This window comes from Diaphorina citri, unplaced genomic scaffold (genome assembly GCF_000475195.1).
Source record: "Diaphorina citri unplaced genomic scaffold, Diaci psyllid genome assembly version 1.1 scaffold202, whole genome shotgun sequence".
In the NCBI taxonomy this organism is placed as follows: Eukaryota; Metazoa; Arthropoda; class Insecta; order Hemiptera; family Psyllidae; genus Diaphorina; species Diaphorina citri.
The window spans coordinates 33,049-104,660 of record NW_007377639.1 but is presented as its reverse complement, the minus strand read 5'-3'; the positions used below and the strand labels follow the sequence as shown (position 1 = coordinate 104,660).

Here is a 71,612-nt window from a genome sequence, read left to right as displayed (position 1 = left end):
AGACGGTATATTTTTCACTTCCCATAGGAAGGTACACGAGGTATACAATGTTCCCAACAGTGGAGACAGTAGGAGGCATAAACACAACGTCTCTTGCACTGACATTCCAATACTCATCTGTATCCAAAGATCTCATCTGACATAGGTACATAAACATCGATTAAATATGTCTACAGGTACTAATTGGAGCATTTTTTTTTTCTTTTTTTAGGCCATGTGTACTCAAGTTGACTCATACTATACAGCACTGTATCTCCAAAGATTCGGAAGTTACACTCTGTGAATGCGTCATTCATTAATTCAGGGATTTTCGGGTTTTCTAAATCCACATTAAAAATACATCATATATTCACATTATATTGCGAATGCACCTTCCAAACTGCAACATCGCCACTGTCTGTTTTGTTTTGATCTATTTAAGTTGCATGTGATGTTACAGACAATAAAACCATAAGCTGAAAAACGTATATTTTACAACGCACCATTAAATAAGTACAACCATTTGACAACTAATCTTATCTTTAATTATTAAGATTAAACAAGGCATAATAATAACATTTCTAGAGGGGGGTAACTTCATGAGATTTACCAGTGAGATTACGTCAGATTCGATCATATCGATTCAAGCGGGACGACTTACTAACTCATTTTTATGGTCGTTCCAGATAAATGTATGAACTATGAAATAATTACTGATGAAAATTTGTTCGAATCAATGAGACCACAGTTCCTCAAAGAAAGATAAACTTGTTTTTCATTTGAAAAGGAAGAGCTTTCTTAATTTATGTGAAACAGTATCCAAAATTAACATAATTGATCCTACTTAAAGGGAGACGAGAGCTCATGTTGAGATTGAGAATAGTATGTCAGTGGAGTATTTCTGAAACAAAAATTAGAAACCTTTCATTAGTGAATTTTCAGCATCGTTTAAATATCATTAACTACGTGAATCTAAACATTCTATTCATACATATAACCATAATTACAGATTGAGGTCATTTACAGCTTCATCTACATATTTTCTACTTTGTTATAATAGCATAAATTTCATTCTAGTAGGTATTTGCTCAATTTAAATTACCCAAAGATGCATTTAAAGTTTTAAACTCCACACACACCACTGAGAAAACAAAACTAATATATAAGTAAGATTTTTCATTAAGATAAACAAATCCTACGACTTTTTCGGATCCGACGATATACGTACCTACAACCTACATGTATCTTAATTTGTCCAAATTATTAAAATTTATTCCTGTCTTTTTGATCTTAATTTACTTGTTAACATTTAAATTTGGTAGCCGTTCAATCGGCAACAGGAGTATTGACCATTTCGAGAACCTCTCTTTGAGTTTTGATAAGTTCTAATTGGGTGGTACTTGTCTGAAACCATGGCAATTTGGGTAGATATGCAAAATATTTTGAGCCCTTTATGACTTGTTTGGAATTTTTGATAATTCAAAATGCGACTTAAGTTAATCTACAAGGATCAACATTTAAAAATTCTCATTAACAAACTCACAGTGTAGGTACATTTTCTAGTGAAGCCGGTTCGGTACAGACCTACTAAAAGCGCGGTTTTCACAAGGAAATACATGTGATTAATTGATTCTGAATGGATCGCATAGGAGTATGATTCTATTTAAACTATCAACTAAATCATAGATCACAGATATACATCCGATTTATTCTGATTGGCGCCAAGAAATTGACATTCTCAGATCCTTGTTGTGTGACAATATATTACTATCAATATATCACAGAATACTATGGCTGTAAAAGACAAATCAATTGAATCTAGCACTAACATCTCGTTTCGTATGTGTTTGACATATCTCTGGATCTTGGTCCGAAAGCGTGCATCTCTACGAAAAACAAGAAAGGTATAACGACCACTAGGAATATTATTAACAGTGTAGGAAATAGTCACTTTATTTATTTCACTTACTTTGATGAGTACAATGAGTATGGGATAGAGTTCAATGAATGAACTTATTCAATGGGGCAAGAATGCGTACATCTAAAATCTATACATGTGTACGTACGTAATTTGGCAATACATACTCAGATTTGGCTACATTAAATTGCTATAGCTACACTGGAGCAATATGTACGAATAATGCCGGAATGGGTATAACACCAAGCAACAAAGTTGCAAAGAGTAAAACAGATTTTCGAATTAAAAATAACATGGAAAAAAGCAAACAAATTTGAGTACATCAATTATATTGAACAAAGAGAGGAATAAATAAATCAGCACAAAGAAGAGCGAACAAGAGTTATCGGAGAGGATTGGAAATATTTATTATGATGATTGATTTATAGATGAGATGATATTCAAAGCTAACTGATGATGAGTGTCTAACAAAAGGAGTCAACCTGTATAAACCGCACTCTTCTTTGTCCAATATCCTTCAATGGCGAAAACATCAGCATGGCCTCTGCAAGTGGTCAATATCCTGTGAAACCGAAAGAACCAAAAGTATAATAAATTGTGTAGACCTATGTATATTCTAGTCGAATCCGTCAAACTATCCTTTCTATAAAACTGAGCTCTTCACAATCTGATTTTATAAATATTGTATTGCAATATTCAAGTATTGTATTGCAAGAATTTGAATTTTGTGAACGAGATACCAAGGTAGGCACTTTTTTATTTTAGGTAGGTTGCGAGAATATCTAGTAGCAAACTTTTCCCTCATCAGAAATAATGAAATAAGGTGAAATTCTACACTGATTGAAACACGTGTTTTACAAATCTATTTCTGTGTGGAAACCACAGTGCAACCACAATACGAAACACTGTCTTGAATGTAATATACACCTTTGTGGTCATATGTGAAGCTCTGATATCAAATTTACGTGTAATGAACTAATCCTAATCCGTATTCCAAATTCAGCCAATATGAAAACCACCGTGAAAGTATGCAGAATGGAATGGCCACTTCTCAATAGTAAGGCCACTGTTCTTTATATCATACACCCTCGTACCTTATCATGAAGAAACAATCCTTAGAAAATATTGTGTGTTCTTCCGTTATGCATATGCATACTATTTTGGTTGAACTTTTTTCCTTTTTCGATTTGTGATACAACCCGTACACGTTGATCACGTTCAAATAAAATTCACGTAAACGGAACAGCAGCTCACTAGCATTTTCTACCACTAGACCTAAACCTTTCCTGATCTTTACCTACCTTTACTGATCCTAAAACCCGAGCCGCATGAAGGATAAAAAATTTGATAAATGAGACGTACATTAAGCAGAGGATATGCCACGCTATTATTATGTTGCCCTAGGTTAGGTAAAATAAACCTTTCCTGATCTTTACCTACCTTTACTGATCCTAAAACCCGAGCCGCATGAAGGATAAAAAATTTGATAAATGAGACGTACATACATTAAGCAGAGGATATGCCACGCTATTATTATGTTGCCCTAGGTTAGGTAAAAAAAAATGTTGAGGAAGGTTATTGCTTTTTATTTTTTTGGCACAGATGTTGACTATACCGTGTTTTATTTCGTTACTCTTTCCCCCTCAATATGGCGTGGACCTAATGGGCATTCGTTTTCACATAGGTAATAATTTAATCATGCTTTTTCTTTAATGCCCTACTTCCTTGTTCTTCTTCATCACTGCTGATTTTTTTCTTTTTTTTTTATGATTATTGCATCACCTACTTGCGAAAATTCCAGGGGGAAAAGTTCCCAAACCCTATGAATCTTACTCCTCAAAGGGACTATGATTGGCCCAAAGCTAAGCCGTTTTTTGGCACAGATGTTGACTATACCGTGTTTTATTTCGTTACTCTTTCCCCCTCAATATGGCGTGGACCTAATGGGCATTCGTTTTGACATAGGTAATAATTTAATCATGCTTTTTCTTTAATTCCCTACTTCCTTGTCCTTCTTCATCACTGCTGATTTTTTTCTTTTTTTATGATTATTGCATCACCTACTTGCGAAAATTCCAGGGGGAAAAGTTTCCAAACCCTATGAATCTTACTCCTCAAAGGGACTATGACTGGCCCAAAGCTAAGCCAAAAATTTTCATAAACCTTTTCCGGAAATTACTATAATGAACGTTTGGATACCCAACATCAATATAAAATTGTACATATACCTATACATAGCCTGTACTTTAACTTGTAGTTTTACGACCATAATGAACGTTTGGATACCCAACATCAATATAAAATTGTACATATACCTATACATAGCCTGTACTTTAACTTGTAGTTTTACGACCTATTATGAACATATCTGACCGAGGACTTTTTAAAGCGAGGGAGTAAGATCAGGTCCTACTGGGCATGAAGAGGATGTCACGGCAACAGGATGGGATTAGGGATTTGTAGGTTTCCAGATGGAGGGTTAGAAAATCCGGAACAGATGTGCAAAGGATTTAGGATCATTCATCATCTAGTATTTTCGAATGCCTAGTAGGTACTATTGGATTCTGCACAGGTATAACATATGACACCACATGTATTGTGTTTTCTTCTTCTTCTTCTTCTTCTTCTTCTTCTTCTTCTTCTTCTTCTTCTTCTTTCTCCTTTCTTTTCGTATTTTATTGCTATTATTATAGAGCCGTGATTCCAAAATATTTACACATATATTTTGGTCCTATAATATCTCTTTATTTTTCCGCAAAGTTGTGGGTTCAAAGCAGAAAATAAGTGATGACTTCTGCTTAACGATGTGAAATTCGTATGTAATTAACTTTCTTTAAAAATGTAAATTGGACCAGAGGTCTCTTTTTTTTCCTTTTTAACTCATGGCCTTCCTGGAGAAATAACCACTTGACTACCTGAAAAACACTCATGATGCTAGAAAACTACTGACTGTGTGTGGGTCCCTTTGCAATGTTGTAGAAGATGCAAGGGCTGTGAAAATAAAATTCAACTTTTCCGCTTTAAAAAGATTTATTTCAACCAATCAGAGGAAAACTTTTTCCAAAGAAAATGTAAACAACATTGCTGGAGCAAAGAATTCAACCTGTGGCTGGCTTCACACTAATAATTAACACTTACCGAAAACTTTTTCCAAAGAAAATGTAAACAACATTGCTGGAGCAAAGAATTCAACCTGTGGCTGGCTTCACACTAATAATTAACACTTAATTAAGTTATTTGTAGCATTCCAGATCCCCCCACATACGGTTATTAGTTTTCTATTATCAAGTGTGTTTTACAGGTAGTCATGTTATTTCTCCAAGAAGGACGTGAGTTAAACTAAAAAGGTCTCATTCTGATGATTGAATAAAGCCCAAGTTTTCCTGAAAGATGTAGACCTCTGCTCCAGAATTTCCTTGGACAAAAACCGTGACTGACAGAAGTCTGCATTTTTTTTTTTTTTTTAAGTGGTTTTAGGACATTTCTTGGAAACAAAGCCAAAGTTAGGAAAATGACCCACAGAATCTTGTTAGAAATGATGAGATCCACCTACCCTGAGCCGTTGTGAGAGTTTTTCTGGTGCACCCTGTATAGTTACCTTTTAATCCAAGCAAAATCCATGTTTCTATGTGTTGCCGTCTTTTCAAACTATCATTTTCATTTCTCAATAATGTGTTTGTATGCTAACTCTTTGATAATTGTAATAGGACACCTACCGTATGGGGTGAATAGGATCAGTTTTCAACTTTGAAGTTTGATAAATCCATTTTGTTATTAAAAAAAAAAAATCTGTTTGGTACCAAAAGTTGAGTCTTGATGGTAATAGGACACCTACCGTATGGGGTGAATAGGATCAGTTTTCAACTTTGAAGTTTGATAAATCCATTTTGTTATTAAAAAAAAAAAAATCTGTTTGGTACCAAAAGTTGAGTCTTGATAAGCTCTTTCCAATGATAGGTACCAAAATCATAATTTTCAGATTGCCCAATTTTCTGGAAAATGCTTTTTTATGGTATGATCCAATTTACCATGAACATGGGGTGAATAGGATCACCTGTTGTTTTCTGATAAACAATTCTATTCAGCACCCCCTGAGGTAAATCAGATCAGTAAGCGGAATTTTTAAAAAATTAAGAAATACAATTCTGAACATAAAAAAAAATAATTTTCCGGATGAACTTTTTTTTTATCCAAAAATCATTTTTACGGGTCATAGGCCCATAGAAATCTTTTAGATGAATTACAATAATAAACTACTTTTGGTACCCTTTAAGAGTACCTCCCCTCAAACAAACCTCAGGGGCAAAATATACAAAATAACATTAGGACACTTGTGATCTGATTCACCTCACAGATTTCTAATTTCAGAGACCTTTGAAGGAAATGAGCCTTTTCAAGGTCAAAACGTCGAAACTTATTATAGATGGCATAAATGAATTCAGCACAAAATTGTGTATGGGGTTGACCATATTTAACAAATTACAAAAATACTGGCCACTGATTTGCAAACAAGATTGGCACTACCTATCAAAGTGTTTTTAAGATCATTAGGAAGCTTATGAAGTTGTTCATGAGTGTAGCTAAAAAAAAAAAAAAAAAAATGGATGTGTTGATTTTTTGGCAAAAATGATCCTATTCACCATCATGATCCTATTCACCCCATTTTACGGTATTGAACTATATTAGACAGATTTCGCAACGCATTTTTTTTGGGGATCGTTACGATGCTCGACGAGTTTTGGTTTCTGCGCATGACACACGTTTTGGGGTTTTGAACACGGGGATCGGAGTTACGATGTTTTGGCTTGAACATGGGGTTTTTTTTCGTATTACGAAAATGAAATTTCCATGTTAGAAACGCGCGTAAATTTAAATTCTTTTTGGATAGATCACGGTTATTTTACATTTTTGAAGGGGAAATTAATTTTGACTGAAATTTTTTGATGTTGGTAGGTATCTTAATTAATTCAGAAATTAATTAAAAACAAAAACATATCAAAAAACTCATTTTTTATGTAATAATTAATTATTAATTTTTTCTTTTCTTCGTTATCTGTTCTGTCCTTTTTTTACCTATCGTTTTATTTGTACAAAAAAGAACGTAACAGATAACGAACACGGTGGAATAATTAAATTGAGAAAACAAATAAATAATTTTAAAAAATCATTGTTTCCTGTTTTTAATTAATTAATTCAAAAACTGATTTGAATAATTTGTTATTTAGGACAAGACAAAACATTGAACAAATTAAAGGTATGATTACTTGAGCGTCCGCTAGGTTCGCTTCGGTTTTCGGTTTCGGTTTTCGATCCCGTGCTAAATCTAAAAACATGATGTAAACAAGATGGCGCCAACATGGGTTGCGTTATGGGGATCAGGATTCGATGCGAAATCTCCCTAATAAATTAATGTTCGTTTTGCTTTCAGGTTTCATGACAGTATTGCACCGTGCTCTGTTCACTTGGTTTCTCTTCCTTGTTTTCCTCATTCTTCTTGTTCTACGCCTGGATGTACGTACTCAGTGGAACTGGTTTCTTGTGTTTGCTCCACTATGGGCCTACCTTATTCTGTTGTTTTTCTACTTAACTATCAAACTCATTCAGACATGTAAATATAGCAGCATTCCCCTCAACTCTCCACTGATCTATAGTAAGATCTTGAACTTGAGCTGTGTATTTGTGCTCATTATTTCTCTTATCGTGTTTTGTGCTAAACTGGAGAATGTTATTGACATTCCATATGTGTTTGTCTTTCTTCCATTGTGGGTTTGTTTTCCACCAACACTGATTTATGTGTTTGTAGGACTTATTAAGGGAAGAAACAACCGATACTTGTACTAATAAGGATGTATTAAAGAGGGACCATGTTAAATATTGAAATTGGACTGCGTGTAATCCGAGGACCTGATTGGAAATGGTTGGATGAAGATGGAGGAGAAGGAGGCTTGGGTACTGTTGTAGCTGTAAAATCTAATGTTGTTTCTGTCATCTGGGACCTTGGAAACAAATCTTCCTGCTATCGAGTAGGATCTGAGAATGCATATGATCTGCAGGTTTATGACTCTGGACCCGTCGGCATTAAACATGAAACAATCTCATGTGATGCTTGCCAAGATGAGAGATCTTGTATTGTAGGAACCCGCTACTCTTGTATTGAGTGCAGTAATTATGATCTTTGTGCGTCGTGCTATCATGGAGATGAACATGACATCACTCATGCTTTCTACAGGGTGGACACACCAACTTCTTCTACTGCTAGTCTCCCTCCTAGACGTTTGAGCAAGAAGATTTATGTACGAGGTTTCTCTATTGGCGCCAAAGTATCTCGTGGCCTAAATTGGGAGTGGGAAAATCAAGATGGTGGCCCTGGTAAGACGGGAAGAATTATTAGCATTGAGGACGGTAAAGTAGGGAAATCATACCGTTCAGTTGCTAAAGTTCTGTGGAGTATTGGTAAAGAAAACATTTATCGAATAGGCAGCTATGGGAAGGTGGATTTGAAGTGTGTAGGAAGTGGTGCAAGCAGCATGGTGTACAAATCTCATTTACCTGTACTGGGCCAGACAATCAGCACAGGTTATATATTCAGACGTGGTGATAGAGTCAAGGTTATTACTGATGCCAAAACACTGCAGCACGTACAAGAAAGTAGCAAGGGCGGCTGGACTCCTCAGCTGCTCAACTTCCTTGGCCATACGGGCATTGTGCACAGAGTTACAGAACAAACACTCGTACGAGTGCGCTTTGAAAATTGTGATAACAAGTGGACATTTGACCCTCGTGCTCTCACCAAAGTAGACCCATTCGTAGCAGGAGACTTTGTATATTTCATCCCAGATGAGCTCAGTGCTAAAGAACACCTCAAAGGCCATGGCGAGTGGATTGCTGCAATGGCTGGTGACTTGGGAGATATTGGAATTGTCATCAAAGTATATGAAGATAAAGATGTGCGGGTGGCATTCCGTAAGAACACGTGGACTTTGAGTAGCAAGTGTTTGAAGCTCATCAAATCAAACTCTCTGTCTGACAGTACCTCCTTAGAGATAACTTACAGAGATTACCTCCTTCCCTTCCTTAATAGTCAAGTGAATGCCTCGACACAATCAGCACCACTGCTCAACTCAGAGTCACCTCCTGATGTTGTGGAAGAAGTAGAAGCAGTCATGAGAGAAGTGGTGAGGGGAAATCCCTCAGCAGTAAAGGCCTTCCTGGAAAATAATGCCAACTTGATCGACTGCCCTGTGTTGGGAGGTAAGTAGCAGTAGTATAAGGTTCTTTACACTCTCTGTATTTTGTAGGTATCGATATCGCATGGAAGCATTATTTACTTACCCATGTTTGAAATGTATTCCTGGGCGTTGGATCCACTGAGTTGAGTTTTTAGTGTTCACCTTTTCAGTCGAAAATAATCATAATCAGGGTTCGTAATTAACAGTTATCGCTACTACAGGAATGGGTAAAATTTGAATTGTTTCATTTTCTACCTAAATATCCTGAACAATCCTTGGAATCGCGCTGGCCGTTAATTACTGAATTTACATAGTAAAGATAGAGAGAGGGAAATAACTTGTGCTGGGTTCTACACACGAATCCGGGATTTGCGAATCCCGTGTTCACTCGGCAACTCGGGATTCGCTTCGTGAGCGTTCTACACAATGTTCTGAAAGTTTTTTGAACGTTCCTTTGTTTTTAACTTGGCAACAAAGGAAAATTCAATTGGCAACATTGAATTTTTGTTTTGATGGCATTTCTTCTGTGTTTACTGTGCATTCGTTCTTCTGTGTTTACTCACCACTTGACACGCAATGTCTCTTATCCGAGAATCGTGTTCGTCAAATTCTATACTTGAGAACTGTTTGGCGAGTTCCATGTGCCAAAACGTTTGTTCACAATACACACTATCTCTAAGACCGTACTTTTTGATTTCTTTTATGAGGATCTTTCTTTTAATGTCGAACACGTAATTGGGTAGGTTACATTTTACAGAGATGAACTTCGGGAAGACCCCGTAGTCTAAACATCGGTTAAAGAACACTATATCTTGAGATAGAACTTGGGTTTTAATTACACACTTTTTGTAATTAGATAATACGTTTTGGTGTGAATGATTATTATTAAATATGTTTATGTTAGACATCCTAGGTTATAAAGTTATGAAATAGGTAACTACAAAACTTATTACCTTTATATGATACAATGGATACACGTTCCGGTTTTGATCTTTCTAGTTTTCAAACTCCTCCTGGTCATACCAATATATTCCTTCCCACACCAAAGTGGTGTATTAAGGAGCGCGGCAGCGCTCCGCTCCGCCAAGTCAAGAAAGTTTGGTCGCGCTACTAGAGATATTACACGCGACAGGGAAAGTAGCCGTTTTCAGGTAGTTGTAGGGGGACAACTACAAATGATGGAAGAAAACGGATTAGGTGTGTGTGTTGGGGCATGAAAGTAGACCAAGTTGAAAAAAAATTTCACCAAAATCGGTTAAGTTTAGCCGGAGATATTTGACTTTGAAAAACGTCAATTTTTTCATCATTTTACCAAGTTGAAAAAAAATGTCATCAAAATCGGTTAAGTTTAGCCGGAGATATTTTACTTTGAAAAACGTCAAATTTTTCATCATTTTCTGCTGCTTTGCTTCCGCTTCTTCTTTGACGTTGACCGCTCTACAGCCTAAACCACTGGACCGATTTTGATGGTTGATGGCTCATTTTTTTTTTCTCATGAGTGGTAGGTGTGCCTTTTCATATTTTCAAGGTCCCTAAAGGGCCCCTTCGGCCTTAAATTTGATAAAAGAGTGACTTTTAGGGGAAAAATTCTAAATTATTGAATAAGGAAGTTTTGTGCTGCGTAAAGAAAGTCGGAGTGTCCGAGTAATAAGGAGTGTGATCTCTGACAAACTGCTGAGCGGGAGAGGTGGGGTTTCGAATCCTACTGTGGTAATTTTTTTTGTACATAATTTTACGAAACTTGGTTATAGGGTTTTAGGTTATTAGCCGTTTTGTTCCAGTACAAATATTTTACAGAAAAACAGTCAATTTCCAAAATTCAAGGATGCCATTAATAGGTGTCTGCGAACTCAGACATTGAAACTTGACCGTTCGAAACTTGGTTATAGGGTTTTAGGTTATTAGCCGTTTTGTTCCAGTACAAATATTTTACAGAAAAACAGTCAATTTCCAAAATTCAACGATGCCATTAATAGGTGTCTGCGAGCTCAGACATTGAAACTTGAAGACCGTACAAAGTGTTGAGCATGATAAGGTCACTTGGTGATGAATTTTATAGCTGCGTGAAAGACCAAGAGCTTGGCCAATCATTATACAATGTAGAGAGCTTTAATTTGAGACAGATTACAATATTGTGTGAGGGTCACTAAAGCCGACATGACACACCTAACTAAAAGATAAAACGATTGTTCACGTTTGACTTGTAAGTTGTAAGAAGTTCGGTATAGAATTATATTGGGATTTAAGCATAAGAGGTTATTGGAAGGATTCATACTAATTTTGTACCGAAACGACCTCTCAGCATACCTACTACTAATGGTGAACACTTCTGAAAACATACTAAACATGGTAAGATAGGGGCAGTGTAGAAATTGAAAACTAAAACTACCTCTTTATTTCCGAAAGTTTGCTACTGCTGAAAAATGTCTTAGAATAGGGTCCTGGGGTCCTGATGCGAAAGTCCTTACATAGGCCCTAAATTGCAAATCCTGAGATAGGAGAGGAGATACAAACAGAATCACTCAAGTCATGGGCCTTGACACACAGGAGTCTTCAACAAAAATAGAATTTTTTATCTGAGAGGGGCATCACATCTCACTTCCCTACCTCAGTGCTCCGTCTGACATGATAATCCTCAATTTCATACTAACCTGACTAAGTAGAATATTCCACATTTACCTATTCTTTTGTTGATATTTATACAAATTGAATGCAAGATGTACCGTAAACATACGAACACTTTATTCATTAAGTACCTTTCTCCTATTTTGACTGAACACTTCTTATATCTAGCAATATCTTTCTGAACTTGATAGACAGTGAGTCAAATTCATTTGAGACTGGATTTTATGAATTTGATCACACTTCACGTATTATTGCTCACTCTGCAAGTCCACTGACCACATAGCTTCCTTACCCTACATTCAAAATGAAACCGTTCATCAGAAAACTTCCATTTTAGTCATGTGAAATTCTGCTCTTTGATAACGATACAATGTAACAGATCCACATGTCATCCATCTGTCAATTTGCACATCGCAAGAAGGAAACTAATACGATTTGAGTGATAATTTCATTATATGTACGTAGAGAGGATATTAAAAATGGTTTACTGGATTCATATAAATCCGACTACGGCTATGGAGGAATCAAAAGATGCCAATCAACAGAAAGGAATATGGGTCTTCGTACGCCCATCTGCCTGAAAAACAAACAGTAAAGTACAATGATTAGCATTACTCTTACAATACACATTCAATAAAGCTCCCAAAACCTTTTTTAAAAGACCTATACTAATTTTCAGAAAGGGGTTTTTAGCCCGTCCTTCCTTTTTTATTACGATAGTAATAAAAAAAAGGTATAGTGGACGGGCTATTGTATTCGCTTCGGTGTCGTCTGTCACTCTGTCAGTCAGTCTACACGTAATTGGGTAGGTTACATTTTACAGAGATGAACTTCGGGAAGACCCCGTAGTCTAAACATCGGTTAAAGAACACTATATCTTGAGATAGAACTTGGGTTTTAATTACACACTTTTTGTAATTAGATAATACGTTTTGGTGTGAATGATTATTATTAAATATGTTTATGTTAGACTGCAATGTCTCATAATTATGTTGACTCAAGTCACAAATGACGTCGCAGTCTCCCTTCTTTTCCCAAAGTCAAATTAAAAAGAAAAAAATCGCTTAGGCCGAATGATTTATGGCCTACCTTAACTACCTACCTACACGTATATGTGCAATACGGGGAGCTTAATATACATAACGTATTAGACCCTCGACCTCGGTTCAGTCTAGATGTTACACGTGTACGACGGAGAATTTCATTATTCACGAGAAATATTCGGACCTGGTGTGGAAGTGCATGACTTCTACCAAGTAGTGAATCTTGCACTGCATCCTGCATACATAGGGACTTCTACCCAGTATAGTGAATCTTGCACTGCAACTTGCATACATAGGGTCACCAGACGTCTTTCGCTGGAGCCACTGGCCTGCAGCAGCAGCTGTCCACAGCAATCAGTTAGGGGTGATAAGATGTTTTTGGACCAAACTAATCTGTGATATTTGTAATGAGGTGTTCTGAAGAGTGAAATTGGTTCAGAATTTTGTTATACATCCGATGCACAAGATGTTGTTACTTCCAAGCTTATATTTCAATATGTACTTATAAGGACTCGGTTTTAAATTTCAATGCACTTGTCTCTGATTTGATTTCAGCTTTTATGTGTTACTTCATTCTCCCGTAAGCCTCCTGTCAATTACCCTTATACCGTGTTCTTCGTCAGTCGACTGGGCAATCTACTACAAATTTGATCCGGGCCAATGTAAGTCATATTGACACATTTCACCCTTTCAGAAAAACTCCTTTCAAATAATATGATCATTGATCACTAAATTTAAGTGAACATTACTTTGGACAAGGCGGTAAAATCGGAATATTTTTGTTTGACACCTTGACACCTGATGAGCACACACACTATCAGGTAGACCTGACAGGTCAGACAGGTAATACTGAAAATGTCCGAATGACAGGTCTACGGTCTACCTGATACCTGATGAGCACACACACTTCAGGTAGACCTGAGAGGTACGGCTGAAAATGCCCGAATGTCAGGTCTACCTGATACCTGATAGTGAATGGCTGGTCTTATGTACCTATTACGTCAACATCAATTAAATCAACCCTGGGATTGGTCGCTTCTCTATCTGACGTCTTCCTCTTCGTCTCTATGTATGATCTGACGTACCTATGACGTATTTCGACTATTTTCTCCACTTCCAGTCGGTCCGGATTCACTCGGTGACTGCATCATGAAGACTGACCACAGCACTCAGGACGCGAGCACGCACAACATCGAGAATGCTGCGGGAGGCCTGTACACGTTTCAAGTGAAGGCGTACAACACCACCAAGATCGAGTGGTTCATCAATCGCTACAGGGACGGGATGCATCCGCTGGCAGAAGACCTCTGGACGAAGCTCAGGACTTATCCAAACCTGGTCGACCTATATATCAAATTAAAGGTCTTTTTACCAGGAACACGAAAATGGTGGTGCAAATTTTCTCCAGAAAACCAAAAAACTGGTTTTTGGGGGATTTTTTTTTTTTTTTTTACATTTTCTCACACAAATGAGCTCTGATCTCGAAATTTGTCGCGACGACCTATAAACTCAAAGCGAGAAAGTTTTAGATAGCACTTTAGTCGTTATTTTAAGACCGGTTTTAGCGTCACCTGTGTTAAACTACGCCGAGCAAGGCCAATAAATGGATGGGTGACTTAAACATTATATTGGGAATAAAAGGAGAACGGGCTCTAGTCTTGATTTTAAATCATTACATGGAAGTAAAATCGAAAAATCAAATCAAGAATAATAATAAACTGAATATTAAACAAATTAGGTAGGTACATAGGTACTGATTTTCTCTAATCACGATCAAATAAACTACGGGCTAAAAAATTCCCGGAGGGACGGGCCCAGCTTATTCAGAAAGGTAAGCGATCTTGATAGAAACTAACTATTCAATAATAACTAAAACCATAATTATTGACTTTATTTTCCAACTACACACACATCATCTTTTTTTTTTTTTTTTTTTGGCGCTGTAGATTTATTAAATGTGTAAATGATTTTCTTTAAGAGATTACTGTAAATGTTTTGTTCTTGCCGCGAGGACCTGCTCAAGCTCTGGTGACGCAGGAATAACTTTCTACAAAAGGACATCATCAGATTCTCGAAGAACATGTCTTTTCAGTCAGTGTGTTAGAGACAAGAAACCGTTTCTTATCAATCTTATATCGTCTCTAAGAAAGGTTTTTATATTGATCTCAATATTGGAATATCACTGATTGGACATAAACTGACCTAACGCCAAAGCAGCAGGGCCATATTTAGGAGGCCGCCCCCGAAAGCGGTGCCGAAAGAATCTGATCTAAAAATCACAAGGTGGAGAAGTCTCATAATACGACCTTAGCAGTTGAGGGTCCTTACCTCCTTACCATAACCACACATTATCATTATGACTAGATATCGTAATTATTTTTACTACTACGAGGTCTTATTAATATATGAAATTAAAGCCTCACACGGAGATATACAGCTATCGTATTATAAGCTCTAATATCCTGGGAGGTAATCTACATATATAGTGAAGATAAGTGGCGTGAAAATGTTGCTGACACAGAACACATGAGAACATTGGAAAGAATTGTCTCTTTCTGATGAGAGTCATATGTAAGTCGTCCAGATAATTATATAACAATGAAATGACACAAGGTAACACCTGAGTGATCTGACAGATAGGAAGTATCTTCGATACAATATTATGTTTACTGTGTCATCCGCTAATGAATACGTAACTATTTTTCGACATTGAACAACCTATAGTGACCAATCTTTTGGACATCATCTAGCCTCAGGGGCTCGGAAAAGCCACCAGCACGCAATTGCCTAGGAGGTCACCCTTCCGAATACCAACTACGCTCAACATTGCTTAACTTCAGTGAATCGATTGCGAACTGGCGCATCGCTGCTTCGCTGGACATGTGTATTAACATTAACAGATGAACTGCCTCTATATTTCTACAACTTCGACAGACGATGCACAAACAAAAAAAAATGAGTAATGAACTCTCAAGTATTTAATGCAGGTCCCAGGTGTCATTTCATTCTAGATGCGACAGTACGACATGCAAATATACATGTGACGTCGGCACACACACACACATACATACATATGAGCCTAAGCCGGTATGAATTTGCCACTAGGTAGGATTTTAGGAAACTGATTCAAATTTCTTTCAGACACAAACGCAATTCAAAATTCAACGCCATTCTACGTCGGCATAAAATTCTTTGTACCTATATGTACTTAAATAAAATAATGGAAATGGATGTATGTACGGGTCGATTTTTATGAGCGCCTATTATTAGCAATTGAATATGCAACAAGCCACGCTTTTTTGAAAAGCTACAAAATAATTTTGTTTTCTATCTATTCTCTCTTTTCACAGTTTCTTTTTTCCATTCCTATAACATTGGAGAACTGGTGAATTAGGAACTAGCTAGACAATTGACCATTCTTGGATATTGGATGAGGCAAATTCAATTCATTATATGAAATAATTCAGTGTATTTCTGTTGGGAAGAGTCGTTGTGCCGAAAACGACTCTTCCCAACAGAAAAAGTAGCAAAATATATGGATAACACAATTTCTAAATCCTTGATTACACAGAGAGCGTAGTATGTACATGAACGGAGGGAGGTTGAATTCACCTATGTGAGAAGTCTAGTGGAGTACGTTGATCATTAAATGTTAGACCCACAGCAATGTAGAAAATGTCTCGTCAAGAAGTATCCATATGATATTTCAGAGGCGTAGACGGTATATTTTTCACTTCCCATAGGAAGGTACACGAGGTATACAATGTTCCCAACAGTGGAGACAGTAGGAGGCATAAACACAACGTCTCTTGCACTGACATTCCAATACTCATCTGTATCCAAAGATCTCATCTGACATAGGTACATAAACATCGATTAAATATGTCTAAGTCGTTATTTTAAGACCGGTTTTAGCGTCACCTGTGTTAAACTACGCCGAGCAAGGCCAATAAATGGATGGGTGACTTAAACATTATATTGGGAATAAAAGGAGAACGGGCTCTAGTCTTGATTTTAAATCATTACATGGAAGTAAAATCGAAAAATCAAATCAAGAATAATAATAAACTGAATATTAAACAAATTAGGTAGGTACATAGGTACTGATTTTCTCTAATCACGATCAAATAAACTACGGGCTAAAAAATTCCCGGAGGGACGGGCCCAGCTTATTCAGAAAGGTAAGCGATCTTGATAGAAACTAACTATTCAATAATAACTAAAACCATAATTATTGACTTTATTTTCCAACTACACACACATCATCTTTTTTTTTTTTTTTTTTTTTTGGCGCTGTAGATTTATTAAATGTGTAAATGATTTTCTTTAAGAGATTACTGTAAATGTTTTGTTCTTGCCGCGAGGACCTGCTCAAGCTCTGGTGACGCAGGAATAACTTTCTACAAAAGGACATCATCAGATTCTCGAAGAACATGTCTTTTCAGTCAGTGTGTTAGAGACAAGAAACCGTTTCTTATCAATCTTATATCGTCTCTAAGAAAGGTTTTTATATTGATCTCAATATTGGAATATCACTGATTGGACATAAACTGACCTAACGCCAAAGCAGCAGGGCCATATTTAGGAGGCCGCCCCCGAAAGCGGTGCCGAAAGAATCTGATCTAAAAATCACAAGGTGGAGAAGTCTCATAATACGACCTTAGCAGTTGAGGGTCCTTACCTCCTTACCATAACCACACATTATCATTATGACTAGATATCGTAATTATTTTTACTACTACGAGGTCTTATTAATAAATGAAATTAAAGCCTCACACGGAGATATACAGCTATCGTATTATAAGCTCTAATATCCTGGGAGGTAATCTACTATAGTGAAGATAAGTGGCGTGAAAATGTTGCTGACACAGAACACATGAGAACATTGGAAAGAATTGTCTCTTTCTGATGAGAGTCATATGTAAGTCGTCCAGATAATTATATAACAATGAAATGACACAAGGTAACACCTGAGTGATCTGACAGATAGGAAGTATCTTCGATACAATATTATGTTTACTGTGTCATCCGCTAATGAATACGTAACTATTTTTCGACATTGAACAACCTATAGTGACCAATCTTTTGGACATCATCTAGCCTCAGGGGCTCGGAAAAGCCACCAGCACGCAATTGCCTAGGAGGTCACCCTTCCGAATACCAACTACGCTCAACATTGCTTAACTTCAGTGAATCGATTGCGAACTGGCGCATCGCTGCTTCGCTGGACATGTGTATTAACATTAACAGATGAACTGCCTCTATATTTCTACAACTTCGACAGACGATGCACAAACAAAAAAAAATGAGTAATGAACTCTCAAGTATTTAATGCAGGTCCCAGGTGTCATTTCATTCTAGATGCGACAGTACGACATGCAAATATACATGTGACGTCGGCACACACACACATACATACATACATACATAAGAGCCTAAGCCGGTATGAATTTGCCACTAGGTAGGATTTTAGGAAACTGATTCAAATTTCTTTCAGACACAAACGCAATTCAAAATTCAACGCCATTCTACGTCGGCATAAAATTCTTTGTACCTATATGTACTTAAATAAAATAATGGAAATGGATGTATGTACGGGTCGATTTTTATGAGCGCCTATTATTAGCAATTGAATATGCAACAAGCCACGCTTTTTTGAAAAGCTACAAAATAATTTTGTTTTCTATCTATTCTCTCTTTTCACAGTTTCTTTTTTCCATTCCTATAACATTGGAGAACTGGTGAATTAGGAACTAGCTAGACAATTGACCATTCTTGGATATTGGATGAGGCAAATTCAATTCATTATATGAAATAATTCAGTGTATGGAAAATCAATTGTGCCGAAAACGACTCTTCCCAACAGAAAAAGTAGCAAAATATATGGATAACACATTTTCTAAATCCTTGATTACACAGAAAGCGTAGTATGTACATGAACGGAGGGAGGTTGAATTCACCTATGTGAGAAGTCTAGTGGAGTACGTTGATCATTAAATGTTAGACCCACAGCAATGTAGAAAATGTCTCGTCAAGAAGTATCCATATGATATTTCAGAGGCGTAGACGGTATATTTTTCACTTCCCATAGGAAGGTACACGAGGTATACAATGTTCCCAACAGTGGAGACAGTAGGAGGCATAAACACAACGTCTCTTGCACTGACATTCCAATACTCATCTGTATCCAAAGATCTCATCTGACATAGGTACATAAACATCGATTAAATATGTCTACAGGTACTAATTGGAGCATTTTTTTTTTCTTTTTTTAGGCCATGTGTACTCAAGTTGACTCATACTATACAGCACTGTATCTCCAAAGATTCGGAAGTTACACTCTGTGAATGCGTCATTCATTAATTCAGGGATTTTCGGGTTTTCTAAATCCACATTAAAAATACATCATATATTCACATTATATTGCGAATGCACCTTCCAAACTGCAACATCGCCACTGTCTGTTTTGTTTTGATCTATTTAAGTTGCATGTGATGTTACAGACAATAAAACCATAAGCTGAAAAACGTATATTTTACAACGCACCATTAAATAAGTACAACCATTTGACAACTAATCTTATGTACCTTCGCTGTAAATGTAATTGTGGTTTAAATGTTACTTGAGTGAATTGTTACGTATGGGACAAGTCATTATACTGAGTTCGTCGGAAAGACACATAACTTACACGAAACACAAGGAGTTTCCACCTTGACGAATAATTAAGGAGAAAACTTACTTTCAATTGAACTGTTAGGCCCTATTCTAACTTGAACTAACTAGATACATATCTGAAATTGCAATAAGAAACATATAAAATGACTGCAATAAAATAAAATCATACATACCCTATTGTGTTTGAGTTACTTATGTACCTTCGCTGTAAATGTAATTGTGGTTTAAATGTTACTTGAGTGAATTGTTACGTATGGGACAAGTCATTATACTGAGTTCATCGGAAAGACACATAACTTACACGAAACACAAGGAGTTTCCACCTTGACGAATAATTAAGGAGAAAACTTACTTTCAACTGAACTGTTAGGCCCTATTCTAACTTGGACTAACTAGATACATATTTGAAATTGCAATAAGAAACATATAAAATGACTGCAATAAAATAAAATCATACATACCCTATTGTGTTTGAGTTGAACCCCCGATCTTAGATACATGTTCCGATTAACGCGACATACTGTGCGATCAACTTTCAATAGAATTGGTCCTGTTCCTGTCAGTGACTCCAAGAGACTTGGTCCCAAAACCTGTAAACATAACCACCATGTTCATCACAGGCGGGCCTGGATTATAGGGTTGAGGGTCATTGTACAGACATGCTGCAATGTCTCATAATTATGTTGACTCAAGTCACAAATGACGTCGCAGTCTCCCTTCTTTTCCCAAAGTCAAATTAAAAAGAAAAAAAAATCGCTTAGGCCGAATGATTTATGGCCTACCTTAACTACCTACCTACACGTATATGTGCAATACGGGGAGCTTAATATACATAACGTATTAGACCCTCGACCTCGGTTCAGTCTAGATGCTACACGTGTACGACGGAGAATTTCATTATTGACGAGAAATATTTGGACCTGGTGTGGAAGTGCATGACTTCTACCAAGGTAGTGAATCTTGCACTGCATCCTGCATACATAGGGACTTCTACCCAGTAGTGAATCTTGCACTGCAACTTGCATACATAGGGTCACCAGACGTCTTTCGCTGGAGCCACTAGCCTGCAGCAGCAGCTGTCCACAGCAATCGTTACATTAATACATCCATGTTTACTTACCTGAAATATTTCAGTTACATTAATACATCCATGTTTACTTACCTGAAATATTTCAGTTACTTACGGCGTAGCACTCTGGGTCGCGAGTCTGACACTTAACCAATTGGTTACAGAGAGAAATGGGAACTAAAGTGATCTATTAGTTAATTACCGTCTAAGCACCTCAGTCGGATCCTGACTATTTTCAGGATGCACTACTCTGAAATATTTCAGTTACTTACGGCGTAGCACTCTGGGTCGCGAGTCTGACACTTAACCAATTGGTTACAGAGAGAAATGGGAACTAACGTGATCTATTAGTTAATTACCGTCTAAGCACCTCAGTCAGATCCTGACTATTTTCAGGATGCACTACTATGCCTCAAGAGAACAATACAGGGGCTGGTTGACTACTAGGAAAGTGCCTCATATGACTTCAGTGGGAGGTATATTACCTACCTAGGTACCTACTTAATTATGGACTTGCCAAGTTACCTTCTTGTCCAAATGAACAAAAAGTACTTACTTACATAAATTGTAATTCTATGTTTACATTTTCAGAAAGGAGTTGAAACAGAAGGTAACCAATCTCAAGCCAGGCAGAGAGTATATTATTCAAGTCATCATGAAGAAAACTCGAAGCCGGTCTTTATCTTATGATCTACTCAGAGTGAATACAGTACCTACCTGTGTTGATTAGACAGAATGATACCTAGAGAAGCACAAATACTTAAACTTGTGCTGAACATTTTGGCCACTTTGGTCAGTGGGAAAGGATGAAAACTGGTGAATAGTGGAACATTGTAATTGTATCCTATTTGAGAGAGAATTCACCAAATTTATAGAGATCACGATGAATTTTCCAAAAAATATTCAACCAACTTTAAGAATTCACAGTAAAGGTAAATACCTACTTACTAATGCATAGATGCAATTAGAATGACATACCAACTTGGTTTAGACAAGGATAAGAGGTTTTTCAAAGGGACATCTTTTCTACCTACTTAATTTCATTAACTTGTTCAAATGTATTTAATTACATACTTACTTAAGTATTTGTTGTATGAAATCATTGTAAATACAATATGAATGTAAATAGATAACTAATATTATAATGAAAATATTTCCACACCCTTTGTGTTATTGAATGTAAATGCTGCAACCCTAAATACCTATACTTAGAACAAGAAAAAACCCCTGATCAATCATTTTAAGCTTAGAACCACCTGTTGCACAATGGCACAGTTTGAGAGCTTACTTTTACCAAGTGTGCACTAGGATCTGGCTGGCACAAATTACATACCTACCTAGGGTAACTCTAGCATGAGGTGGGTGGGTGGCAAGGGGTGTATGTGGGGGGAGAGAAAGCCCTGATTTGTAATGTTTTCATAAGGTAGGTACGTAGGTAGGTACCCATTAGGTAGATAGGTAGTCTCTACAGTATAACTTGGGGATTTATTGTGTTCCAGTTAAGAGAGGTATTAGCTTGCTGAATTTAAAAATAAGGATGCATGTCCCAGTCAAATTGGCATATGCATCAAACCTAGTTATGGTAGTTACAGCAGTACTGTAGATTGATATTGGTACATCGTTACCCAAGTCTGTATAGGTAATGGGTAGGTTAAAAATCATCTTTCAAAGACAACATTCACTTGGTTATTACCTATTAAATTGTTTGCTATTAGCAACAGGGATACAGTATTTAGGTTTTTTTTTTTTTTTTTTTTTTTTTTTTTTTTTTTTTTTGCTTTATGGTTCTCTGGACAAAATTTGCACCACCATTTTCATGTTCCTGGCAAAAAGACCTTTAATTTGATATATAGGTCGACCAGGTTTGGATAAGTCCTTCTATGGGGACAGACGACACCGAAACAAATACAATACAGCCCGTCCCTTATACCTTTTTTTATTACTATCGTAGTAATAAAGGAAGGACGGGCTGAAAACTGAAAATATCTCCCTGAAATTTGAAACATAGTTCGATTTTTCGAGTCACAATAATAACAAGAATTGTTTTTCTATGGTAAAAATGTATTAAGACTTAGGTACTCGTAAGTGCCTACTTACATGTTATGTACCTATGTATTGATAGTTCGATTTTTCGAGTCACAATAATAACAAGAATTGTTTTTCTATGGTAAAAATGTATTAAGACTTAGGTACTCGTAAGTGCCTACATGTTATGTACCTATGTATTGCACGTCTATAGATTTGTGTTTGAACTTTTTGATCTCTATGGATTTGTGTTTGAACAGTTTAAGCACATTACTTGGGTACGATCATTCAAACAGAGACGTACGATGTTATGCAGGCACGTGCAGCTAGGAAAACGATAATTCACACCACGGGATAAACATCAGGAAATATCTACCCGTATATCATGCCCAGACCTTACTCAACACTGCTTGTCAAGTACCCCCTTGATACATATGTAGAGGTTATACTGTTATAAGGTACTAGCTGGTTCTTGCTGACAGTATAAATCAGTCAATTCTAAATGTAAAACAATAGCTCTCACATTTTATTGGCGCGGGATGTAGGTTCATCGAGCTTCTGCCGTATTATGTACTACATCTTGCGCCTTAGAATATATGCAATATGTATAGGGACTTACCTAAGCCGAATAGAATATACCTTGTTTAAACTGCCAGCATAGGACTGAAAAGTCCCTTTACTCTCCCAGTCTAATCGCGCTCAAAATTACAAGTGTATTTAATGCAGGTCCCAGGTGTCATTTCATTCTAGATGCGACAGTACGACATGCAAATATACATGTGACGTCGGCACACACACACATACATACATACATACATAACGGTAAAATCGGAATATTTTTGTTTGACACCTTGACACCTGATGAGCACACACACTATCAGGTAGACCTGACAGGTCAGACAGGTAATGCTGAAAATGTCCGAATGACAGGTCTACCTGATACCTGATAGTGAATGGCTGGTCTTATGTACCTATGACGTCAACATCAATTAAATCAACCCTGGGATTGGTCGCTTCTCTATCTGACGTCTTCCTCTTCGTCTCCATGTATGATCTGACGTACCTATGACGTATTTCGACTATTTTCTCCACTTCCAGTCGGTCCGGATTCACTCGGTGACTGCATCATGAAGACTGACCACAGCACTCAGGACGCGAGCACGCACAACATCGAGAATGCTGCGGGAGGCCTGTACACGTTTCAAGTGAAGGCGTACAACACCACCAAGATCGAGTGGTTCATCAATCGCTACAGGGATGGGATGCATCCGCTGGCAGAAGACCTCTGGACGAAGCTCAAGATACAGGAACATCGCCGGGGCAAGAACGTGACCGTGCGCTGGAATGTGAGGTTTGTATCGAATATTTTATTTAGACTCTTTATTGGTTATATACTTTTTTCTGCACTGAAGTTTAATCCGTAATCTTTTATAAATAGACGACCTGCCATAAACAGAACGACTTGGATATGTCTGTAATTCTGTAAGTATGTATTGGTTATATTTCGATGTACACAAATATATTCAAGAAATTACAAACAAAGGGCGCAATTGACGAAGCTCAAGATACAGGAACATCGCCGGGGCAAGAACGTGACCGTGCGCTGGAATGTGAGGTTTGTATCGAATATTTTATTTAGACCCTTTATTGGTTATATTTCACGAAGCTCAAGATACAGGAACATCGCCGGGGCAAGAACGTGACCGTGCGCTGGAATGTGAGGTTTGTATCGAATATTTTATTTAGACTCTTTATTGGTTATATACTTTTTTCTGCACTGAAGTTTAATCCGTAATCTTTTATAAATAGACGACCTGCCATAAACAGAACGACTTGGATATGTCTGTAATTCTGTATGTATTGGTTATATTTCGATGTACACAAATATATTCAAGAAATTACAAACAAAGGGCGCAATTACTGCCTCAAATATCAAACAGGTACCTACTAACCACCAACCTCAGATCCAAAACACGCCAGGGGCGAAAAAAAGAAGAAAAAACAAGCTGGGCCCGTCCCTCCAGTAATTTTTTAGCCCGTAGTTTATTTGATCGTAATTAGAGAAAATCAGTACCTATGTACCTACCTAATTTGTTTAATATTCAGTTTATTATTAATCTTGATTTGATTTTTTGATTTTACTTTCATGTAATGATTTAAAATCAAGACTAGAGCCCTTTCTCCCTTTATTCCCAATATAATGTTAAAGTCACCCATCCATTTATTGGTTTTCCTCGGCGTAGCTTAACATAGGTAACGCTAAAACCGGTCTTAAATGATCGACTGAAGTGTTATCTAAAACTTTCTCGCTCTGAGTTCATAGGTCGTCGCGACAAATTTCAAGATTAGAGCTCATTTGTGTGAGAAAATGTGAAAAAAATCCCCAAAAACCAGTTTTTTTTTTTTTTTTTTTTTTTTTTTTTTTTTTTTTTTTTTTTTTTTTTGCTTTATGGTTCTCTGGACAAAATTTGCACCACCATTTTCATGTTCCTGGCAAAAAGACCTTTAATTTGATATATAGGTCGACCAGGTTTGGATAAGTCCTTCTATGGGGACAGACGACACCGAAACAAATACAATACAGCCCGTCCCTTATACCTTTTTTTATTACTATCGTAGTAATAAAGGAAGGACGGGCTGAAAACTGAAAATATCTCCCTGAAATTTGAAACATAGTTCGATTTTTCGAGTCACAATAATAACAAGAATTGTTTTTCTATGGTAAAAATGTATTAAGACTTAGGTACTCGTAAGTGCCTACATGTTATGTACCTATGTATTGCACGTCTATAGATTTGTGTTTGAACTTTTTGATCTCTATGGATTTGTGTTTGAACAGTTTAAGCACATTACTTGGGTACGATCATTCAAACAGAGACGTACGATGTTATGCAGGCACGTGCAGCTAGGAAAACGATAATTCACACCACGGGATAAACATCAGGAAATATCTACCCGTATATCATGCCCAGACCTTACTCAACACTGCTTGTCAAGTACCCCCTTGATACATATGTAGAGGTTATACTGTTATAAGGTACTAGCTGGTTCTTGCTGACAGTATAAATCAGTCAATTCTAAATGTAAAACAATAGCTCTCACATTTTATTGGCGCGGGATGTAGGTTCATCGAGCTTCTGCCGTATTATGTACTACATCTTGCGCCTTAGAATATATGCAATATGTATAGGGACTTACCTAAGCCGAATAGAATATACCTTGTTTATACTGCCAGCATAGGACTGAAAAGTCCCTTTACTCTCCCAGTCTAATCGCGCTCAAAATTACAAGTAAGTATGTATGTACATTGTCCCCTTTCTGTTGCAGTATATTGGATCCTCAACTAATGCAATATTGCATTGTGTTGAACACCAGGAAAAATTTGTCGTCATTGTGTGAAGTTAGCAGCGATCAATTTGACGACACACCAGAAATCTATCAGCTCAAGTATTTGCCTAACAAACGAGACATCCCTGATCCCAGCCGCTTTCGTGATAAGATTGATGTAAGTCATGAAACAGGATCGAAGGATTTTTTTATGCAATTATACCTTCTTTTTTTCTAGAGTAATAATAATAGTGATTATTTATAAGTACTGCTCGCATGGGACGGAAAAGTCCCTTTACTCCAGCAGTAGGCTACTACTATTGCGGTTAAATTCTCACCACACCCTCCTGTTTACCAGGCGAGCGTCTTAACCACTACACCACCGAGGTAGGTTCTTGACAACTACACATCCACTAACAGAGCATTCTTTATTTTCAGATCAAATGCGTTGGGAACCGAACTAGTCATACCTTTTCCAATCTCACCCAAGGCCAGGACTACTACATCAATCTCTTCGCTCATCAGAACAAGACCAATCTGACTCTCCTGTACGGATCCACGTACTTCAAGTACGATAGAAAGCAGAAGCCAGTTGGCATGAGAGATGGCAAACCTCAGGTTCTCAACCTGAGAGAAAACGATGGCGAAGTTACGCTCAGGTATAAGGTAATGGTTGAAAGTATACGAGTATAATCAAACTTCTTTAAAATCTCCATGGCTTTTTGGAGGATTTTCAGATTCCATGACTTTTTGGGCGATTTTCAGATTCCATGACTTTTCCAGATCGCGTATAAACCCTGTTTATTCTGAGACCATAGTCCAATCTAAAAGTTCAATATAGGTAACAACATGAGGACAAGTGAGAAGTTGGTTGAAATCCTAACGGGTGCACAAAGACGCTTGACAGCTTCTTGCGTTAAGACTAAAGAAATGCTCCCGAAATGCACCTAACGGAAAAAAAAAACAAGGTGGGATAAAGCTGGGTGTTCTTAGCAATCGAAAGGATTCCCTCATACTTAAAAGTTCTGTCTAAATAAAATAAAAAATAATTGATGACAAATAATTGATGACAAAAGCCTTTTTACATGCTTTGCTTTCCGTGAGATAAGTAAGTCTTTGTACATTACTTACAAGCCATTAAACATTACAGGTTCTGAACAAATTTCTACCCGGGCCTTTGGAATGGTACATTTTGTCCTGTGGAGGCATTGTCACCGTGGAGGTTCGAATTCGAAAGCAAGTGATCATTGCCAAACACCAGGTGGCCAGTTTTCGTCATCTAACAATACGAGATCCGATTCCTGGACAACGATACGTGGTACACATAACTGCTTTGGATAGAGACGAGCTGAACAAGATTAAGGCCGTAGAGGTAAGTCATGGGCAGCTCAAGCAACCTCAGTGGTTTACGCGTTGGACTTTGTATCTGGAGGTTCGTGGTTTGAGTCCAAGTCAAGTCACTGAATTTATCTAGGTGTAATAATTGGGGAACGATATTTGCGAGAAGCATTTGAATATGTTCAACACAATTAAATATTCCTCCTCATGATCAGCTAAGTAACCTCATGAAACACTCATAAGTAAGGCTGAGTCGCTGAGTGCACCCCGAAATAGCCAGCAGCGCATGATGTTCCCACACGAGAAGATACCCGTTGGACTTTGTATCTGGAGGTTCGTGGTTTGAGTCCAAGTCAAGTCACTGAATTTATCTAGGTGTAATAATTGGGGAACGATATTTTCGAGAAGCATTTGAATATGTTCAACACAATTAAATATTCCTCCTCATGATCAGCTAAGTAACCTCATGAAACCATGAAACACTCATAAGGCTGAGTGCACCCCGAAATAGCCAGCAGCGCATGATGTTCCCACACGAGAAGATACAACCATGCTCAACGTTGCTTAATTTTGTAATCCGTCGGGAGCTGACGTATTCAATGTGATATAATGTAGAGCCTTGTAGAGGCTATAAACTGTAACGAAGCACGTTCAAAAAAGCAATCATAATAATCTTATTTAATCTTAATCCTCTACAACTACCTGAAAACGGCTACTTTCTCTGTAGCGCATAATATCTCGTAGTAGCTCTGTCAAACTGCTTTGACTTGGCGGGGCGGAGCGCTCCCACGCTCCTTAATTATTCTTCTTACTTCCTTACTCGTAGGTCCTGGCCACAATGCGATCGAGGGCAATGGACACATTCCCACAATCATAATAATCTTATTTAATCTTAATCCTCTACAACTACCTGAAAACGGCTACTTTCTCTGTAGCGCATAATATCTCGTAGTAGCGCTGTCAAACTGTTTTGACTTGGCGGGGCGGAGCGCTTCCACGCTCCTTAATTATTCTTCTAACTTACTTCCTTACTCGTAGGTCCTGGCCACAATGCGATCGAGGGCAATGGACACATTCCCGGATCTTCCTCAAAACACAAAGGTCAAAGAATACACGAGTCTGCGCGAGTGTGACTCGGTCTTTGTCGGGTGGTACCCTGGTCCTACCACGTCCAATATGGTTCGCTATTGTATCAAAGCAACCGAAGTGCCCAAGCGATTTGCGTGGAATCTCACAGCGTTCGATTCGAAGCCAAATCAGTGCGGATTGGATGCTGCGCTGAAGAAACCTAGCAAGGCGTATTCCACCATGCAATGTTTGTATGTGACGCCGCACAACGCTAGTTTTAGGTAAGTTTCTGAATTTCGCATTTCTTGACAGAACATTAATACATCCATGTTTACTTACCTGAAATATTTCAGTTACATTAATACATCCATGTTTACTTACCTGAAATATTTCAGTTACATTAATACATCCATGTTTACTCACCTGAAATATTTCAGTTACTTACGGCGTAGCACTCTGGGTCGCGAGTCTGACACTTAACCAATTGGTTACAGAGAGAAATGGGAACTAACGTGATCTATTAGTTAATTACCGTCTAAGCACCTCAGTCAGATCCTGACTATTTTCAGGATGCACTACTATGCCTCAAGAGAACAATACAGGGGCTGGTTGACTACTAGGAAAGTGCCTCATATGACTTCAGTGGGAGGTATATTACCTACCTAGGTACCTACTTAATTATGGACTTGCCAAGTTACCTTCTTGTCCAAATGAACAAAAAGTACTTACTTACATAAATTGTAATTCTATGTTTACATTTTCAGAAAGGAGTTGAAACAGAAGGTAACCAATCTCAAGCCAGGCAGAGAGTATATTATTCAAGTCATCATGAAGAAAACTCGAAGCCGGTCTTTATCTTATGATCTACTCAGAGTGAATACAGTACCTACCTGTGTTGATTAGATAGAATGATACCTAGAGAAGCACAAATAAACTTGTGCTGAACATTTTGGCCACTTTGGTCAGTGGGAAAGGATGAAAACTGGTGAATAGTGGAACATTGTAATTGTATCCTATTTGAGAGAGAATTCACCAAATTTATAGAGATCACGATGAATTTTCCAAAAAATATTCAACCAACTTTAAGAATTCACAGTAAAGGTAAATACCTACTTACTAATGCATAGATGCAATTAGAATGACATACCAACTTGGTTTAGACAAGGATAAGAGGTTTTTCAAAGTACTTTCATGTAATGATTTAAAATCAAGACTAGAGCCCGTTCTCCCTTTATTTCCAATATAATGTTAAAGTCACCCATCCATTTATTGTTTTTTTTTCGGCGTAGCTCAACAGATGTGACGCTAAAACCGGTCTTAAAATAACGACTGAAGTGTTATCTAAAACTTTCTCGCTCTAACTTGTTCAAATGTATTTAATTACATACTTACTTAAGTATTTGTTGTATGAAATCATTGTAAATACAATATGAATGTAAATAGATAACTAATATTATAATGAAAATATTTCCACACCCTTTGTGTTATTGAATGTAAATGCTGCAACCCTAAATACCTATACTTAGAACAAGAAAAAACCCCTGATCAATCATTTTAAGCTTAGAACCACCTGTTGCACAATGGCACAGTTTGAGAGCTTACTTTTACCAAGTGTGCACTAGGATCTGGCTGGCACAAATTACATACCTACCTAGGGTAACTCTAGCATGAGGTGGGTGGGTGGCAAGGGGTGTATGTGGGGGGAGAGAAAGCCCTGATTTGTAATGTTTTCATAAGGTAGGTACGTAGGTAGGTACCCATTAGGTAGATAGGTAGTCTCTACAGTATAACTTGGGGATTTATTGTGTTCCAGTTAAGAGAGGTATTAGCTTGCTGAATTTAAAAATAAGGATGCATGTCCCAGTCAAATTGGCATATGCATCAAACCTAGTTATGGTAGTTACAGCAGTACTGTAGATTGATATTGTTGTGTTCCAGTTAAGAGAGGTATTAGCTTGCTGAATTTAAAAATAAGGATGCATGTCCCAGTCAAATTGGCATATGCATCAAACCTATAGTTATGGTAGTTACAGCAGTACTGTAGATTGATATTGGTACATCGTTACCCAAGTCTGTATAGGTAATGGGTAGGTTAAAAATCATCTTTCAAAGACAACATTCACTTGGTTATTACCTATTAAATTGTTTGCTATTAGCAACAGGGATACAGTATTTAGGTAAGTATTTAACTCAGTACTTACTAACTTACCTACATGAATTGGAAAGCTCTTTTGTGGACTGTAGAGGGTTTCTAAGCCAATTTCACCTGTTGTGTTGTGGTACACGTGCACATTTCCCATCAGTGAGAATGAGAACTGAGCAGCTGAGCACAGCAGAGGCATAAAGTCTGACTCACCTCATGAGTTTTTCAGGAAAACACTGATTTACTTTAGAAAAACACAAAAACACCAAAAGATCCAGGAGTTCAGGACTAATGCAAAGATTGCAAAGAAATAGACAATTCGGCAAACTCAAGATAAAATTGATAAAAGATGAAAATGAAAAGACGTTAAAAGTTAAAAAATGAAAAATAAAAATAAAACTTGACTCACCTCATGAGTTTTTCAGGAAAACACTGATTTACTTTAGAAAAACACAAAAACACCAAAAGATCCAGGAGTTCAGGACTAATTCAAAGAAATAGACAATTCGGCAAACTCAAGATAAAATTGATTAAAGATGAAAAGACGTTAAAAGTTAAAAAATAAAAATAAATAATAAAACTGAATTTGGAAGAAGAAGAAGATTAGTTTGTTGCTTCCCCTATGTGTGAGAGAACAAGTAGGCCATAACGCCGGCCTTGGTTGTTGGATTGAGTGGAAAACAGGACAGAGCAGCCATTGGAGTGTCTTTTGAGGTTGTCCTTTCTTGAAAAAGATTTCCCATATTCATTGCAAGTGAATTTACTCACAGTTTCATCAGAGGGAGGCTTCATAGAACAAAGCTTGTGATGTCAACTCAGATTTGACACCTTCATTAGCTTTCCACAGAACTCACACAGCTTCATCTTCCTTGAACTGATCTCGTACCAAGACAGACACACGTTAGATACCTCAAACAAGTCAATCCAGCAGGGACTATAGAGACATTGACTTGACAGTAGACAAAAAAGAGTATAGGTATTTTATAGTAGGTAACAGAAAGTACAGAAACACTCACTTGTGACTTGAATTAGCGCAAGAATAAAAAGAGGTTTGAGAAAACTAATTATTAGGTAAGTACCTACGAAAAACGAAATTTTACTTCAAATTCTTCAAAAGTTGTGAGGTCTTGAGAAACAGCAAATAAAATTTATAAAAATTACAAGTCAAAAATAAACAAAGAATTTATGGTGGGAAAGGGACGTTTTATGAAAAGTAAAATCCCATCCCCCTACTGTTGTCATGGGATTTTTCTCGAAAAATCTCGTCCTCAACACGCTCCCCTGTGCTAGATCCAGAAGATTAGAAGAAGAAGAAGGGCTGAAGGGGAAAGGGGAAGTGATAAAGAGAAAAATGGAAAATGCGTTTCTGTTGATAAGAAATGTGTGTGGGGGAAAATATCCACAACTTTACAAAAAGTGAACCTGAACCTCTGAGCTCTGAGAATGCTCGGAGACTGTACAGAGAAGTCTCTGAACATTCTCACGGGTTAATTATCAAATACACTTCTAGCTTCTGGACGAGCCTTTTGACAAACTAGCGCTCATAGCGGAGTTTTTTGAAACCAAAAGTCATCAGCTGATCCGTTGTGCTCTGTTTCAGTGTTGCCAAATGAGGCCATTTCCCCTACATCGAGGGATTTTTGACCATCCAGGGATTCTAGGGGAAAAATTTGCAAGGGGTTATGGTTATAGGGATTGACCATCCAGGGATTGTAGGGGAAAAATTTGCAAGGGGTTATAGGGATAGAATGGTAGATTTTGGTAGTCGAGCTACCCACAACGGAGCCATGATCCTCAAATCCTTGACGGAGCTTCGATCCTCGCTAAAAATGAAATTGATTTTTTTTCTTTTTTTTTTAGAGAGAGAGAGAATCCATAGGTTTGTATAGAATGTATAGATTTTTCAAATGTACCTATCTATAAAAACAGGAAGCAGGAAGTTCCAGGCTCCGTTGTGGACACACTGCACACTGGTCACTGGTGCAAGGGTCGATGTTCTAGGCGAAGTCTATGGTCCTCGTTGTGGACGCTGAGCATTTTTGTGAAAAGAAAAAAAATGCCTGTGGCTCTTAGGACGTTAGGTACATAATTATTTTATTATTTGTCTAGCCGAGTCTAGCGTCTTTAAAAGAACTATCTTTATCTACATATTTTGAGCACTCGAAAGTTTTAGACTTATGAGGGATGGCAAAGGATACGGAAGGCTGAAAAGGGGATTTCGAGGGATTTTTCGTGCTCTTGGAAAAATCAGGGGAAATATTTAACTCATCTGACAACACTGCTCTCTTCTGTGGAATCTGTGGATCATGAAGTTGTAAAAAAAAAATTTCATGGTTTTTCTACTTTTTCCAAGTTTTATTACTTTTATTTTATTTTTTAATTTGGTAATCTGAAATCTAAAATTACAAATTATTTTAATAAAGAAGAACTTCAAGACTTGTTTTTTTTTTTCCGCGATCTTCTCATATTATCTCGTATCACTATCATGTGTACATTTGTCTTTTCATCTTCATGAGTCAGGTATGATAAGTACTTTAGTGATAATGCAAAAAAAAAAAAAAAAAAATGTTAAATACAATAACTACGATATTGTAAATCGATAGTTAAGTATCGATTATTAGAACTCGATATCGATTCTTTTCTTTGTTACACTCTGAGCTTTTTCAACTTTCAAAATCGCCATTGTTATTATGTGCTTTCTGCTTTTGACTGTTTTGTCTTTTGTATAATAAAGTATAATCGTTCATCCAAATGAAGTCAGTGCCTTCTTATTGTTGCTTTCTTAGAACCACGCTCTGCTAACAATTGGTACATTTATTTTTTAATTTGGTAATCTGAAATCTAAAATTACAATTAATTTTAATAAAGAAGAACTTCAAGACTTGTTTTTTTTCCGCGATCTTCTCATATTATCTCGTATCACTATCATGTGTACATTTGTCTTTTCTTCATCTTCATGAGTCAGGTATGATAAGTACTTTAGTGATAATGCAAAAAAAAAAATGTTAAATACAATAACAACTACTTATGATAATATGTTTTGCATTGTTTCCTTGAACTGATTTTAGTCACCATGTTTAAAATTAAATCTTTTATTCATTAGTTTTGCCCATGTCATTGTATTTTCTCACCTAATGTCTATGATGATTATGTACAAAAGCGGGTAATTTTGACAAAGGTCTACTGGTGTAGGATCAAAGTTGATGCTTGACTTATTTGCCTGAAGGCTTTCCTACTGTACATTCAGTATGTATTTTGTTTACAAATGAGACCCAAGGAATTTTTAATTTGACATTGTTGCATATTTCATTTGTTGGTAAGTTTGGATGTTAGGTACCTAGAGCATGGATAACTCTCAAACAGTCCTGAATAATGTCTTTCTGTACTGTTTCAGTTTTTATACTCTCATCATTTTACTTTTCTTGAACACTTGATTACCACTTCATCACAACATAATGTCTCTGAAACCAAAACAAGTTGATTTCAACAAAACTTGGGGCTCTCTTCAGGAAACTATCCAAGGGGTCATTACCCTTGGCAATGTACGAAGAGCTACTTGGAATGACAGATTCAGGTATGTAAGTTTTCCTTTACATTTCATGAACCCTCTGTGATACCTCCCATTTCATTAGAAATGTTCTTATGTGTGGTGTGTTTTTATGAGCTGGTTTCAATAACATGTTATGTGGTATGTACTCTACTCTGTTTATTTTTATTGTAAAATTCACTGTTTGTCCGTTTTTCCACAGTGATATCTACTCTCTGTGTGTGGCATATCCTGAACCATTGGCTGACAGATTATATCAAGAAACAAAATTATTTCTCGACCAGCATGTGACAAATTTGCGGGGGAAAGTGTTGGAGAGTGGGGAGAGAAATCTTGTCAACAGTTATTATGATGCATGGACAGAATACAGTCAAGGAATCAACTACATGCATCAGCTGTATTTGTGAGTATATTGCATATCTACTTAAGAGAAAATTTGTTGAGTCATAAACACTACAACTGACCACTATGACTAATGACATTGTCTAGCTAGGGGACATTAAACAGAGAGTAGACTAGCATCTGGCTGTGGGACTATAAACAGGGAAAAGAACAGCTAACCCTAACCAGCCTAGCCAGCTGGCAGTTCATCAAAGGGTTCTCTCTGCTTTTAAAGAATAAGCATAAGTCCTCACAATGGTTGACTGCGGTTCAGGACAAGCCTATTAAACATGGCTAGAGACCATCACCCAGATGTATAGCAGATACAAAAAGATATCTTCTCTTTAATCTGCCATCACCATTTGGCGAAATCTAAAGCCGCTACACAACAACACGACTAATGACAGACATTGGTGCTACTTGGTTCTTTGCAAGGAGTATCCAATACTGTGTGGGAAGAAAAGATGCTATAGTGATTGGTTACTTATTACTGAAATGTCAACTCTATAAAATAAATGTCCTATTTAAAGTACAAAACTACTAAGTAAGGTAGAACACAAATTGAATGACATATCCTAATAACTATCCATCCCTTCCTAAATAAAATTCAAGATCTCATACTATTTTGTTTTTCCCTAGATATCTCAACCAGCAGCACATCAAGAAACAGAAGTTATCAGAGGCAGAAATAATCTATGGCAATTACACCGGGGACTCACAGGAACAAATGGAAATAGGTGAACTAGGTAAGCTAATCACATAACTTCTGTTTGTTCTAGGTATGTACCTTAATTTTTCATTTAGTTCATGTGTAAATCTGTTTGTATGTCTGTTCCCTGATAACTTAATAACTCTCTAATGGTTTTAATGCTGCCACTGGTCGCTAATTTTGCACTTCAGAAAATTTACTTTTTTTGAAATTTGAAGAAAAAGTTCTTACTTAAAGCCCAGAGCTTGGTAGATTCCATCTAATGAATTGTCCAATTCAAATTGGGAAATGGTCTTCCTTATAGATCAAACCTGTTGCCACGGACAATTCAATGGACGGAAGTTGTCCTGGCTACATAATATCAGTCAAGGTAAGTCAACGACCGAAGCGAATTCAAGGTTTCTTTTTATGATAGGCTCCTTATGTTGCTTAGTTCGATTTTTATGAAACATGACAAACTACTCTTGAAGGGTTTCTCATTGAATTTCATGCCCAATCAGGCCTCCTTTTTTGAGAAAGAGATTTTTTTCTTTAGAATAGGGGGAACTGTAACTGCTAGGGTCTTATCGTCCCGAAATCGAACAGAGAAGAAGTCAAGAAGGATAGGATAGCAGAAAGCCAGCCATTCCGAGAACGAACCTTATCAGTTAAGTTAAGGATAAAATCAAACCTGCGACTGGCTTTCCAAATAATGCATTTACTCAAGTAGGTACATCGGCCTGAACTATGCAGACCAGGTCTCTATGGCCATCTAAATCTAAAGTCTACACTAATCTAGAGTCAACTGCATCCACAATGTATGCTACCTACTGCTTCAGTAATATCAACTTATTTATGTACAAGGTTAAACTTTTTTGATAAAGAACTACAAATAAGAATCTTCAATTCAATGTTTTCAAAGACTAAACTGTCTTCTAAACAATCTAAAGTCTACACTAATCTAGAGTCAACTGCATCCACAATGTATGCTACCTACTGCTTCAGTAATATCAACTTATTTATGTACAAGCTTAAACTTTTTTGATAAAAAACTACAAATAAGAATCTTCAATTCAAGGTTTTCAAAGACTAAACTGTCTTCTAAACATTTTTTTTCATCCTCATTATTTTACAATGTTCTTTTTATTTTCAGCTTTACGTGGACATTTTTGAGACCCAGTTCCTAGAAATGAGTGGCGAGTGGTACAAGAGTGAAGCAAGCAAACTTCTACAAACCTGCAACGTTTCGCAATACATGGAACGAGTGTTGCAAGTTTTACATGAGGAAACAAATAGGAGCGTACGCTTTTTGCATGTCAGGTGAGCTAGTGAAGTCGAAGGTAGAAGGTCTAATAGAGGGAACTGACACAACGGAGGTCTTATTGTCCTGAAATCGAAGAGAAAAAGAGAACAGGATGGGAGACTGAAAAAGAGAAGGGGAGAAAGAAGTTTGATAGAGGAAACTGGAACAACAGAGGTTTTATCGTCCCGAAATTGAAGAGAAAAGGATGACAGGATAGGAGAAAGCAAGCCGTTCCGAGAACGAATATTATCTGTTGTCATAAAGTTCGCCCTGGGCTGAACTTAGTGCTTACAGGGCCATGCTACCTTTGAAGTTAACTAGGCTGACTGGTTTGAACTTTGACTGTTACATCTTGTACTTCTCTACCTCTATTGCTAGTCACAAAAGATGCTAATAAGGTGGCAAAGACATAGGTCTCAAATATGTAGTCAATGGTCCGTCTTCTACTATTGTAACAATGCTCATTTCAACTGTTAACTCTCATATTCTATTCCTCATTTGTTCATTGCAATTTTCCAGCTCCTATCCGAAAGTGAAAGCCAAGTGTGAGCAGCATATGGTGGCAGATCACCTGAACTTCTTACAGGGGGAATGTGTTCCCATGGTGGCGGAAGAGAGAAGACACGATCTGGCTAACATGTACCCACTGCTGCGAAGTGTGCGAGAGGGGATTAATATTCTCATTGATGCAGTGAGGGATCATATTTGCAAACAAGGGCTCGAGGCTATTAGTGGTTTGAGTGGGGACAATGTAAGTATATCTGTATTCAGCTCAAAATTATGTTTGGTACCTATGCAAATTCAGAGTTTTGCATCTGTAAAAAAGTTGAAACATTCTATTATATTTCAAAAATTGAACCTTCATTTTCCGGGGCGGATTTCATCCTGAAGGGATAATGTTCGTTCTCGGAACGGTTGGCTTTCTCCTATCCCGTCTTCCTTCTCTCTTCGATTTCGGGACTATAAGACCTTGGCAATTACAGTTCCCTCTATCAAACCTTTATTTCAGTTCCAATGGTTAGATGGTGGAAATTTTCTCAGGCATTTAACAATGCTTTATGAATTTAGTGATGAAAGTCGGCTTCTGTTACTGTGGAAGATATCTCTTGACCTTTTCCATTGAAATCAAACATCTTCCCCATCTTTTTGTCCTCAGATTTCAACTCAGTTCGTAGAAAACATGCTAGCCGTACACAAAAAGTACAAGGCGTTTGTCAAAGAGCTTTTCTCCGGGGATCAGAGCTTTATGGGCGCGCTGGATAAGGCTTGCTCTTCAGTCATAAACCACAAGTTCGATCCCAAGATGCCTTCCAAATCCCCAGAATATGTAAGTTCAAGAGGAGAACTTTGCCGGTTCCAGATAGCTCAGTATCCTTCACTTGTTTTTCTTAGGTGGCTCCCATGATTTAGTGGTCACTGCATTCACCTTACATGCGGGAGACCCGGGTTCGATTCCCGGCGGGGTCAAAAAATTTCTATCATGTACTCTTAGGTGGCTCCCATGATTTAGTGGTCACTGCATTCACCTTACATGCGGGAGACCCGGGTTCGATTCCCGGCGGGGTCAAAAAATTTGTATCATGTAAATGATTGATTCCTTGACTATGTATAAAAATAAGTAGCTATGTATACTATAAATGCGCATAGCGATGGGTGCCAGCATGGTAAGTAAACATTGAGTGCTGGATTATTGAGATATTTGGAAAATCCTCCAATGCTGTAGTGAGCACCAAGTTGTGATATAATAACACAAAGAAACGGCATTTATTTTATTTATCTATTGTTTTTCTTATAGCTAGCCAAATATTGCGACATGCTTCTGAAAAAATCCTCCAAGGGTCTCTCGGAGAGTGAAATGGATGACAAGCTAAGTCAGTCTATCACTGTGTTCAAATACATCGATGACAAGGACGTATTTCATAAGTTCTACGCCAAGATGTTAGCCAAACGATTGATACATCAGCAAAGCACTTCCATGGACGGAGAAGAAGCGATGATCAATAAGCTGAAGCAGGCGTGTGGCTATGAGTTTACCAACAAGTTTCATCGGATGCTCACGGACATCAAGATATCCGGGGGACTTAACGAAAAGTTCCATTCGGAGTTTGTCAAAACGAATGAGATTGATTTAGGTGAGTGAGAAATAGCTGTCTTTGCATTTTTTTTTTTTTTTTTTTTTTTTTTTTTTTTTTTTTTTCTTTGACCCTTTTTTTTTTTTTTTTAAAGCACTTTTTTGGAACCGTTTTTGCATTATTTCAAGGCACATTCTGTTACATCCATGCCTATCCAGGAACGGAAAAGTTCGATCAGAAAATTTCCGCCCCGGCCGAGATTCGAACCCAGCACCTCCAGGTTGAGAGTCAGTGCTCTTGAGGACTAGCCATTATTTACCAACTACAGCCTCGATGCTTGCTAGGATACTTCAAAATGGTTGCTTTCTAGTTTATTTTGATGGAAGGCTGTTTTACCGCTTTTTCTATTTCCCTTATACATATTGAAATGAATAGAATTAGATTATCCCTTTATTATCTATTCAACATTACGGGCGGACCCTTTGTTATCTATTTAAAATTACTCGTACAATAGACCCTAGTTCTAACTGTACCTAACACCCTGTTTCTTCCACAGGTATTCACTTCAGCATTAATATTCTACAAGCGGGCTCATGGCCTCTGGGACCCACGGTCATCTCTTCATTCTCCGTACCTCAGGAGTTGGAGAAGTGTATTCATATGTTTGAGAAATTCTACCACGGACAATTCAATGGACGGAAGTTGTCCTGGCTACATAATATCAGTCAAGGTAAGTCAACGACCGAAGCGAATTCAAGGTTTCTTTTTATGATAGGCTCCTTATGTTGCTTAGTTCGATTTTTATGAAACATGACAAACTACTCTTGAAGGGTTTCTCATTGAATTTCATGCCCAATCAGGCCTCCTTTTTTGAGAAAGAGATTTTTTTCTTTAGAATAGGGGGAACTGTAACTGCTAGGGTCTTATCGTCCCGAAATCGAACAGAGAAGAAGTCAAGAAGGATAGGATAGCAGAAAGCCAGCCATTCCGAGAACGAACCTTATCAGTTAAGTTAAGGATAAAATCAAACCTGCGACTGGCTTTCCAAATAATGCATTTACTCAAGTAGGTACATGGTACATCTATCTAAGTATCAGTTCTTTTAATAAATTTTAATCGTTTCTATATTTTTTTCGTTACAGTGGAGCTTAAGCTGAGCTATTTGAAGCGACCCTACTTCGTCACCATGCAAACGTTTCAGATGGCCATCTTGCTTTTGTTTGAAAAGAATGATGCCATGACATGTGGGGACATCCAGACAGTTCTGTCCCTGAGTCAGGATCAGATAGGACGACATATTGCCAGTCTGGTCGAGTGTAAACTGCTCACTTCAAACAAGGAGGTTAGTCTTGGTCTTCCTGGTCTTTTCCTATTTAAATAGTTAGTACAGGGGACAGGGACAGGGGACATCCAGAAGAAGAAGAGTACAGGGGACATCCAGACAGTTCTGTCCCTGAGTCAGGATCAGATAGGACGACATATTGCCAGTCTGGTCGAGTGTAAACTGCTCACTTCAAACAAGGAGGTTAGTCTTGGTCTTCCTGGTCTTTTCCTATTTAAATAGTTAGTACAGGGGACAGGGACAGGGGACATCCAGAAGAAGAAGAGTACAGGGGACATCCAGACAGTTCTGTCCCTGAGTCAGGATCAGATAGGACGACATATTGCCAGTCTGGTCGAGTGTAAACTGCTCACTTCAAACAAGGAGGTTAGTCTTGGTCTTCCTGGTCTTTTCCTATTTAAATAGTTAGTACAGGGGACAGGGACAGGGGACATCCAGAAGAAGAAGAGTACAGGGGACATCCAGACAGTTCTGTCCCTGAGTCAGGATCAGATAGGACGACATATTGCCAGTCTGGTCGAGTGTAAACTGCTCACTTCAAACAAGGAGGTTAGTCTTGGTCTTCCTGGTCTTTTCCTATTTAAATAGTTAGTACAGGGGACAGGGACAGGGGACATCCAGAAGAAGAAGAGTACAGGGGACATCCAGACAGTTCTGTCCCTGAGTCAGGATCAGATAGGACGACATATTGCCAGTCTGGTCGAGTATAAACTACTCACTTCAAACAAGGAGGTTAGTACAGAGTTGTAGTCGTATGAGATTCGCTAATTCTGATTAAAGAGGTAGACTATTTTTTTTATTATTATTATTTAGATTGTATCTCGGTACCGCTATCGCATTGCTTCACTCACAGGCACACTCTTTTACATCCATGCCTATCTAAGAACGGAAAAGTCCGGTTAGGAAATTTCCGCCCGGGCCGGGATTCGAACCCAGCACCTCCGGGTTGAGTGTCCGTGCTCTTGACCACTGGGCCATAAAGACAAATTATCTAACCAGACTCTTTCGTTCTGGGAGAGACATGGATGTAAAAGAATGTGCCTTGAAGTAATGCGAAACCGGTACCGAGTTTTTTTTTTTTTAATCTGATTTGTCTTTTTCCTAGGAGCTGACCGAAGACACGGAAATTCGACTCAACCTAGGCTACAATAACAAGCGTACCAAGCTCAAGATAAGCGGCGCTGTGCAGAAGGAAACGCCGCAAGAAATAGAACGCACCGTCAGTTCTGTGGACGAAGATAGGAAGTTGTATCTACAAGCAGCCATCGTCAGGATTATGAAGTCTAGGAAACAAATCCGACACAATGCTTTAATTCAAGAGGTATGGAAATAATGAGATTTGAAATATTTATTAAGATTTGTAGATTTGGAAATATTAATATTGGTTTGAATTTACAACACTTGGCCTCTGTGGCTGAGTGGTCAAGAGCACTGACTCGCAACCTAGAGGTGCTGGATTCGAATCCCGACTAGGGCGGAAATTTTCTGACCGACCTTTTCCGTTCTTGGATAGGCATGGATGTAAAAGAATGTGCTTTGAAGTAATGCGAAAGCAGTTCCAAAGGTAGCTACTAGGTAGATAAAAAAAGAAATGTTTGAAAATTACCGTGGAAAATGCATAGTATGTATTCCATATTTCAATTTAATTCATCCGATTTTCTCATCTCGTTTCAGGTGCTCAGTCAGTCAAAATCATTTGCACCATCGATTAGTATGATTAAGAAATGTATAGAGTCTCTCATTGATAAGAATTACGTGGAAAGGACGGCTAACTCAACGGATGAGTATAGTTATGTGGCCTAATGTAGACCAAGTCATTCATGTGGCGAAGCACCACTTTCTTCATTTCTATATCGGCCCTTTTCAAAACCCCTGGATGCTTATGATTTACACGGTATTCGTCAGAACGTATGCTCCTTCATTAGGCAAAGGTAGAGTTGTCCGTACTGTACGGATAAAATAGTATTTTCTGGGACATTGAAATGGAAATGGGGGGGGGGGTTCTGACGAAATTTCTGTCTGCGGAGTCCAGTATGTTGCACCCCAAATGTTTTCTGGTAAATCGCGAAAAGTGATTTAACTGGAATGCTACACAGAATACGCAATGCAGGTTTCCACGGTTTGTTGCATGGATTACATCAAGCATGACAATTTGTCCGTGATGTTAAACAGCGCATCCTTCTGTCAACTCTAGCGTCTGTATTGCTGGATTTCCTGTAAATGTATTTGTGATTAGCTAACGAAGTCCGTACCGTACGGATAAATGTATGCTTACGTTCATTGAACGTACGGATTTATAAATGAAAACACGGAAGTTATATCAAAACTCATATTGAATGGCAAATCGCGACAAAGTCATCTGTTCACACTGACACAGAGAGTTTTACCCATGACAAAAATAACTTTTAATCTATATAAATAAAATTGTAGATTTGTCTGTACATTGCTTAGAATCTTGAAATTTTTAGTTATTCTTCTTACTCTTTATGCATCCAAGATTCCAAAAATCACATTAGAAAAATTTTTGTCTGTATGTATGTGTGTATGTCTGTCTGTCACACTAAATAGACCTTTGGCTGTCTTCTTTTCACGCAAAAACGGCTTGACCGATTTTGATGAAATTTTTTGTGGTTGTTAAGAAAAGTACTCCGGGTGACATAGGCTACTTAAAATTGTCACATTCCATCTTGATTCAAAATGGCGGCGGTTCAAAGTTATGCCTATTATGCTGCACTGTGGGACATGTCAGGGAGCGTGTAGCGCGACCGTGTGGGTGGGTGTGCGTGTGTGTGTGGTGGTCCCGTACAAAGGACGGGTCAACCACTAGTGAAATATAAAATTATATTCAATTAGGTATTCATCTATTCAAAGAACAATCATTGACAAATTCGTAGGTAACCAAGAAGGTCTGAGATCAAGTCTTTACCCATGCAGGTATGGGTCTGTAGTCTGTACGAGTATAATAGACTATCGAATAGCATGCTTGTTGTAATATTATTTGGTTACTACCTACAACAACTGTTGATGTTTTTCCCGATTGTTTCTGGGGAGCGAGAAAAATAGATTTATAAATTGCGGAAATATTTTCATTATAAATAAACAGTCTTTTAATTTATTTTAATAAATTATTACACATTTTGTACATTAAATTGTTAAGCGGAAAATTCATTTTATCATACTGTCGGCTTTCTTTTCCAGCAACATTGTTGTATCAAAAGTGATTTCATTTATCAACCGATTTTATTGGAATGTCAATTAGGAAATATTGAACAGTGTATGACAAGAATATGAAGCTTAATAGATACGTAAGTACAAAGAACAAACTGCACGCACTTAACCTCATCTCGAACAAAGTCTCAGACCGTGATCGGAATGTACGTGGCAGTATGACGGCCTGAAGCTTTTCCCGCCACACACGTTCCGACCGACTGTCTGACAGACCGGTCTGAGCGTGAGTGACTGGCCTTACAGACTTACGATTTTAATAACGCCATGACTGAGGCAAGGGAATCCTTGGATTGAGATGAGATCACCTAGGAATTATCATCACTCGAAGACTCCACTATGGATGGGTTGGTCTTTTGCAATCTTGTCCTATTTCTCGACCTCGCTCTTCTCTTCCTTTTGGTTCTCTTCTCGTAAATAATGGTATCATCATCCACTACGAAATTATCGGATGCTATCGATGACTCGGATTCACTCGTATCCCGGGAACGTCTTAGTTTTATATTCACGCTCGAGTCACTCGATTCTTGTCTTTTTCTCGCACGAGGTTTGGCACTCGTATCCCGGGAACGTCTCAGTTTTATATTTACGCTCGAGTCACTCGACTCGCGGCGTCTTTTTCTCGCACGTGGTTTGGGGCGAGGTAGACTATCGTCACTGGCATCACTGAACATGTGCGTGGAGATGTGATGCTCTAATGCGACTCGCCTTGGGAAGCCCAGGTCACATATCTGACATGTGTACTGCTGCTTGGAGAGCGAGTCACTTCTTACGAAGGAATATGAAATGCGTGGGGGGAATGATGAAATTAATTAAAATCGATATATAAAATAAATTAAATTAATTGAGATAGATATGTAAAGGAATGGAATTTTTAATTGTGGTAAGCATATTTAAATGCTTGTCACAAATATCGTTCCCCGATTATAACACCTAGATGAATTTTATGACTTGACTTGGACTCGAACCACCAACCTCCATATCCAAAGTCCAACACGTTAACAACTGCACCACTGAGGTTGGTTTAGATATATAAAGGGTGAACAAAATGGGAACATGATGAATGGAGTCCTGTTCATTTGAGAGGAAATGTAATGTGAATTAGACATGGTGAAACTAGAGCTCTTTCCCAACTTTTGTGGGTATCACAGGTCTTCAAGACTACCACGGATCGAACCCGGGACCTCCAGCAGTACACGTATAACTATACCTACTCCACTGAAAACTCGGTCATTCACTAGTTTTACTTTAACTGACATTATTCACGGGTTTAGGATGTTGAATCTGCCCACACCTACTCTCCATTTTGTTTTTACTTTCCTTACCCGTAGAAAGCAAAGTAATGAAATTATGTGTTAGGTACTTACCTCAAGTAGCTACTTACTAGTAGTACGTCCTCATCTTATGGGAGGATCATTTAATGCAACTGCATTACAGCTGTACGATATGAACTAATATAAAGACTTACCTATTTTTTATTTATAGTCAAAGTACACTTACTCTGGCTTGGTACTAGATGGTTGGACTTGACCTTTGTCTTCACAATCATGTCTCATTGCAGCATTTTCAGTTGTGTAAATGACGTCACATTTTTGACAGCAATAGATGATACCAAAATTGGGTACACAGGACATAATTAAATGGTCGTTCTTAAAGGCTGCAGGTTTTTCTACGAAGGTAATCTGAAAGAGGGGGAAAAAACGGAATACAATCAGTAAAATATCCTGAGAACCGCAAACTCCTTTTAAGCTTTTTCCCCATACAGTCCTAAATAGCGGAAAGGTTCGGCCGCCATTTAACGCCAAACTTCGAAAAAGCTCAAAAAGAGTTCGCAATTTTCAGAGGTTTTGTAGGTTACATGTGTCAAAATCCTTATTTAAAGTAGGTAGGGAATTCTCGGACTATACCTACCGACCAATAGGTTTCCATGGCCACGGACAATTCAATGGACGGAAGTTGTCCTGGCTACATAATATCAGTCAAGGTAAGTCAACGACCGAAGCGAATTCAAGGTTTCTTATGATAGGCTCCTTATGTTCGATTTTTATGAAACACGACAAACTACACTTGAAGGGAATTTTCTCATTGAATTTCATGCCCAATCGGGCCTCCTTTTTTGAGAAAGAGAGAGATTTTTTTCTTTAGGTTTAATAGGGGAAACTGTAACTGCTAGGGTCTTATCGTCCCGAAATCGAACAGAGAAGAAGGATAGGATAGCAGAAAACCAGCCATTCCGAGAACGAACCTTATCAGTTAAGGATAAAATCAAACCTGCGACCTAGCACTGTGAACTCTGTATTTGTAAAGTTTGGCTTTCCAAATAATGCATTTACTCAAGTAACGGAATACAATCAGTAAAATATCCTGAGAACCGCAAACTCCTTTTAAGCTTTTTCCCCGTACAGTCCTAAATAGCGGAAAGGTTCGGTCGCCATTTAACGTCAAACTTCGAAAAAGCTCAAAAAGAGTTCGCAATTTTCAGGCCTTTAAATTTCAGCCAAAGTTGCTCGAACTGGGCACAGAGATTCGATAAATTATGTAGATCAAAATATCCTTGGGCCCTGTTTCCAGAAGGTACGGTTCGGCCGTTATTCCGGACCAAAGTTCCGCTATTTAGGGCTACACAGGGAAAAAGATCAAAAGGAACTAGCGCTTCTCACGAAGACCTTTAGCCACAGGTCGTTAAAATTTTACAAATCGCCTCCACAGTTAATGATGATCAAAAGTGTCCGCGGGCCGGACCTTGAGAAATGTGTTAAAGTGTTAAAGCGCCTAATTAAAAAAACTACATTTTCTGACCGCACTCAGGCTAGGTGAGGTTGAGTCCAGACTTACCTCCCCATTAACAATGAGCCGACAGAATCCTAGACCTTCCATTCCAAAATGTTCTTCCTTGTCAGCAATAAGTACCTCTGCTTCCTTGTTTCTTTTTTTCTTAGGTATGCTTTTTCTTTTCGGCAAGAGAAACGGATTGCGGCGTTTAAATCTGAGTTTCTTTTTTTTCTTTCTTTCTTTTTCATCCATCTGTGGACTGAATGAACTGTGAAATAACCAAAGAACAATAGGGCATAAGAAGAGTGGCAGATTTGAACACACCAGAATTACAGATAATGTTGCTTTTCTCCAATCGATAATCAAATTGGGTCCTCTGAAATACAAGAAGGTACTTAAATGACGTTGTGATTTTATACTTGGGTTTAGATTCAAAACCACTTTCTATGTTTACCAGACAAGCACTTTACACTGTGCTAACCAAGGACAGGCAAAGTTATTCTTAGTAGGTTAGCAAAATTTGTCTCGAAAATACCTTTATTTTCTCACCTAGATCTAATAGTACCATCTGAATCCTCTAATCCTTTAGAAGACAGTGGTGGTTTTTCAATCCTATTTGCAGACGTTGATTCTTCACCAATGTCTGTGGGTTCTTGAGTTATTTCTGTGTTTATTTCTTTATCTTTCTGCACCTCATTATCTTTTTCTTTTACTTCTTTGTTTGTTTCTTTTTCTAAACTTGTGTCTTTTGGCTTTGCATCTTTTTCTTTATCTTCTCCTGTTTTGGTCACCTTTGGTTTAGTTGGTTCTTTTCCTAAATGCTTCTGATCTTTTTCTTTGTTTGTAGCTTCTACATTCTTTTGCTCTCCTTGTGAGTCATTTTCATACCTCTGATTTGTCTTTTTCCTAGGAGCTGACCGAAGACACGGAAATTCGACTCAACCTAGGCTACAATAACAAGCGTACCAAGCTCAAGATAAGCGGCGCTGTGCAGAAGGAAACGCCGCAAGAAATAGAACGCACCGTCAGTTCTGTGGACGAAGATAGGAAGTTGTATCTACAAGCAGCCATCGTCAGGATTATGAAGTCTAGGAAACAAATCCGACACAATGCTTTAATTCAAGAGGTATGGAAATAATGAGATTTGAAATATTTATTAAGATTTGTAGATTTGGAAATATTAATATTGGTTTGAATTTACAACACTTGGCCTCTGTGGCTGAGTGGTCAAGAGCACTGACTCGCAACCTAGAGGTGCTGGATTCGAATCCCGACTAGGGCGGAAATTTTCTGACCGACCTTTTCCGTTCTTGGATAGGCATGGATGTAAAAGAATGTGCTTTGAAGTAATGCGAAAGCAGTTCCAAAGGTAGCTACTAGGTAGATAAAAAAAGAAATGTTTGAAAATTACCGTGGAAAATGCATAGTATGTATTCCATATTTCAATTTAATTCATCCGATTTTCTCATCTCGTTTCAGGTGCTCAGTCAGTCAAAATCATTTGCACCATCGATTAGTATGATTAAGAAATGTATAGAGTCTCTCATTGATAAGAATTACGTGGAAAGGACGGCTAACTCAACGGATGAGTATAGTTATGTGGCCTAATGTAGACCAAGTCATTCATGTGGCGAAGCACCACTTTCTTCATTTCTATATCGGCCCTTTTCAAAACCCCTGGATGCTTATGATTTACACGGTATTCGTCAGAACGTATGCTCCTTCATTAGGCAAAGGTAGAGTTGTCCGTACTGTACGGATAAAATAGTATTTTCTGGGACATTGAAATGGAAATGGGGGGGGGGGTTCTGACGAAATTTCTGTCTGCGGAGTCCAGTATGTTGCACCCCAAATGTTTTCTGGTAAATCGCGAAAAGTGATTTAACTGGAATGCTACACAGAATACGCAATGCAGGTTTCCACGGTTTGTTGCATGGATTACATCAAGCATGACAATTTGTCCGTGATGTTAAACAGCGCATCCTTCTGTCAACTCTAGCGTCTGTATTGCTGGATTTCCTGTAAATGTATTTGTGATTAGCTAAAGAAGTCCGTACCGTACGGATAAATGTATGCTTACGTTTTAAAAGAAAGAAAAAGAGGCTAACAATGTACTTAGCTTGGTTATATTGACCTGTTTGCCAGATAGAACCTACTATTAAAATAAAGGTAGATTATGTAAATTTATAATATTATACTCACATTGAATGGTAATATTTTGAATATTTTTTGTCGTAATGAAGGTTCCACCTGAAATATGTGAATACGATTGCATGATAGGACTGTACCACATATTCTACAAAAGTTTTCAAGGAATGGTTTAGGTTCAGTCTGCATTTTGATTATCAGTAGTTATCCTCAGCCTTTCATAGCATAACCTGATCTTTGATATGAAATATGCTGTGAACATAAGGGGTACAAAACACATTATTGGCAACTTGCAAAAAAACTATTTTTCAGCAAGAAATAGGTTCAGTCTGCATTTTGATTATCAGTAGTTATCCTCAGCCTTTCATAGCATAACCTGATCTTTGATATGAAATATGCTGTGAACATATGGGGTACAAAACACATTATTGGCAACTTGCAAAAAAACTATTTTTCAGCAAGAAATATATTATGTCCTATTGGGGATTGGTAGGTTGTATTTGTGATAAGCTGATAAGCATTCATGCTTAAGCTCAAGAGACTTATTTTTATATTCTTACCTCAGACTTCCTTCATCAGGAAAGAGAATTATAGTTCAAAAGACAATTGCAGGACTGGGGCTAGAAACAATAGAGGTACCTAACTATACTTGGTCTTTACAATACTATCACTTATCACTATTCACACTTGACTTCCATCTTCACTCATAGCTCAACTCAAAACTCTCAAAATCTCAAAGCTCTCTCTGCTCTTTTAATAATGATGAATTGATGATGATGAACAGGTTTTTATATAGCGGGATGAACGGTCACATGTCACAATCACAATACATGTAACTGCACAATCAGCACAATATACACTTATCACTTATCAGCTTATCACTTAAACACTTTTTTTTTGTTCAAAGTTCAAATTTAAATTTTAGCGCGCAACCTGGAAACTTGCAGCGTTGCCAAGTAGCCATCGGGAAAAATAGTACATTCTGTATCGTACGATAACTTTATTTATAAAAAATCGTACAATCCCTCATTAGCTATTTTTACTGTTTATTACCTACTATACCTACTGATATTTCGTCAATTTAATTTATATTCTAACAACTTTTAAAATAAAAATATAATAAATAAATATATTTTTTTTTTATTATTTTTATTCTAACGTCACTAGCACGCTAAGGCTTTTTAGAACTATGGGCTGGTGCTTTTAACATGCTAACGCCTGCGCCGCTACTTTAATATTTTAGGATTTAGCACCTATACATACCTATGTATAGGTACCTATTACACCTTTAGGTAGGTTTTGTAGGTTACATGTGTCAAAATCCTTATTTAAAGTAGGTAGGGAATTCTCGGACTATACCTACCGACCAATAGGTTTCCATGGGCCTGGTAACTACGTGCGGGGTCGACCTGAAAAAAACCCTGAGAACTACGTTCAATAAATTAAAACAAAATACCTACATAGTTTTGTTAAACTTGGTTTTTTTCCTGATGGTAAGATAATATTGAATTGTTTAATTAGGTACATACTATTATAATTTCTTCAATAGGTATTACACAGATAACACAAATGAGTTGTACGTTGTACCTATCTACCTATCCAACTTACCTACCCTACCCATTAGGTAGTGACTTGTAAAAAAAAAAAAATCTTACTCTAGGTACCTACCTACCTATGAAAAATAATTTTATGAATCATCTTTGTTCTTATTAGATACCTACTGTCTATTTGATTCCCTTAGGAACCAACCTAGGTATAGTTAGGAGTTAGGGTACATATGTGATGCCTATTTATTAGTAGGTACCTGCTAATAGTAGGTACCAAGGTAGATATGTGGGTAGGTATCAGATAGGTAAATACCTTCAACATCTAATAGGTACCTACCACCTTATTAGTTTATTTTCTATTTATTTCATTTTAATTTTTATCAAAACAAAAACGCATGTAGGTACCTACCTACGTATAAAACAGTAAAATTCTACATTCATCTACTCTACATATAAATTTTAAAATCTAATGTTTACGCTTTATTTTTAATGGCAACTAATAGCTCCCAGTAAAATGACGCCAAAAATACCCATCATTCGACTTTCCAAGTACTGTACCTTAATCTTACCTCAACTGGGAATAGACGTACCATAGGACCCATAAGCGGATAAACCTAGGAATATTTATGGCAACTAACGGATTAAACTACATATCTACGTAAATTATATTGAGGAGCGTGGTAGCGCTTCGCCCCGCCAAGTCAAAAATAGAAGGTATCTATTAGCCTACTACTAGCATTATTGAGGAAATCTAATCTAAAACGTCTTTTTCTTCTCTTCCAGTAAAAAGAGAAGGAAGAGTTCTGGATGTTCCTGATCTGTGGGGTAGATGTTGGTATACTTAGAGCTTAGACGAGGCGTTCAAAGGTATGACAAAAAATATAGATATGTAAAGGAATGGAATTTTTAATTGTGGTAAGCATATTTAAATGCTTGTCACAAATATCGTTCCCCGATTATAACACCTAGATGAATTTTATGACTTGACTTGGACTCGAACCACCAACCTCCATATCCAAAGTCCAACACGTTAACAACTGCACCACTGAGGTTGGTTTAGATATATAAAGGGTGAACAAAATGGGAACATGATGAATGGAGTCCTGTTCATTTGAGAGGAAATGTAAGTAATGTGAATTAGACATGGTGAAACTAGAGCTCTTTCCCAACTTTTGTGGGTATCACAGGTCTTCAAGACTACCACGGATCTTTTCATACCATTTATCTGGTAATGGTATTTCTGTTGCTTTATTTGGCTGTGGACAGTTAAAATAAAATAATAATACATAGATATAGTAGTTAAGAATACATTTTTAAAGTTTGCATTCATTTCATTCTATTCTTTGGAGTGGGCTATTAAGTATTTTAAACTCCTCAAACAGAAAGCTTTGTCATTATTCTTTAAACAATTTATTTACAAATAAATGGAACCGTTGAAATGTTAATGTTAATATAAGTAGGTGAAATTATTGGTAGTTAAGAATACATTTTTAAAGTTTGCATTCATTTCATTCTATTCTTTGGAGTGGGCTATTAAGTATTTTAAACTCCTCAAACAGAGAGCTTTGTCATTATTCTTTAAACAATTTATTTACAAATAAATGGAACCGTTGAAATGTTAATATAAGTAGGTGAAATTATTCCAGGGATTTAATTTCAACAAGTGAATACCATGAAAATTGGCCATTAAGTGAGATAATTGTCTTGGGCCTGCATTCTATTTTTATACAAACCTCAGATTCTTCTAGGCACACTTTTCTAAGGAAGGTTTTTTGGATGTACCAACTTTTATCAACAAAAGAGATAAATTGTTTCAGTGAATCTATACATTTGTAACAACAATCCTTTGGTAGTTTGTCTTCTTTTGATATCTGGAAGTTGAAATGAACAAGTTTATTATCAGGATTCTAAATAAGAAGATTTAATTGGAAATAAATTTCACATTGATAGGTATATATATCAAAGTTCTAATCAGTACTTAGGCATATAATTAACATGTAGGTAGGTTCCTAAATAATTTATGTAATTGTTTTAATACCTATTTTGATTTCTTGTCTTTTTCTCTTTGTTTGCATTAATAAAAGAAAGAAAAAGAGGCTAACAATGTACTTAGCTTGGTTATATTGACCTGTTTGCCAGATAGAACCTACTATTAAAATAAAGGTATATAGAAAACAGGTAGGAATAGGTATATGTACAAACAACTAAATACAACATAACAAAAGGTAATAAAGTAGTTATACATAAGGACCTTTTAACTTTAGCTATAGGGGCAAGAGAGTTCTTCAATATGTTGACGGTACACTCATTGGAGATTCTGGAATCAGAGAATTCATAGATAGAAAACAGGTAGGAATAGGTATATGTACAAACAACTAAATACAACATAACAAAAGGTAATAAAGTAGTTATACATAAGGACCTTTCAACTTTAGCTATAGGGGCAAGAGAGTTCTTCAATATGTTGACGGTACACTTATTGGAGATTCTGGAATCAGAGAATTCATAGATATAGGTAGCATACCAACTTGAGTCAATCGCGATTTTATCTTATTACACAATTAAACGAAAAAATAAATTTGTCTCGGTCAACCAAAGACTGGTGCGATTTTTTGCCTCTCGAGGTTTTGTTTGACTACTTTTAGTTAAAAGTCGTTTTTTATTTTATTTATCTGCTGCTGAGTTTTCCGAAGTTTAGCTTCTACGTAGAATCTCTCTTTGCGTAACTGTGCGACAGAATTACGAAGTTGATTGCAGGTTTCTGAAACAACGGGTGAAAACGAAAAAAAAAATACTGATTAGGTTTATGGGCATTAATACCTCCATTATTTTCATAGGTCTCTGTAGATCCTATCCTCTCTGTAGATCTCTGTAGATATTATTAAAATAGGACCCTCAGTTCATGAAGGGAATCCTAAAACAAGAGGACCCTCCTCGAGGAAGAATACTCCAAACTGGTACCTACTGTCCTGTGCCTAATATGGCGGGTTATGTTTTCCTATCACACTCACCAGAATCTCTGAGAAAATTTCCGCCTTTCAAGGATTTCTGAAGTTTCCCATAGCTGACACTACAAGTATAGACCTTCCTCTTGACGGGCTCACTTCTTGGACAGTACAGATCTGAATTGTTAGGTCCCAGGTATAATGACTTGAAGTTACTCGGTAGGGTAGGTTTTGCCTTGGAGTCCGTCAAAATATCTGCAGTGGATCTGGTATGATATGAGGTAGAGATGGCTGAGGGCTTCTGGAATGTTGTCAAAGTTGGTTTTGTATGGTTTTGACTGGACAAGGGCGGTTTTGCCTTGGAGTCCGTCAAAATATCTGCAGTGGATCTGGTATGATATGAGGTAGAGATGGCTGAGGGCTTCTGGAATGTTGTCATAGTTGGTTTTGTATGGTTTTGACTGGACAAGGGTGAAGGTGGCGCGTTATATTTACTCTTGGCAAGTTTGTAAGTTTGAGTATTGATTGGTATCTTCGGTGGAGTTTGCTCAATGCCAATGATGTGATCTCTCTGGGCTAGCTGACTAAACGTAGCAGTACTTTGTCTACTGAAGGTTGTCATGTTGATGTTTTCATAGGTAGGTTCTCCGTTATACCTGTGGTGTAGTGGGGAGTTAGAGTTTATCACAGCATTGTCATGGGAGTTTGCTCAATGCCAATGATGTGATCTCTCTGGGCTAGCTGACTAAACGTAGCAGTACTTTGTCTACTGAAGGTTGTCATGTTGATATTTTCATACGTAGGTTCTCCGTTATACCTGTGGTGTAGTGGGGAGTTAGAGTTTATCACAGCATTGTCATGAACCATATTCTTCTTGATATGGTTCCCATCTCGTAATTTTATTGCCACGTTTTGAGGTTTATTCGAAACGATGTGTTCATAGGGAATGGCATAAATGTTCCTGTCCCGAGGTTCATCCGTTGCTTCATTATTATTTCGAAAGTCCAAGTTAACATTTCGCTCGTTACGATTTAGCACCTCTTGGTTCTGTTCATGAATATTGAGATTTCGTGTAAATTTAGGTGATCCAGCATTATCTATACCGGAATTCAGCTGTTTACCATATAGGTGGAAATGTTTTACTGGAGATGAGGTGGAATTCAGGTTGATATTCTGACTGCCTCTATTGTTCAACTGATGGTTCTGACTTTGTTTGAGCAATTTCATTTTGTGAGGCGACCAACACTTGGCAGCAGAATCTACAATATGGTTTGAATTATTTCTGTTATCAAAGTCTGGTTTTGTTTTGATGTCATCATGACTGTTATGTCTAATTGGAGACATGTGACGAGGACTAGAGGGAGTTTCCAGGAAGTTTGAGATATTCCGATCCGTTGGATTTGATCTGATGGGAGAGTTTTGAGCAGAACTCACTCTCCGGTTTGCTGAATTCGACTTACAGCTCTCTAATTTCTCAATGATGTAGTTCGCTTCTTCTGTAAGTTTCTTATATTTCAAGTCTTCGGGCTCGGTTGGTATAATTTCTTGAGACAAGGAATTCGATCTTTTCTTTTGTTGCAACTCCTCCAAACTCCCAGAGTTATTCATGTTGAGACTAAACTTGCGTTCATTGCTGATGTTGCCGTATGAGTTTTGATTCTTTTCACAGAGGCTCAGATTGGAGTTGATAAGATTGGTTATATAATCATTCTTCAGGTATTTGCCATTCTCCGTCAGACGTTTCCGCGCACTAAGAGGTGTTGTATTGGCACTTTGAGTACCACGGTCCTGGGTTTGATTCAAACGCTCGACAAGAATTTTGTTCATGTTGAAATGTTTCTCATTTTTAGGAATTGGTGAACATGGTTTGAATTGGCATATAATTTTTTCTTGACTTGGATTTCGTGATTTTCTTCGCCTTTCACTTTCAGATTTCTTCGATCTTTTAACAATACTGGAGCTTCTTGAGGAAGATCTACTATCAATGGATTTTTGTTTCAAAAGTCTCTCCCCCATGAGATGATAATAACAGTGGCCTGTGTTCATTTTCTTGCCTGGAAGGAAAATTGAATTGGCATATAATTTTTTCTTGACTTGGATTTCGTGATTTTCTTCGCCTTTCACTTTCAGATTTCTTCGATCTTTTAACAATACTTGAGCTTCGTGAGGAAGATCTACTATCAATGGATTTTTGTTTCAAAAGTCTCTCTCCCATGAGATGGTAGTAACAGTGGCCTGTGTTCATTTTCTTGCCTGGAAGGAAAAAAACAGAATTACCTGTTAGTACAACAATCTAATTTGCCAAAATTAAGTATTTTGATTGGTTTGATGTATAAATGATTGATAACATCCTAATAGGTTCCTGAGTAATTTTGATCTCGTCAGGATGAACTGAAGTTCAAATATCTACCTGGCATCGGTGAGTTGTTTTCCGAATGAGCTACTGATGACCCGTTGTCTATGAAGTCGAAGTCATCTCTCACATCTCTTCTTACGAACTCCAAGTCTGAAAAGCAAAAGACAAAATCTTTACAATCATATAAGGTAGACTCGCACATTTACCTACGTCCTGTCGGTACCTATGTACCTATAGTTCTGCATTGTAAGGACTAAAGGACTGGTCAAATTTTCTCCTTTACTGTGCGCCAGCCCCCAAAAATTTGGAGCATCCACCCCTTCCTCCCCCCTCCCCATTTTTGGAGCATCTTTTTGGACTCTCACCCCCTCCCCATTCGACAAAATCCTGAATACGGCCCGAGTTTTATTCCTGTCCGGAACGGCTGGCTTTCTCCTATCCTGTCCTCATTCTCTCTTAGATTTCGGGACGGCCTCCGTCGTCAAATCCGAGTCGCTCAGAATGTCCGTCTCCTTCTCATACGTGTAGCTCTCATCGTACTTGCCCAGCATTTCATTCAACGTGACGTCATCATCGGAGAAGTCACTCGTGTTGCCATGGTTATCGTCATCCGAGGAGCTAAGGGGAGAAGACGAGGAACCTCCAGGACGCAAGTGAGGACAATGTCGGGCCGACAGGGGAGAACAGGTTGTGATGGCGGCGTCTTTGCTCCTGAAAGAAAAGGGCTTTTGGTTAAAGTACTTAAAGTAGAGAAATACTCATTTCCTGGAAATCTTCGATTTTCCTGGAAATCTTCCCTATTCGGGAGCTCAAAAAAAAGCAAATATACTTATGTAGGTACTAAGACCACTCAGTTATATGAGTGAAAGTTCTCTTTTTTGGTCCTTATCATAAGAGGACATGAAGATTCGTAGAAGCTTAACCCATCCTTTAGGGCTGTTTGCCCCTACATCTAAGCCTCAGATTGGGCTTTTTGTGTATGCAGAGAACATGAAACTCTACACTTAAATACCGAAACAACACAGAGGGCTCATTCTCAATACAAATACGTTGTTTTAATAATTCCTTACAAAAATTCACTACAGAGACGCATATATTCTTAATGCGCCCACGTGTTTTACGTTTCATAAGGAGCTGTAGGTAATTGAGATAATTAAATTACGAGGCCAATTTATTGCTCCACAAACAAAAGATACACAAAGACAGCATACATTGACTTAATTGAGTCAATCTGCCTGAAGCTAGAGGCTAATGTTGGAAAGGATGTGAGAGTATGTGTATAATTCCATTCAATTAAAAATATGAGATTCTGAGATGACGTTTTTATGTTTTTGTCGTAGAATAAATGACTACATGTGATGTGTTATCTTGTACCAAGGGCTTCTAGTTAAATAATGTAGACACTCCTCGTTACCTAAATAATAGTACTTAATTAATTTTATAGATGCTTTTTACTTTACAAGTTAAAGTAGTGGCAATGTTACACTCGCTAGTTTGCTACAGTCATTCCATGGCTTAGTTTTTCAAAAGGAACCTGATAAAAACTCAGCTACTCGGTTCTTACCCGAACATTTCGGGTAAGACCCGAGTATATACGGATACCCAGGCATCAGCCCTACTGATGACGACGACTTACCTCCTACTGACAATGGGTGAAGACACTTTGCTCCCGATCTCCTTCGGTTTCTTTCGCGGTGACGCAAGCTTCTTATGCGGACTGACGTGCTTCTCTCGGCAGCTTGTTGAGGAAACGGTGGAGCTGCTATCGACAGCGGACGAGTCAGTGGTGAGTTTGACAACACTACCGCCCGGTGAGCAAGGTAGCCACGGGTTGGTGCGAATCCTGTTGCGAGGACGAGGGGAAGCACCTGGGAGGTAGGGAGAGGAGGAGGGAGGAGAGGAGATGGCGGACAGATTGTTCTCATCGCAGGATTCGGTGCGACGATGGGTGGGGAGGCGTTCCTCCTGAAATATAACCAGAGAAGCGACGGTGAATTGTGAGAGATTGAAGAGCGAGAACTTATTCAAAATCACCTCATGAAATGGGTCCTTATCACACATGCTTAAGAAAACATGTTTGAAATCCACTCAATAAATCAAACATGAAACCCTTATCGGCCTCATCACGGAATTGTTTGGGTTCTACAAAATTTTGTAACTATCTTGCAACTCTCTAGCAGTCTCTACCAGTATTGCGATGGCTCGTTTATACCCCTGGAAATTTCCCACCAATTTGTAATTTTATTGACATTTTAATAGTCCAGTCCAGAAATTCCAGACACAAAAAAAGACAGACAATACCACCGTTCATCATAACTCACCGTTGTAGAGTCAGCGTTAAGGATTTCATCCTCCGTAGACGACTCCGGTAGATGTTTGACACCGTTCACCTCGCCATGTTTCTTCCGCTTAGCCTCGTCTTTCTTCCGCCTGGCGGATCGCGGTGTTAGCTTCTCCACCCGATTTGACTGAAAGTAATGCGTGCCTGGGGAGTAAAAGGGATCCATTTAAAAAGTTGATAAAAGTATGGACAGAGTAGGGACGATTATTCGATGATTGTAGTAATAAAAAATACCAATATGTACTTAAAAAAAAAACCTTTTACTTCAGGCACATTCTTTTCCATCCATGCCTACCCAAGAACGGAAAAGTTCGGTCAGAAAATTTCCGTCCTGGCCAGGATTCGAACTCAGCACACTCAGCCACAGAGGTGGGCAAATGCGTACCTGTCCGGATATTGATGTAATACTCCGGAGGGAGTGAGGCCCCTGGTGAAGTCCCGTCCGTAGAGTACCCAGTCGAGTAGGCAGATTCTGGAGACGATAGGTTCACCACACAGGTGAATGGGGACTGGGCTTTAAGTGAAGAACTGGAATGCTCTGTCAGGCTCGTCTGAGTCTTGATGGTGGAAATGGGGGAGATCTTCTTGCCATTGTCGATGCACTTGGCAGACTTGTATTCGAACTCCTGAAAGTGGGAGAGACAATGTATCAGGCAGGTCAGCATTTTGAATTGATGCGAAGGCTTTGACAAAAGTGGTAATCGTTGTTCGTTTGTACTTGATTACAACGAAGTTTATTGATATACGAAAACATTTTCAATTAATGTGATATTTGAATTGATGCGAAGGCTTTGACAAAAGTGGTAATTGTTATTCGTTTGTACTTGATTACAACGAAGTTTATTGATGTACGAAAACATTTTCAATTAATGTGAGATACTGAGATCCTTTAACCTGAGTCAGGTAAAGGAAGATTTGATTTGAGCTAAGGAGATTGGTGGACATGACATTTTTTTCCCCAAAAAAAAAAAAAAAAAAAAAAAAAAAAAAAAAAGAGGATTCTGGCTGTGTTCTTTATTTCACCAACAACCCAATACTTTTCAGTTTTAAAGACTTACATTATTGACAACGGCAATATGATCCGGTGGTGATTTTTCCTGTTTGATTTTACCGCCGCCATCTTTGTTTCTTTTCTTTCTGGACCGGACGAGATGTGTCTCCATCCATGATCGAATTTTAAGTCCGAACATTTATTGTTCAGATCCCGGGAAAATGATTTGCTTAGCACTGTGTTCCAAGTGGTTCAGTTGGTGGAGGTGGCATTTTCACCATCTGAAACGAAAAGAAAATGGAATTGGTGGAGATGACATTTTTACTATCTGAAAGAAGTCAGGTTATTGCCAGCACGAAATAGCCTTTCTAGCATGAACAAAATTTCCAGGCGATACTTTTTGGCACTCGACTATCGACTAATAAATTGTTGTAGGTATGTACCTACCTACAAGCTATATCTACAATTTACGTAGATACATAGGAAACATTATTACTAGCATTTGTGTATTTCTACACTTTTAGTGATTTCCGAATTTGGCAACAGAGTTTCATTTGATAAAATTATTGTTGTCTAAGTGCTTTTCTCCATTAGAACATTTTATTGCACTTGTTCACTCTTTTCTTTTAGTTGCTGGTTCGATAAAAACGGAGGTACCTATTGGTGCCTTATGAATAATTGATGATTCATATCAGTTCAAATTTCATGGACTTAAATGATTCAATACCGGCAAATGCTTCGATTTATTCATACATGATCGAATACCTACATGATGAATCAAAGGGTCCAAGAACATGTGTACCTATATCTGTCTTCTTGCTCCGTTAAAGTTAAAAGTAAGTTTTCACATCGAAAATAAAAATAGGAGCATGCAATGTAAACGCTTTCTAATGCTCCCTCACAATACACATGTTGTGTAGCTCGTGCAACTTGTTCTAAATGTAATTATTCCTTTTAAACTCTTTTTATTTGGAACAGGTTACCTTCCATTCAATTTCAATAACTCTACTCGAGGCATTATGGCGCTCCTCTACGTTTTGTATCAATATGTTACCATTCTGTAAACATGGCGTACCATTGCCAAGACATTCATAATTATTATGGTGTAACTGTTTTCCATTAGAATGAGTTTCAATTCGAATGCATATCATCCACTTGAATTTAAACATAAGATACACATTAGGGTTCGTACATTTTAGAATGGGATGTAGAAAACTCATCTGGGCAAATGTGTTTCAAAGTGTTTTCTTATAATGTCATATTACATAATTATGTTCGTTCAATTTTCAATACAAATTTATGTGCATTAAAATTTATATATGTAGGTAATTAAATAAAAGGAGATTTCATTCAGTCGATAATAATAGGTGCTATTAAAATTTCTGTCAGGTCAGGTGATGCACGATTAGACCTAGAAACTATTACGTCAGGGATTACCTGCCGTATTATGGTCTTCGGACTACCTGCGAATAATAATTACCTTATCACTTATTTTCTATTTGAATGAACTTGAACCTTGAAGTAATCTAACCCAGGTCAATGACCGCTGATTGTCCAGACAGTTGATTTTCATTGCACTATGTAAATGTATTTATCTATCTAGGCAATTAATAATATAATTAGGTACTTACATATGTAGGTACTCTGGTACTCAAGGCAAGTCACAAACAAAGATAATATTATGAACATGAACATATCCAAAACAATAATTAGGGTACATATTATACCAATACCATCCCAATACCTATTCGAGGCGTACAATACATACAGTATAGTCTATAATCAGTAAACAGTAGGTGGCTGTAGACAATCATTTCTATTTCAAGTGTTTGAACCTTAAAAGGTATGCGAATTAGCATATTTTAATTATTATTCATGAAATCCTCAAACCAGGCTCTGAAAAGTCTGCACAATCAAAATTAAAAATAGAACTCCGGGTATGCAACCTGCAGTGAAGCAAAATAACAATTTCGAATGATTTTCATGAGGGAGGAAGAGGTGAAAGGAAAACCAGGAGTGAGATGAAGGAAGACAAAGGTGCATTAGGAAAAGCAGGAACGGTTTATTGAAGAACTAGGTATTAAATATTTTATAGGTTTGTAGAATCATTGAAGAATATTACATAAAAAGGGCAAAATGGAATTGGTGGAGATGACATTTTCACCATCTGAAACGTAAAGAAACTCCTTTTCTGGTGCTTAATGTTGAGTTCCAAAAAGAAATACTTACCTATTATAATACCTCCATTATTCCCCCAAAACCTTGAAAGCTGTTCCAATCCATGAAGACAATTAAAACAATACCCACTATTTAATATTCAAACTGCTTTCTAAAGGATATCTATTAATATTTATTATAGTGTGCCATAAAGGATATCTAAGTTTTGGTTCAAGCTTCAAGAGCCGATAGGTTCCAGTTTAGTAGGTAGCTCTGCAAACCAGCCCTGATAAAACTTCAGGGATGAAAAACATTTATACGGGAGGCAGTAAAAGAAAATAATTAACGCTCTATGTAAATGAGGAAAAGAGAAAGGAAGAGGAAAAGGAAGGAGGGGGAGAGAGAGAGAGAATTTTTCTCTCATGTTGTTTCCTTGATGAATCTCCCCCTTTGAAATAAAAGCTCAAACCACCTCGCAAAGACAATAATTTTTACAAATCAAAATGCCAACGAGGGCCTTTTCTTTCTGGAAAAGTTCAAACTTCAAACTCTTCTATTATTAATTCGAACAAAAGACCAAGGGGGAAAAGTTTCTGGGCCTTTTCTTTCTGGAAAAGTTCAAACTTCAAACTCTTCTATTATTAATTCGAACAAAAGACCAAGGGGGAAAAGTTTCTGAATGAAATGAATGCATACAGTTGTGCACATTGCATATCTTGACAATTAGGGCGCTGAGGTACGGGGTACATGTTCCCTACTTACAAGTAAAAGTTAGTAAACCGTATTCTTTTTGTTTTACTTCCCTTTTACACGGCCCTTGAGTTGTAGGTACATAATTATGAGGAAAACAAGAATCTCTTTGAGTTATTAGCAAAAATTAAGAAGCAGAAAAACAAAGCTAAAGCTAAACACAGAAACAGTGAAAAATAACCGTCTTACGATGCAATGTATTGTTATAACCGTATAACCTTTTGTAGATAGTTCTGTACATAAATAAGGTAAATGAAATGAATGCATACAGTTGTGCACATTGCATATCTTGACAATTAGGGCGCTGAGGTACGGGGTACATGTTCCCTACTTACAAGTAGGTACCTAAGTTAGTAAACCGTATTCTTTTTGTTTTACTTCCCTTTTACACGGCCCTTGAGTTGTACATATGAGGAAAACAAGAATCTCTTTGAGTTATTAGCAAAAATTAAGAAGCAGAAAAACAATGCTAAAGCTAAACGCAGAAACAGTGAAAAATAACCGTCTTACGATGCAATGTATTGCTATAACCGTATAACCTTTTGTAGATAGTTCTGTACATAAATAAGGTACATGCTCAAGTTTTTTAGAAAAACTTTTGAAATCATTCTTTTTCTTACAACAAATTAACCTCCCCTTCTAACCCCCATGATTAGAAAGTTTCCCCAATCTATAAAACGTTAATTTAGTTAATTATGAATCGTTAAAACAAACACTTCTGGAACTTTTCGCAAGCACTTTCCCCCAATACCTCCTGCGCCTTTGCAAGTTTCATTATTTCTAAATTAGACTAAGGAAAATAAATAATGATTAAACAGTGCTGGTCTCATGATGGTATAGCAATATTTTAATTATTTTGTTGGAAGGAGAATAATGGATCTAGATTATGGTGAAAGTTAGGATTCTGTGAGGGTAAACTTTCACCCATAACCCTCCAGCTCTTACCAACCAACTACTCCCCTCTTTTCAGTATTTCAGTTTTAGTATGTTTTATTTTCTTTAATTTTTTCTTCTTTCCTTCCTCAACCTCGTCCTCTCCATTCCTCTCTTTTTCCCTCCCTCCCTCCTTCTCCCCTCAGTTGGAAAAATCCATTGTGATTCCTGTTTCAGGAATAAATTGTTCACCATATGAAATAATGGATTTTAATTTGTTTTGGATAGGTATACAGATTTCGTTCGACGTGTACGTATAAGCTATGTTTCCCTATAGCTTTTATTCCCTATACATTTTTTTTTTTTTTTGCAATTTAACGGTCTGGTAGTCTGTTATAATTTATTTTTCCCTTTTCTCTCTCCTCTCTCTTTCCAATCTATCTTCCTCTCATTTCCTCTGTGAGAACGTTATCAAAATTCTCATTAATGTTGTTTTTCATTCAAATTTTTTTTTCTTTTTTTCGGACGATAATTTGCGCAATTTACAAGTATAAATAGGTAAATTTTAAATTATCAATTTTCATCGACCTACGCAAATTCTTTCTATCTTGCAATAAATATAATATCTACTTTACCTACACATCTAGCCTTGTGTACGTACTATCTACATAGGTATTACGTACTTTTAGATACATACTGTATGTATCTTCGGCAGATACCTGCCTCTTTAAATTTCCAATGTCCTCTGTAACTTTGTTTCTTTATTGTCAATATCGCTAAAATCACTCGAGGTAACAAAATTTATGTTCTGCCAATTCTGCCATCCCTGAAACCTCTCTCTTTCTCCGTAGTATGGTATAGTAAGGGCAGGAAGAAGAGAGAGAAAGAGAGACAGAAAGATAGAGAGAGAGAGAGAGAGAAGGACACTCTTCCTCTTCTTCCTGTCCTTACTAATCCTCTCCCTCCTCACTCTCCATCACTGGAAACTAATCGCAAGACCTAAACGACAAAAACGACACTTAAATTAAAACGTCACTCGAGATTCTCGTCAGAAGGGGAGGGAGAGAGAAAGAGAGAGACATAGGGGAAAGGGAAAGGAGGGGGAGAGAGAGAGAGAAGGACACTCTTCCTCTTCTTCCTGTCCTTACTAATCCTCTCCCTCCTCACTCTCCATCACTGGAAACTAATCGCGAGACCTAAAAAACGACACTTAAATTAAAACGTCACTCGAGATTCTCGTCAGAAGGGGAGGGAGAGAGAAAGAGAGAGAGAGAGAAAGAGAGAGAGAGACATAGGGGAAAGGGAAAGGAGGGAAGCTAAATTGTATAAAGTGAGTGAGAGAGGAGGAGTAGGGTGATTTAAATTGTGAAAAGTAAAAGAGAGAAAGAGAGAGTGTGAGCGGGAGAAAGAAAAATGAAAGAGAGAGGAGGGGGAGAGGGGGGGGAGAAAAAACCAAGGACATGAAGAGCTAAATTGTAATAAAAAGAGAAAGAGATAGAGAGATAGGGGAGTTTCTGTGAAGAGAGGCGGAGAAGGGAGAGAGAGAGAGAGAGAGGAGTGGGGGGAAGTAAAGCAAGAAAGGGTTTTCAGCTTTCTCCTTTGAAAAAGAAAACCACTTTCTCCCCTCCCACCTACTACTAACCGTCTCTCCCCCCTTCCTCCCTCCCTCCCTCCCTCTCTCTCTCTCTAGTGTCTTCCCCAGTATTTCTCAAGAGTTCAAACCACAACAAAAGCCTTTGCCTATTCGGAACAAAGAGTTTCTTTCTCTCTTCCTCTAGTGTTCCTCCTCTATCTTCTTTCTCTCTTCCTCTAATGTTCCTCCTCTATCTTCTTTCTCTTTTTCTCATGTCATCATCCACCTCCTCTTTCTCTTCCTTCTTCAATTTCCATATTTTCTGTTCTATGGTACATTGTAGGTGAAGAGGGAGAGAGAGAGAAAGAGAGAGAGAGAGAGAGAGCTTGTCATGTGCGTAATTATTCACCGAGAGGAATTTAATTTGTTCTTTGAAAGACGTAAACACACCAATATACCAGGGTTTGACATACAGTAATGCATACCTTTGTGTATGCTGTAAACTATAAAGGAAAGCTATGTATTTTACGGGTGTACCTCTACCTATATACATACGTAGGTACAGTAGGTTTACAGTTAGTGGGTGAGAGTCGTAATATGTATGTACATACGTTGTTAATTTTTTTTTTAATTTCAACAAGTTTCAATACATTTTCTCTTTTCATATTCCGTTTCCTACCCCCCCCCCTCTCTCTCTCTTTGCCTTTTTCTCTCTCTCTCTCTCTCTCTCTTTCCCTTTTCTCTCCCTCTCTTTTGATCCTTTCCCTCTTTCAATTGAGGGAGAGAATCCTCTTTTTTTTCGAGGAAATCACCTGTGATCCTTCAGAATCTTCATAATATTGATAACGGATCAAAATGCCATATTACCTATTTATAGTTACATAATGCATATGTATAAGTGCATCCACTTTTCCAAACACATACGTATTCTCTACAATTCTACATGTTTGTAATATTAAAGAAATAATGAAAGTCAGGGCATCTATTTCTTTACATTACACGAGTACTCCTCATATTCCTCAGATAAAATAAATCTCATCATATTAATCAAATCTGTGTGTTTATTTTAATAAGAAGCCGTAGAGCATTTACATATTTACACTCTCATTCACGTCCCCCCCTTGTTGTTTTTGATACGCTGATGATTTATGAATGGGAATTTGGAAATCTTGCCAGGGATCTCGATATTACTTTGAATGATAACATCTGGGATTATCAGCACATTAGTAACATACATAGGGGAACACGGCGCAAAATGATGACCAACCCCTGTCGTGTAGTGGTTAACCCGTTGGACTTCGGATCTGGAGGTTAATGGTTCGAGTCCAAGTCAAGTCATAAGATTTATCTTTAACTGGGGAACGATATTTATGTCGCGCATTCAACAAAGTTCAACACAATTAATTTCTTTACATATTATGTATGTGGGTAGATACATATTATGGTTGAAAATTCCGAAAATCATAGGTACATGTAGAGAATAATACTAAGCAGGATTACTTAATGTGGCTTTTGTGTAGAAGCTGTAGTATACTGTAGTAGGAGGAGGAATAGGAGAAAGTTAAATGGATTGAAGGAAGAAGAGTAAAGAGTGCTACAAAAAACTTGCAATTTTCCTCTCTTATTTTTGTGATGAATAGATGAAGTTATAAATATAAATGGAATTTTGAGGAAGAATGAAATACGGACAAAAAATAGAGCACTCAACTGACTTTCCTTTTTCCTCCATTTTCTCAAAAGTGACTGACAAACTGAGGAAAAGAAGGAAATTTCATACATGTGCTGAAGTTCCCAGGGAAAAAAGAAGCTACTGGATATTGTTGTATGTATCATTCTATTCTCTTTTTATACTAAAAGTATTTCTTCTAAGGTTTTATTTTAAAACAGAAGTCAGGGTCTGAACGAAGTGAAAATCAACATCCCCTGGTCCACATCCATGCCGAATAAAATTGTCGATTTTATTTTTCCAATTCCCAGTGATAAGTGTGAAGGTAGACCAATGAAGAAAAGAAGGATCAAAATTAAATTACTATTCCAATAGAAAATGTACATAGGTCCTTTTTGCTAAATTACCACTTCAAAACCGTACATAATCACATAATGCCTCCGACCCTGGGGTGAAAAGAATGGAATACCTTACTTTACCCATTCAGCGCTTCACAACACATATTTCTCTAGAATTCTAATAAATTTGAAATTTGAAACCTCATGTTGTTATCTACATTATAAATAGGTATCTAGAGGGTACAGGAGGTACCTTCCAAGGTATACTCTGAAACACGGAGGTAACATACATAATAAATTTGGCTGACTCATCAGCAAAGGGCAGCAAACGGAAATTTTCTCACGGTGCTGATGGATGAAATATTTTACTCGAATGCTGAAGTACTCGTCAAGAATATATCCTCCTTTGTAGCTATTGAATTGTAATAGGTAACCTACCTTTTGTAACACAACACCTTGATATTTCTCCCACCAATATGGAATCTGTAACAAAAGAGAGACAATGACATTAAAATTTATTTTACAGCTAAAATTGGTTGTTTATTTGTATCTACACACTGGAAGAAGTACCTAATAGCTGCTAGGAAAAGAAAGTCTTCTAAAAAGCTTAGGCCTGAGAAAATTTAGAAAAAACTCAAGGCTTGAAGCAGAAATACCAGATAGCAACATTAATAGCTGAATCGATCGATATCATCATCATGAAATTTTTTGCTGTAATTAATGGTTAATGGCCTTTATTTTTTCGACCTCTGTGTTTCCCCTACGATATTATTCCTCCTCATTTCTTTTCTTTGAGTTCTATTTTCTTTGCTTCTATTTAGAGAAAGAAACTAATAAAATTGTGTCTTAGACATCTTGGTTGTTTGCTAATTTAGCTAATTATTTGAGGATTAATTTAATTGGAAGAACAAAGGAATTGCCTAAAAAAGGAAATAAAAAAATAAGACTCAAGTGAAAATTCGACCGAAAAAAGAAACCAGTAAAAAGTTCAACAAAAGTTTCGAGTGGATAAAGTTTTGTATTTTATTTATTTGACACAGAGATAAAATTTCGTGAAATACGTCTCCTGACATTTCAGCAAACATTCTGAAAAGTTTTCTCACCCCCACCACAGAGTTTCCAACTATTTTGGCAACCCTCATGATTTCGGATCGCAACTTGAAAAACTGATGCAATAAATAATTTATCTCATCGTACTTTATAGGTAGGTACGTAATACTACTATTTTATTTCGAGTGCTTTGGAAAGAGAAGAGAAACTTGTCACATCCACTAATATGTAAAATGTATGTATTAGTGGAGACGCCAAAACACTAACTAGGATATCTATGCAGTGATGACTGACAATGTCATATTCCGTTTCCCCCCCCCCCCCCTCTCTCTCTCTTTGCCTTTTTCTCTCTCTCTCTCTCTCTCTCTTTCCCTTTTCTCTCCCTCTCTTTTGATCCTTTCCCTCTTTCAATTGAGGGAGAGAATCCTCTTTTTTTTCGAGGAAATCACCTGTGATCCTTCAGAATCTTCATAATATTGATAACGGATCAAAATGCCATATTACCTATTTATAGTTACATAATGCATATGTATAAGTGCATCCACTTTTCCAAACACATACGTATTCTCTACAATTCTACATGTTTGTAATATTAAAGAAATAATGAAAGTCAGGGCATCTATTTCTTTACATTACACGAGTACACTGACAATGCATAATTACATATTATTTTATATTTCTTTCTTTGTAACTATCTAATTTTTAGTCAACCTACATTCAAAGGCATAGTACTATACCTAGATAGCAGATCAAATATCAATATTCCTCAATAATTATTGAGATTTTAATCTATGATGGCACCAATGCAATAAATTCAAATAGATTCATCATTACCACTATATCAATACATATTAATATCAGCATCAACACAGCTACATGTATTCTATGTCAAATAGCTATTACCCACCTTGGTGAGTACCTACTACACAGTGCTGAAGAGGGAAGAGACAATGCATTAATTTATTTATGTAAATAACAGAGTGCCTGTATCGCTTGGAAACTCAATGAAGCATGAACAACACTCAGTAATATATTATGGATATTTATATTGTTCTCGCATAATAATGCATGCGGTGTCTGAAAGTGGCGTAGATCACAATACTCGAGCAAAATCAAACTATTGAACACTACATGGTTGAAAAGTTAGAAATCTGTATTCTGTATCGAAAGAAATTTAATCTGATGATTGTTGGGGAAAAGAGTTCAATTCAAAGTCCGAGAGAGCCAGCTTTGTCAGCTCATGGAAGGAACCTTAATTGCTAGCTCGTGGGTTCCCATTTCTCTCGGGGCAAACCTTATCCAAAACTGATGAGGTTCGTTCTCGGAACGGCTAGTTTTCTCCTATCGTGGTGGACTCTAAAATTTGGTAGGGGTGCCCTGAATTTGTACGCCATTGACAACTCCACATTTTTGGATCGCGCTACGCCACTGGATCGCCAGAATAATAAATAGGAGTGAAGTGAGGATGAAAAGTAAATGACTTTATTTCAGATCGATCTAATGGCGGGGGACTTGAACACAATACACGTGTCAGGGCTATCGTAAATAAATACGAGTCGGTTTTAGCCATAGGTTTGTCATTGAGCCACCACATAACAATACAGACTCGTGTGTAGTTACTGTAGGTCCTGTACATAATGCCCATCTAGGAATATTGAATAACCATTTTATTGGGCGTACTCATATGTTTCTAATATGTAATCGTGATTGCAATGTTTATCATTTGGAAATTTAGGTACCTACATATTTACCTAAACTGAACTTTTCCTGGATCCTGGAGGATGAATCTCCCCTCAGAGAGAGAGAGAGAGAGAGAGAGAGAGAGAGAGAACTAATTTTCTTCCGTCTCGTTCAAATTCAGTTGAACTGAAACTTCTATATACAGTTTATGTACTTGTAGTTACTTTTACTTACTGTTGTACGAGTATCCTTATTTATGTACATATTTGCTGACCTATTTTTTATTACAAACACAGAAATACCTTATTGAGTTAAAGGGAATTCTGTTCCTTTACTGCGTAGTTTTCACCTGAAAAAATTTATTGGATGTGCTCTACTTCAATTTTGTTCGTGGGAGAAAAAAAAAACATTTTCCAAGGAAAAATATAATGATGAAAAAAGCTCGCATAAAATGCTGTACAAACATCATTATTGCTTGAAGTCGGTACCTTTACCTTTTCCTATCAAGTTTATTAGTTTAGGTAGGTACTTATTTTCCTATTAAATTTAAATTAAGCTGACATAAAGTAGGATAAATAAGGTGAGTGCCTATAATGTAGGTACCTAATTTATACAAAAAGGACGAGATTCTTTAAATCATTTATTTTTTCCCATTCTAGTCTGATGGTATTTTAGGATTCCAGAGAATCAGGGAAACATTTTTCCCCCCGCAAATTCAATTTCTCCCGTCCTGTTTTGTACTGTAAATTGTGAATACGTACATACTCAATATTCATTTATTGAACATGTAGGACTAGTAACGAAGTAGGTATCAGTTTCTAGTAATTTATTAATAAATCAAAGAGAATGAGAAAAACAGAGGTGGGAGAGGGAGAGGGAGAAAGAGAGAGAGAAAGGGAGAGAGAGAGGGGGGGGAAGAAACGGAGAGCGAAAGAGAGAGAGAGAGAGACTGATTGAAGGAGGTAGAGGGAGAGACATGGTATCAGTTTCTAGTAATTTATTAATAAATCAAAGAGAATGAGAAAAACAGAGGTGGGAGAGGGAGAGGGAGAAAAGAGAGAGAGAGAGAGAGAGAGAGAGAGAGAGAGAGGGGGAAAGAAACGGAGAGCGAAAGAGAGAGAGAGAGACTGATTGAAGGAGGTAGAGGGAGAGACATAAAAAAAGGAAAGGATATAATTACTTCATGTAGAAATAGGCTGCAAAAGTTTCATTAAAACCAACATGGCAAAGTTTTTAAAAATGTTCGGTATTAAAATGGCATACGAGAGAAAAAGTTGGAAAAGAGAGATAGGAGGGAGACAAATCAGAGAACAGGTAAAGGGGAGGGAGATTAAAAAAATACTAATAGGTAGGTACCTACGCAGCTTTCAAGTGGGAGAGAAATAACGAGGGACAATATCAGAGACGGATAGAAATAAGGTAAAAGCTTAGAACCAACAACACATTAACTAATTAGTACCTAATTATAATTAGGTAGGTATTGTTTGTAATGTAATGTAATGTAAATGTAAATGCAGTTTCTTTGTGTTATTATGTCACAACTATGGTGCTCACTGCAGCATTGTAGGATTTTCCCAATATCTCAATAATCCAAAAATCCAATGTTTACCTACCATGCAGGCACCGGTCGCTATGCGCATTTATATGTCATAGCTACTCATTTTCCTCACGAGGCTGAATGGGCCCCGCAGCAGCCAGTCATGGAATCAATCATTTGCATGATACAAATTTCTTGACCCCGCTGGGAATCGAACCCGGGTCTCCCGCGTGCAAGGTGAGCGCAGTGACCACTACACCATGAGAGCTGACGGTAGGTATTGTTTGATCCACTGTACAACTTCTAAACTCCAAAGGTGTTCAGTGACAGGGGTTTTACTCTACATTCGGCGATACCCCCCTACTCACATCAACCTCACTGTCCTCACCCATCCCCACTATAAATATATCCTCAGATTGGTGTTGGGGATCTATATCCTCAGCATCAGCAATAGGAGGCGTCACTGGTAACGACAGAACGGCGCTCTTGAGTAGACCATACCAGACTATAGGTATAGAGACAAATGACAAATGAGAAAGTTTAATGAAAAAAATAGAAAATTAGAGGAAGAGAAAGTTAAAGTAAAAAATAGAAAAGTTGAGAGAAAAAATTGCAACCACGAAAGAGACGTGAAAGATTAGAAGGAAGAACGGATAAAGGGAGGGAGAGAAAGAGGAGAGAGAACGAGAGAGAGAGAACGAGGAGATAGAAGGATAGAGAGGGATAGGGGGGGGAGAGAGTAGAAAAAAAAGGAAGAAGGAGAAGGAGAGAGAGAAAGAGAGGGAGAGAAAAATGGCGACTAGACATTGAACATTGTATTATCAAGATTTTTCTTTTGTATAATTCACAATTTTTTTTCCTAGTTTTTGTCCGTTTTGTGATATTCTGTTTGTATGCTGTCACGTCCTTTTTCATTTTTGTTATAATCATAGGAAGAAGTGACAAGAAAGAGAACACGTTCTTACCTACTTCTTGTCTGATATGTTCATAGTTTTTACTAAAGTCAGTGTAAGAAAAAGTCGGAATAGAACTCAGGAAAATAACCTCCTGACTTGGTCGAAAATCAAAAAGCATTTTCCTCCTCTGACAACACCAATACAAGCTACAAGGGTCTTTAAGAACGCTATAAAACAAATGTTATTACAATTTGATAGGTTTCTGTCGTAACTTAGTTTTCCAAAATGTTATCTTTTTTTTTATTTAAGAGTCCCTGATGGGCTTTGTTTTCATGAAAAATTTAAAGGGGGACCAGCTAAGAGTGGAGTGCAAAGGAGAAACAATAAATAAAGTGAGAAAATTTAATAACAAGAATACGACATGACAAGAAACATAAACTAGAAGTGGAAGAGAAGGAGAGGGAGCTAAGAAGGTGTGGAGGTGTAAGGAAGAGAATGGAGGTGGTAATGTAATTTTTGAGTGAGGAAGAAAAAATGACAAATTTTCAGCATAATTTAATCCTTGGGAAATCTTGCAACGAGCACGACAGGTCCTTGAAGGAAGGGAAGGAAACCTGGAGAAAGTGTGTCCAAAAAGTATGGGATCTTAGGGTTAGTATGTTTAATTCAAGTGATAAATCCTTAGGAGACAAAAGTATCAACTTACCTATGAACATTTTTAGCTACAAACCTATAGGAATTTGGATTTTGTACACATCCATTGACTGTCAATAATTCTCTTCTTAGGTACATATACGTAGTACCTATCTTCCTGATCCCTTATGTGCCGCGTCCATTTTAGTTTAGGACTATTGCACTGCTTAAAACATTAAGGTAAATCTTCTTACGATTCCTTTTACCTACTTACCAAAGAGTATCTTCTATCTTCTTACTATATTTGCCTTTTATTTGTAAATAAGTTCCTAACTCTCATAACTTTTGACCTTTAAGTTTAG

At 37.5% G+C, this 71,612-nt stretch overlaps 7 protein-coding genes across 8 annotated transcripts in view; 5 read left to right on the top strand and 2 right to left on the bottom strand.

Moving 5' to 3' along the window:
- The window catches only part of LOC103505912, a 23,074-nt gene extending 1,806 nt beyond the window's left edge, over positions 1 to 21,268 (top strand). The window contains exons 3-5 of the mRNA XM_017442620.2: positions 13,350 to 13,456; positions 13,915 to 14,110; positions 21,130 to 21,268. Coding sequence (XP_017298109.1) covers positions 13,350 to 13,456; positions 13,915 to 14,110; positions 21,130 to 21,268 — 442 coding nt within the window. The remainder of the gene's footprint in view (positions 1 to 13,349; positions 13,457 to 13,914; positions 14,111 to 21,129) is intronic.
- Positions 7,618 to 9,379, top strand: LOC108251970 (E3 ubiquitin-protein ligase MIB2-like). Its single transcript, XM_017442622.2, has one exon. It carries the CDS (start codon positions 7,762 to 7,764, stop codon positions 9,154 to 9,156), a length of 1,395 nt encoding a protein of 464 aa, XP_017298111.1. The 5' UTR covers positions 7,618 to 7,761; the 3' UTR covers positions 9,157 to 9,379.
- Positions 21,269 to 23,644: 2,376 nt separating the features above from the next.
- On the top strand, positions 23,645 to 29,471 carry LOC103505911 (protein NDNF-like). Of its 2 annotated transcripts, XM_017442623.2 has the most exons (7): positions 23,645 to 23,914; positions 25,891 to 26,068; positions 26,329 to 26,556; positions 27,041 to 27,262; positions 28,055 to 28,089; positions 28,302 to 28,577; positions 29,061 to 29,471. In XM_017442623.2, exons 1-7 carry the CDS (start codon positions 23,691 to 23,693, stop codon positions 29,197 to 29,199), a joined length of 1,302 nt encoding a protein of 433 aa, XP_017298112.1. In that variant the 5' UTR covers positions 23,645 to 23,690; the 3' UTR covers positions 29,200 to 29,471. The 2 variants fall into 2 exon arrangements, with proteins under 2 accessions (XP_017298112.1, XP_026676912.1); XM_026821111.1 differs by lacking the exon at positions 28,055 to 28,089 and having other exon boundaries at positions 28,267 to 28,577.
- Positions 29,472 to 33,258: 3,787 nt separating this feature from the next.
- LOC103505910 (cullin-2) lies at positions 33,259 to 42,265 on the top strand. Its single transcript, XM_026821108.1, has 16 exons — positions 33,259 to 33,404; positions 33,834 to 34,013; positions 34,189 to 34,389; positions 35,007 to 35,113; positions 35,442 to 35,446; positions 36,209 to 36,375; positions 36,878 to 37,109; positions 37,515 to 37,685; positions 38,154 to 38,490; positions 38,987 to 39,160; positions 39,573 to 39,682; positions 39,866 to 39,993; positions 40,072 to 40,138; positions 40,199 to 40,321; positions 40,878 to 41,093; positions 41,447 to 42,265. The coding sequence occupies exons 2-16, from the start codon at positions 33,895 to 33,897 to the stop codon at positions 41,573 to 41,575; spliced, it is 2,286 nt and encodes a 761-aa protein (XP_026676909.1). The 5' UTR covers positions 33,259 to 33,404; positions 33,834 to 33,894; the 3' UTR covers positions 41,576 to 42,265.
- Positions 42,266 to 42,853: 588 nt separating this feature from the next.
- On the bottom strand, positions 42,854 to 51,364 carry LOC103505902. Its single transcript, XM_008470273.3, has 6 exons — positions 51,198 to 51,364; positions 50,683 to 50,720; positions 46,319 to 46,657; positions 45,833 to 46,037; positions 44,498 to 44,679; positions 42,854 to 43,762 (listed from the first exon to the last, which is right to left on the bottom strand). The coding sequence occupies exons 4-6, from the start codon at positions 46,019 to 46,021 to the stop codon at positions 43,306 to 43,308; spliced, it is 828 nt and encodes a 275-aa protein (XP_008468495.1). The 5' UTR covers positions 46,022 to 46,037; positions 46,319 to 46,657; positions 50,683 to 50,720; positions 51,198 to 51,364; the 3' UTR covers positions 42,854 to 43,305.
- LOC113466042 (cullin-2-like) lies at positions 46,675 to 47,772 on the top strand. Its single transcript, XM_026821110.1, has 2 exons — positions 46,675 to 46,895; positions 47,249 to 47,772. Exons 1-2 carry the CDS (start codon positions 46,851 to 46,853, stop codon positions 47,375 to 47,377), a joined length of 174 nt encoding a protein of 57 aa, XP_026676911.1. The 5' UTR covers positions 46,675 to 46,850; the 3' UTR covers positions 47,378 to 47,772.
- Positions 51,365 to 51,808: 444 nt separating the features above from the next.
- Positions 51,809 to 65,944, bottom strand: LOC103505908. Its single transcript, XM_008470278.2, is given in 11 exon segments — positions 51,809 to 52,225; positions 52,476 to 52,760; positions 52,884 to 53,109; positions 53,112 to 54,463; positions 54,820 to 54,964; positions 55,239 to 55,476; positions 56,402 to 56,730; positions 57,087 to 57,250; positions 57,492 to 57,732; positions 58,165 to 58,378; positions 65,893 to 65,944. Coding segments are annotated over 10 exon segments (3,228 nt in total). The 5' UTR covers positions 58,297 to 58,378; positions 65,893 to 65,944; the 3' UTR covers positions 51,809 to 52,109.
- Positions 65,945 to 71,612: the final 5,668 nt, after the last annotated feature.

Coding starts and splice junctions, on each gene's coding strand:
- LOC103505910 (XM_026821108.1), top strand. CDS start 33,895: ATGTCTCTGAAACCAAAACAAGTTGATTTCAACAAAACTTGGGGCTCT. Junction 37,110..37,514: donor GTGGTTTGAGTGGGGACAAT/GTAAGTATATCT, acceptor TTTTGTCCTCAG/ATTTCAACTCAGTTCGTAGA. Junction 40,139..40,198: donor TGCTCACTTCAAACAAGGAG/GTTAGTCTTGGT, acceptor GGGACAGGGACA/GGGGACATCCAGAAGAAGAA.
- LOC108251970 (XM_017442622.2), top strand. CDS start 7,762: ATGTTAAATATTGAAATTGGACTGCGTGTAATCCGAGGACCTGATTGG.
- LOC103505911 (XM_026821111.1), top strand. CDS start 23,691: ATGAAGACTGACCACAGCACTCAGGACGCGAGCACGCACAACATCGAG. Junction 23,915..25,890: donor ACCGTGCGCTGGAATGTGAG/GTTTGTATCGAA, acceptor TTTCTGTTGCAG/TATATTGGATCCTCAACTAA. Junction 27,263..28,266: donor ACAAGATTAAGGCCGTAGAG/GTAAGTCATGGG, acceptor CCTTACTCGTAG/GTCCTGGCCACAATGCGATC.
- LOC113466042 (XM_026821110.1), top strand. CDS start 46,851: ATGAAGTCTAGGAAACAAATCCGACACAATGCTTTAATTCAAGAG. Junction 46,896..47,248: donor ACAATGCTTTAATTCAAGAG/GTATGGAAATAA, acceptor ATCTCGTTTCAG/GTGCTCAGTCAGTCAAAATC.
- LOC103505902 (XM_008470273.3), bottom strand. CDS start 46,021: ATGGATGAAAAAGAAAGAAAGAAAAAAAAGAAACTCAGATTTAAACGC. Junction 44,680..45,832: donor GGCTCATTGTTAATGGGGAG/GTAAGTCTGGAC, acceptor CCCCTCTTTCAG/ATTACCTTCGTAGAAAAACC. Junction 43,763..44,497: donor CCATCTAGTACCAAGCCAGA/GTAAGTGTACTT, acceptor CTTCGTAAGAAG/TGACTCGCTCTCCAAGCAGC.